The sequence below is a fragment of the Schistocerca cancellata genome, chromosome 4, assembly GCF_023864275.1.
Source record: "Schistocerca cancellata isolate TAMUIC-IGC-003103 chromosome 4, iqSchCanc2.1, whole genome shotgun sequence".
NCBI lineage: Eukaryota > Metazoa > Arthropoda > Insecta > Orthoptera > Acrididae > Schistocerca > Schistocerca cancellata.
The window spans coordinates 616,389,639-616,461,727 of NC_064629.1; positions in this window are offsets into that span (position 1 = coordinate 616,389,639).

Here is a 72,089-nt window from a genome sequence, read left to right on the forward strand (position 1 = left end):
GTGTTTCCCATAAATAGTGCCGTTGTTAATGTGCTGCACTAACTTGGCAGGCATGTGAGCGTTGGAATAACTAACAAAAAATGGATCAAATGGCTTCGAGCACAATGGGACTTAACTTGTGAGGCCATCAGTCCCCTAGAACTTAGAACTACTTAAGCCTAACTAACCTAAGGACATCACACACATCCATTCCCAAGGCAGGATTCGAACCTGCAACCGTAGGGGTCACGCGGTTCCAGATTGTAGCGCCTAGAACCGCTCTCCCACTCCAGCCAGCTTTGATTTAAGTAATCCTGTGTAAAAATATCAAAACGTGAAAGACAGTTGTGCTTGGAAGGAGAGTGGGATATTTGTCCAGAGATCAATTATGAATATTACTTTGTTTACTCTGCAAAAATCTGATACCAAATTTGATAAACTGAACCGAAATATTGTAATTGCAGATGGTTTTCGATCTGGAAAATTGTAATGAGTTTCATCAGAATTTTCGACCAGCATGTTGAGGTTCCCAAACTATTAATGAAGACCTATTTTTATTACCACCAAATGTGGATTTTATAAGAACCCATGCACCTCATAGTAACTGATTATTCACAACCTCATATGGTAACAAATTGTAGGTCGATGTTAGTGGTTTTCATTGTTCCACAACTAAAAAGTGTTAAGTAAATCAGTGTTGTCTTCAAAGTTTTTAGACTTTTCTTACGTTACTGTCATGATAAACTTTTCCTAAGGTGTTACAGGATAAAGGTATCTACACTCCTGGAAATGGAAAAAAGAACACATTGACACCGGTGTGTCAGATCCACCATACTTGCTCCGGACACTGCGAGAGGGCTGTACAAGCAATGATCACACGCACGGCACAGCGGACACACCAGGAACCGCGGTGTTGGCCGTCGAATGGCGCTAGCTGCGCAGCATTTGTGCACCGCCGCCGTCAGTGTCAGCCAGTTTGCCGTGGCATACGGAGCTCCATCGCAGTCTTTAACACTGGTAGCATGCCGCGACAGCGTGGACGTGAACCGTATGTGCAGTTGACGGACTTTGAGCGAGGGCGTATAGTGGGAATGCGGGAGGCCGGGTGGACGTACCGCCGAATTGCTCAACACGTGGGGCGTGAGGTCTCCACAGTACATCGATGTTGTCGCCAGTGGTCGGCGGAAGGTGCACGTGCCCGTCGACCTGGGACCGGACCGCAGCGACGCACGGATGCACGCCAAGACCGTAGGATCCTACGCAGTGCCGTAGGGGACCGCACCGCCACTTCCCAGCAAATTAGGGACACTGTTGCTCCTGGGGTATCGGCGAGGACCATTCGCAACCGTCTCCATGAAGCTGGGCCACGGTCCCGCACACCGTTAGGCCGTCTTCCGCTCACGCCCCAACATCGTGCAGCCCGCCTCCAGTGGTGTCGCGACAGGCGTGAATGGAGGGACGAATGGAGACGTGTCGTCTTCAGCGATGAGAGTCGCTCCTGCCTTGGTGCCAATGATGGTCGTATGCGTGTTTGGCGCCGTGCAGGTGAGCGCCACAATCAGGACTGCATACGACCGAGGCACACAGGGCCAACACCCGGCATCATGGTGTGGGGAGCGATCTCCTACACTGGCCGTACACCACTGGTGATTGTCGAGGGGACACTGAATAGTGCACGGTACATCCAAACCGTCATCGAACCCATCGTTCTACCATTCCTAGACCGGCAAGGGAACTTGCTGTTCCAACAGGACAATGCACGTCCGCATGTATCCCGTGCCACCCAACGTGCTCTAGAAGGTGTAAGTCAACTACCCTGGCCAGCAAGATCTCCGGATCTGTCCCCCATTGAGCATGTTTGGGACTGGATGAAGCGTCGTCTCACGCGGTCTGTACGTCCAGCACGAACGCTGGTCCAACTGAGGCGCCAGTTGGAAATGGCATGGCAAGCCGTTCCACAGGACTACATCCAGCATCTCTACGATCGTCTCCATGGGAGAATAGCAGCCTGCATTGCTGCGAAAGGTGGATATACACTGTACTAGTGCCGACATTGTGCATGCTCTGTTGCCTGTGTCTATGTGCCTGTGGTTCTGTCAGTGTGATCATGTGATGTATCTGACCCCAGGAATGTGTCAATAAAGTTTCCCCTTCCTGGGACAATGAATTCACGGTGTTCTTATTTCAGTTTCCAGGAGTGTATTTCAGGAACCCTTCCTGTGATCTTTTCCGACCATTTCAAGTACATAACAAAACTGGGCAACATTGAACCGGAAGAAATCACCAAACTTGTTGCCTTTTTAATAAATGACGATTGATATGCCTCGTAAAGAAATATTCATCAATCCCTGTCCTAACGAAAGGATATGTTTGTTTTCCGTTCTGTAATTGTTAGCATAGACACTCTTCTTCTTCTTCATCATCATTTTCTTTCAGGAGTAAGTGCGACAGTAAATCGCGATCTATCATTTTGAGAAGGGTGCATCTTCTTCCACGAACTGCTCACGACCTAGCTCCCCAGATACAGTGGTTGGAGCTAGCGCGTTCAAATAAATGATTTCAACTTCTGTTTTCTCCCTACTGTAGTGAAGACTGGCTTCCGTCTCAGCTTTAAAAACATTTGGGCGCTACATTTAGCACATCGACATATATCACGAAAATGAACCAAACGTAGCCAGCAACCACATTTTTGACTGCATACCCTTCAAACCTTATGCTACAGACTGCTTGGAAATTAAGAATCACAACCATTAACAACATCAAAAAATAGACTCTTCATCAAGTTGTGTTATGACGCTATAAGCTTGTCTAAAATCAATTTTGCATATCAATTAGTTCTTTCATAATCGAATGAGAAGTATTACATAGCGTAGAAAACGTACGAAACCGAAAGAAGTGTTTACTTTTTTAATTTTTTAAAAGAAAAGAACTTCTACCGAGAAACTAACTGCAAGAGTTGATGGAGGTTTGCTTCGCTAACATACAGTACATTTTACAGCCAGAAAATCGGAAACCTCGTTTTCCTGATGTGTTGGTGTCAGCGGACACACGGCTGCGCTCAGCACGTAGGACAGAGCAGGCACATCACACTGCTCCGTGCTGAATCGCTTGCCTACTTGCGCTGTCCCGGGCCGCGCCGCTTTCGCATTAGGCCAGGTCGCCATTAGCGGCTACCTCGCATCAAAAGCCCGCGGCAGCAGCAAATTACCATGGAAACGCCCTCTGCTGTGCAGCGTAGCAGGCTCAGCGTCGAAGTTTGTAGTTGTCGAACCGCTGCGGCAGACGCGCACCACGCTGTATGTAGGTCCGCGCCGTCAATCACAGAACGCACAGAGCGTGACGCCAGCTATAAAGCTGCCGGTATCGCTTTAAAGGAAAAAAAAAAAAAAAAAAAAAAACGCACAACGAAGAAAGGGAAAAGAAACTGGAAAATCTTTATAATCAAGCAAATCATTAGAATTTAGCAAGAATTGGATGATTTATTCAAGAGACGGAGTTTCACAAACAGAATATCAATATTGCGTTGATGCACGTCTGACCCTTGTGCCAGCAGTTATTCGGTTTGGTATTGGCTGATAGAGTTGTTGCATGTCCACCGGAGGACTATGGCGCCAGATTTTGGCAAATTCGCTTGTTACATCGACAAAATCCCAAGCTGGTTGGAGAGCCCCCAATCGTTAACAATTGGGGAGAGAATTAATGACCTTGGTGGCTAGAGTAAGGTTTGGCAAACACGAAAACAACCGAGCGAGGTGGCACAGTCATTAGCCCACTGGACTCGCATTCAGGAGGACGACGGTTCAAGCACGCGTCCGGCCATCTTGATTTATGTTCTCCGTGATTTCGCCTAAATCGCTTCAGTAAAATTCTGGGATGGATCCTTTGAAAGGGGATGGCCGACTTCCTTCCCCCTTCCCCATTCTCCCCCCCCCTCCCCCCCAGGGGGTCCACAACTCTTTTGTGGATACGTGCGTGGCGAGCACGGGTCCCCGAGCCATTGCAGCCTTCTTTCTCTCCAGGGCTACATTTCCTTTCCCTTCCCCTCCTTTCCCCTCCTTGCTCATTTCCCCTCGCCCTCTCCTCTCCCTCTTGGTGTCCTTGCTTATGTTGGCCCCCGCTATCCTCCTGGTTCTGTTGGTTTTCCAATTCGGCTTTGTTGCATAATCATCTCCTCCTTTTGACATTCCTTGGACCCCCTCTGGGGTTTGACCTCCATTACAAAATTTCTCCTCCGAAGTGTGAGCCATTTGGGGAAGAGCACCTTACCTAGTGTCTCCGACGTGCGCCCTCCTAGTACATTCCACCTTTTCTTTCATGTCGTTGTCTGATAGTATGGTGCATAGCCAGCACGGTAGCCAGCCCGCGTGGTCGGGTCGCTATGTACCCTTTTGATTGAGCCCCCTGAACACACAGGGATCACACTTCTGATACCTGAGCTGTGACCTCCTCATGCATGCCTTGGAGTGGTTGCTCGTCATCCTGGAGCATCGGAACTCCCGGCAATGGCCGCCGTGCCAGACGGCCCTTGCTGTGGCTGGGTGGCGCCCGTGAGGAGAGCCCCTGATTGGAGTGGGTGGTATCAGGGCGGACGCTATGCAAATGAAACGCATACGGGTCCAGAACTCTGGCCGTTCTTCTGCGGCCGTCTCTCTGCGTGGAATTGATTCCTCAAGTGCTGCTTCTCTTGCCCCTTCGGCCTTCCCTTCCATGGCTACCCCCTGGGAAGAGGGTCAGGCCCATCGGCTAGGGGCAAAACCTTTCCCCCGTTATCTAGTTTGCACCAGGACTGATGGAGATACTTTCACCAATACCAAACCTTTATTCTTTGTGGAACACATTGAAGACAAGTTTGGCGAAGTGGACTCCCTGAGCAAGATGTGGTCGGGTTCGTTGCTGATAAAAACTGCTTCAGCTGTCCAATCTGCGATCCTTCGTGCCTGTACCCATCTTGGCACAATTCCTGTGTCCATTACCCCCCACCAGTCTCTAAATATAGTACAAGGTGTGATTTTTCACAGGGACCTCATCCTTCAAACTGATGAGGAACTTCGGGATAATCTCAGACGGTGGGGTGTTCACTTTGTTCGGCGTGTTCAGAAGGGTCCTAAAGACAATCGTATTAATACTGGTGCCTTTATCCTCGCCTTTGAAGGGGATACCCTCCCTGAGAAAGTTAAGATTATGGTCTATCGTTGTGATATGAAGCCATACATCCCACCTCCTATGAGGTGTTTTAAGTGCTTGTGTTTTGGACACATGTCTTCCCGCTGTTCCCAGGCCCCTCTCTGTGGTGACTGTGGACGTCCACTCCATGAGGGGAGTCCCTGTGTTCCCCCTCCTGTATGTGTAAATTGTCATGGTAGTCATTCTCCACGTTCACCAGATTGCCCAGTATATAAGAAGGAAAAAAAAGATACAAGAGTATAAGTCCCTCAATCGTTTAACCCACACAGAGGCCCGTAAGAAATATGCACGACTTCACCCTGTGTCCATGACATCTAGTAACGCCTTGGTTACATCTTCACCCCTTCCTCCCCCTTCCTTACCCCCATCCCGGACCCCTCTCCTACCCCCCTCCCCTGCGGCTCCCACACCTTCTCCTATGGGCGCTGCTCCCCCTCCCCAGCCGCAGAAGTGTCCCACTCCTTCGGCGTCTGCCGGTCAAGGGCGCCTCTCCCGGGATGCCCCTTCCCGGCACCTTCCAGGCCAAAGGTCTGCTGCCGCGCGACGACCGCGAGAGCCGCGGTCTGTCGGCCCCCAGGTCGCCCGGTCTCTTTCTGTTCCTGATCATGCTGCAGCTGGCTTCTTTATGCCACACAGCCCTCCTCGATCTCAGCCTGAAAAGAAGAAGAAACATAAGTCCCGGGACAAAGAGCCTCTGGTGTCACCGGAGGTCCCTTCCCCGACTACACAACAGGATTCTGACCTGTCGTTCATGGATGTCGCCCCCTCCTTGTCGGTGACGGGTGGGGACCCGGCGGTATGACTGGATTTAGCGTGTTCAGCCCCCATTTAAACCATCGTTCTGTGGTTCTCCAATGGAATTGTAATGGATACTATCGTCACCTTCCGGAATTGAAATCCCTTCTTTCGTCCTACTCTGCAGCTTGTGTGGTTCTCCAGGAATCTCATTTTACTGATGCTCACTCACCGACCCTCCGTGGGTTCCGTGTTTTCTGTCGAAATCGGGTCGGACCCCCGCGGGCTTCTGGTGGCGTTTGTACGTTGGTCCGTACAGACATTGCTAGCACGTGGATTCCTCTTCAAACTACATGGGAAGCGGTTGCTGTTAGGGTCCACTTAGACTTTGCGGTCACAGTTTGCAATCTTTATCTCCCTCCTGACAGGACTCTTACACCCTTCTGCCTTAACTGCCCTTCATCAGCAACTTCCTCCTCCCTTCCTCCTCCTTGGGGATTTTAATGCTCATCATCCCTTGTGGGGCAGTGCCTTTCCATCTAGACGAGATCTTCTTATAGACCAATTTATTGCAGACCACGACCTGTGCCTTCTTAATAATGGCTCCCCTACTCATTTCAGTGCCGGTCATGGTACCTTTTCTGCCATTGATCTTTCTCTTTCTTCTCCCTCTCTCCTCCCTTCATTACACTGGTCGCCACACGACGACCTTTGTGATAGTGACCATTTCCCGTTGATTATCACGCTCCCTTCCCGCCCTCCGATGGACAGGTTACCTCGTTGGTCTTTCCAACGCGCCGATTGGCCTCTATACACTGCACAGGTCGTGTTTTCTCCCTCTTTGTCGGGTTGTATTGATGACGTCCTACGTGACGTGTCTGACGCGATTGTTCGCGCTGCTAACCTTGCTGTCCCGCGCTCATCTGGACCATTTCGTCGCCAGCAAGTCCTGTGGTGGAGTACGGCCATTGCCATTGCCATCCGTGATCGCCGTCGAGCTTTGCAACACTTTAAGAGGCACACATCCGTAGCCAGCCTTACTACCCTTAAACGCCTTCGCGCTAAAGCCCGTTATTTAATCAAACAGAGCAAGCGGATATGTTGGGAACGATTCGTTTCCTCCCTTGGTTCTACTGTCCTTCTGTCACGGGTATGGGCTACACTTCGCTCTCTCCAAGGTTGCCATCGGCAGTCCACCCTCCCAGGCCTTCACCTCCCAGATGGCATTTGTACGGACCCATTAGTTCTTGCAGAACATCTTGCGACCCATTTTGCAGTGGAGTCAGCCTCCTATCCAGCTGCTTTCCTTCATCAGAAACAGCGGGCTGAAGCTTCCACCTTATGTTTCACCCCTAGTGAGTCAGAATCTTACAACGAACCTTTTACTGAATGGGAATTTCTTTCTGCTCTATCTTCTTCTCATGATACGGCCCCTGGCCCAGATTCCATTCATAACCAACTGCTTCAACATCTCAATGCTCCACAATGGCAACATCGTCTTCGGGTGTTTAACCGTATCTGGCTCCAAGGTGACTTCCCTTCTCAGTGGAGGGATAGCATTGTGGTTCCTGTCCTTAAGCCTGGTAAGAACCCCCTATCTGTTGACAGCTATTGGCCAATTAGTTTGACCAATGTTGTTTGTAAGTTACTTGAATGGATGGTAGCCCGTCGGCTCAATTGGGTCCTCGAACCTCGGGATCTATTGTCCCCTTACCAGTGTGGCTTTCGAGAGGGACGGTCTCCAATCGATCATTTACTTCGCTTGGAATCTGCAGTTCAGCAGGCTTTTTCCCAGCGCCGCCATTTGGTTGCAGTGTTTTTTGTCCTTCGCAAGGCCTATGACACGGCCTGGCGCCATCACATCTTACTTACCCTTCATCAGTGGGGTCTTTGGGGCCCACTCCCGATTTTTATCCGCCAGTTCCTGATCCATCGGTCATTCAGAGTTCGAGTTGGTACTGCTTTTAGTTCTCCACGGACCCAGGAGACGGGCATCCCGCAGGGTTCTGTCTTGAGTGTCCTTCTTTTCCTCATTGCTATCGATGGACTTGTGGCCTCTGTCGGTCCCTTGGTCGCCCCTGCCCTGTATGTGGATGATTTCTGCATTTGGGTCAGTACCTCCTCGATGGCATCTGCAGAACGGCAGCTCCAGGTAGCTATACGGCGTGCCTCTGCATGGACCCTCTCACACGGGTTTCAATTCTCTCCTTTAAAATCACGAGTGGTCCACTTCTGTCGCCGTACTACGATCCACCCTGATCCAGATCTCTATCTCGCTGCACAACGATTGCCTGTGGTCCCACAGTTTCGTTTCCTGGGTCTTCTTTTCGACAACAAGCTTACTTGGCTGCCCCATATCAGACTCCTGAAGGTAGGATGTTTCCGTAAACTCAATGTCCTTCGCTTCCTTGCCCACTCCTCTTGGGGTGCGGACCGTTCCCTCCTCCTGCCGGCCGCGGTGGTCTAGCGGTTCAGGCGCTGCAGTCCGGAACCGCGGGACTGCTACGGTCGCAGGTTCGAATCCTGCCTCGGGCATGGGTGTGTGTGATGTCCTTAGGTTAGTTAGGTTTAAGTAGTTCTAAGCTCTAGGAGACTTATGACCTAAGATGTTGAGTCCCACAGTGCTCAGAGCCATTTGAACCATTTGAACCTCCTCCTCCGTCTTTATCGTGCTGTAGTTCTGTCTCGCTTGGACTATGGTTGTCAAGTTTATGGTTCAGCTGCTCCTTCCACACTGCACGTGCTGGATCCAGTCCACCATCGTGGTATCCGTTTGGCCACCAGTGCCTTCCCTACTAGCCCTGTTGATAGTCTCCTGGTTGAAGCTGGGATCCCCCCCCTTTCTGTTCGGCGGTCCCAGCTTCTGGTGTCTTATGCACTCAGTATCCGTTCCACTTATCCTTCCTATTCTATCCTGTTCCCAGACCATGGACGTCGCCCACCCGGCTCCCGCCCTCGGGCTGGTTTACCAGTTGGGGTGCGCCTTGCGTCTCTTTGCCGTGATTTTCAGCTTCCTTCTTTGTCCTGTCTTCCTCGCTCCCTCCCCTCCACCCCTCCTTGGTTAGTTCCTCGGCCTCGATTTCGGATGGATCTCCGCCGAGGTCCGAAAGATTCCATCCCCCCGGTGGTGTTCCGTTCCTTTTTCCACCAAATTTTATGGGAGTTTCGGGATGCTGTTGTTTTTTACACTGATGGCTCTAAATCTGCTGATCATGTTGGGTATGCCTTCACCTCCTCTGTTGGAACGGAAAGTCATCTGCTGCAACCTACATGTGGGGTGTTTACTGCGGAATTGATGGCAATTTCCCCAGGCCCTTACCTTTATTGAACAGTCCCAACACAACCGCGTTTTGTTATGTACGGACTCGATGAGTGGCCTTCTTGTTATTGACCGGTGTTTTTCACGCCATCCCTTGGTCTCTGCCATCCATGACCATCTCGCTGATATTCACCGTGCTGTTTGTTCCATTGACTTCCTTTGGGTCACTGGCCATGTGGGTATCCCGGGTAATGAGCTCGCTGATCGTTTGGCTGGGGGAGCAGTTACTTACCCCCCGTTTTCTGTAACCACTCCTGCAGCGGATTTACGGCTTCACATAAAATCCCACTTCGCACAGTCATGGGTCACTTCTTGGGAGGCTACTCCCCTGTCTAATAAACTTCGTGCAATTAAGGTGACACCAGGTCCGTGGCGTTCTTCCTTTCGCCTCTCCCGAAAGGACTCGACCACACTGTGTCGTCTCCTCATTGGCCATACCAGGCTGACCCATGGTTTTCTTTTGCGTGATGAGCCACCCCCACTATGTGGTTGTGGAGCCTTCCAGTCAGTAGCCCACATTTTGGTTGAATGCCCCCTTCTTTTGGCTCTGCGTGCTAAGTACAGACTCCCCCACACTTTACCTTTGATGTTGGCTGACGATTCCCGGATGATCTTTCTGGTTCCCGGTTTCCTCCGGGAAAGTGGTTTTTATTCTCAGTTTTAAGGTTTTTAATCTCTCTTTGGTGTTGGGGCAGGGCGGTGAGTGTTTGGGTGTCTCCCACTGTAAGCAGTGTTCGGAGATTCCCGATTCACCTCCCTGACCGAAATCCTCTTCTCTTCCCCTTTTACTCTGTTTTTACCCCTTTTTTAAGGCTTGGTTAGTCTTTCTATTCCCATACGTACTTTCTACATTCTAGCAGTTGTACCTTTTACGTCACAGGTGGTCTTGCCTATGCTGCTTCAGCATAGTGTTGGGTTCGTTATCTTCCCGACTTCCCTCATTTTGTTTTTTACCAATGACAACATGACTGCCCTTTTACGTTTTTACCTTTTTCCGTTTTATTGTTCTGGCTTTACTGAGATGTCCTATTAGCGGAATGGAGCATATTTGAAACAAGGGACTGATGACCTTGCTGTTTGGTCCCTTAAACCTCAAACACCCCCCCCCCCTCCCCCATTCTTCCCTATTTCAAAGGGACCGGTGACCTCACTCTTTACTCTCCTCCCCAAATTAAAACAAACTAAACACGAAAACAAGCAGTAGAAAGTGTCGCCATGTTGAGTGCGGGCATTATCTTACTGAAAGGTAAGTCCAGGTTAGCTTACAATGAAAGACAACAAAACGGATTGTAGAATATCGTCGACCTATTGCTGTATTGTAAGGTGCCACAGATGGCAACCAAAGAGGCCCTGATATGAAAAGAAATGGCACGACAAACCATCCCTCCCATTTGCCTGTCCATAAATTGGACGACAATCAGGTTGTTATCCCAGCATATACATCTTCAGCTGGGAATTGATGGAATAGAACTGTCTTCAGTGATGAGTCCCACTTCATATGTGCCCTGATGACGAGCGAAGACGTGTATGGAGAAGCCCAGTCACTGGTGAGATATCAGCCTGAATGTTGGCCGCCACACTGCGTGACTACCAGGCGTGATAGTCTGGGTTGCCATTTCTTTTCAGTTCTGGATCTGTTCGGTTGTTATATGCGGCACCCTTACAGCACTCCATTACGTCGACTACATTCTACGGCCCGTTTTGTTGTCCTTCAAGGCAAGCCATCATGGACTTACAGATCATCCAGATGTCTGCCCACATACGGCGAACGTTTCTACTGCTTGTCTTCGTGCTTGCCAAAATCTACCTTAGCCAGCAAGGTCGCTGGATCTCTTCGCAATTGAGAGCGTTTGGAGCACTATCGGTAGAGTCCTCCAACCAGCTTGGGATTTTGACGATCTAACGCGCCATTTGGACAGAAGGACATCAAACAACTTTCTTCAAGCTGAATTGCTGCCCTCATAGAGGCCAGAGATGTATCATATAGCCTAATATCCTCGCTCGATAAAGAACAGACTTTTTTTCAGTATTCGTCATAGTGACAAGCTATATTGCTTTTAAGTAAACCACTACATTATATTTAATTGAATTTACGGAGCTAAAACGTATTGCGTAGAATTTTTGTATGGTTCAATTTAACTCATAAATTATTACAACTTTAAACATAGCTTACAACTTTAAACACAGCTGTGTGCACCAACCGTGATTTTTTCTTTTTTTTTTTTTATAGTAAAGACAGCCCACCACTGGTTGCAATGGATTTGATAGTCGAATTGACCATGGTTTCGACTCCTAAACTAAGGGAGTCTTCATCAGAATTTATACTACCTAAATAAGGGGGATACAAAGTTAGTCATTAATAAGAAAAATAAAACTCATAAATTATTGCATATGAAATGTAGGCAAAGTATCGAAACTGTATTAAACCTTGAGAGCAAAACAGTAGCTATCACCGTTGTCGAGATATTTGATCCTACTGTAGGTTGGAGGACGGGCCGTGCGATATGCGGCCAGTTCGATCCCTGCTCGTCAACAATCATATTGACGTAACAGTCTCTAAACTTCGTAAAAGGTTCCAGATATCGAAATGTGGATTTTTGCAAATGATAGCTCGCAGAGAGTAACGTATTTTGTCGCATGATAAACACGTATAACTTTTTTTATCTGTAGAATTATGGAAGTAACTACCGTTTTCACAATGGATCGACGTACCTTTTTAAACGGCATTTAACAGAGCGTAAAACGAGAAAAACAGTGATATGGAACACGTTAATGTTCCATATACGCCTACAGAGCTTAAACCGAAACCAGTTTTCTGGTGCGTCGTAAGTTGATTTGCTAAGAATTTACAAATATCAATGTTATTTTATTGTACCTTATTAAATTTTGTACATTTAAAGCGTTCAGAATGCTTTACAACTCCATGTAATGAAACTATCATGCCAATAATTGTTTCCAGCCTCACTAAAATAGTCTTTACAGGCAGGATATGTAGCAACTGATAAGTCAGTTACTTTTACCGGAAGACTGTACAGTCCTGATCGAATCTTTGTACCAAACACCTTGGCATAAAGTACCAAATATAAAATTCTGTGCATCGTCTTCAATATCCATAAGCTCTGGAGGCCAATATGCCATATATGATAAGCATTCTCACTGAGCACAGTCTTGCAAGTAGTTATGAAAGACCAGTCATAATATAAATAATTAGCTTTCTAGTTACCGCTTTAGCTGTTATGATACAGTGGTCGATTCAATATTGGGTTGCCACAGTACCGTATTTATTTTTTGATTAACGTACTTCCCCAGCACAAACAGTAATAAAAAATAGTTTCATATTACATTAGTGCATCGCATAAGCTTGCGAGTTGTGACATGATATTTGAAGTCAGCGGAGAAACCTTCCGTGCACAAAAAACGTACAGAAGTATATGAAGATCTGCATTACGATATACACTTCTGGAAATGGAAAAAAGAACACATTGACACCGGTGTGTCAGACCCACCATACTTGCTCCGGACAATGCGAGAGGGCTGTACAAGCGATGATCACACGCACGGCACAGCGGACACACCAGGAACCGCGGTGTTGGCCGTCGAATGGCGCTAGCTGCGCAGCATTTGTGCACCGCCGCCGTCAGTGTCAGCCAGTTTGCCGTGGCATACGGAGCTCCATCGCAGTCTTTAACACTGGTAGCATGCCGCGACAGCGTGGACGTGAACCGTATGTGCAGTTGACGGACTTTGAGCGAGGGCGTATAGTGGGAATGCGGGAGGCCGGGTGGACGTACCGCCGAATTGCTCAACACGTGGGGCGTGAGGTCTCCACAGTACATCGATGTTGTCGCCAGTGGTCGGCGGAAGGTGCACGTGCCCGTCGACCTGGGACCGGACCGCAGCGACGCACGGATGCACGCCAAGACCGTAGGATCCTACGCAGTGCCGTAGGGGACCGCACCGCCACTTCCCAGCAAATTAGGGACACTGTTGCTCCTGGGGTATCGGCGAGGACCATTCGCAACCGTCTCCATGAAGCTGGGCCACGGTCCCGCACACCGTTAGGCCGTCTTCCGCTCACGCCCCAACATCGTGCAGCCCGCCTCCAGTGGTGTCGCGACAGGCGTGAATGGAGGGACGAATGGAGACGTGTCGTCTTCAGCGATGAGAGTCGCTTCTGCCTTGGTGCCAATGATGGTCGTATGAGTGTTTGGCGCCGTGCAGGTGAGCGCCACAATCAGGACTGCATACGACCGAGGCACACAGGGCCAACACCCGGCATCATGGTGTGGGGAGCGATCTCCTACACTGGCCGTACACCACTGGTGATCGTCGAGGGGACACTGAATAGTGCACGGTACATCCAAACCGTCATCGAACCCATCGTTCTACCATTCCTAGACCGGCAAGGGAACTTGCTGTTCCAACAGGACAATGCACGTCCGCATGTATCCCGTGCCACCCAACGTGCTCTAGAAGGTGTAAGTCAACTACCCTGGCCAGCAAGATCTCCGGATCTGTCCCCCATTGAGCATGTTTGGGACTGGATGAAGCGTCGTCTCACGCGGTCTGCACGTCCAGCACGAACGCTGGTCCAACTGAGGCGCCAGGTGGAAATGGCATGGCAAGCCGTTCCACAGGACTACATCCAGCATCTCTACGATCGTCTCCATGGGAGAATAGCAGCCTGCATTGCTGCGAAAGGTGGATGTACACTGTACTAGTGCCGACATTGTGCATGCTCTGTTGCCTGTGTCTATGTGCCTGTGGTTCTGTCAGTGTGATCATGTGATGTATCTGACCCCAGGAATGTGTCAATAAAGTTTCCCCTTCCTGGGACAATGAATTCACGGTGTTCTTATTTCAATTTCCAGGAGTGTACTTGCCATTGTCTACAAAGTTTGATAACTGCCAGTGCATTCGAAAGTCATGTATAATACGTGACTAGACGTTGGTTGTTGGCTCATGAAGGAATTCATATCTTACGGGAAATGCAAAAAATTGATGACTGGCCAAAACGATAATTGAAACTTAAAATTTGCTGGTAGCCGCCATAAGAAAACTGCATGCAAGTTGCAAATTCTTCTTAATATAAGGTTGCTTGCAATGAATAGTAGAGATGTCTACACAAATACGTAATTGATATGTACTAGAGGCTATGTTAAATAAATAATCTGGCAATAAATATGCAACTCATCTATGTAACCAGAGGTGTTGCTGTTTGATGCTGGACTGAGATAACAAGAAATACAGTTTGTCTCACTACTTGTTTGTTGCCGTCTTCAGACTGAAGATACTGTTGATACAGCACTCCACACTAGTCTATCGTCGGTAAGCCTCTTAATTTCTACATAGCTACTGAATTTACATCTGTCTGCTCACCGTTGTTAATGCTTGGTCTACCTCTACAATTTTGCTTCCATTTAAGACTGACGATTCCTTGACGCATCAGAATATGACCTGCCAAACAAACCCTTCCTTTAGGGAAGCTGCGCAGTGCTTTCCCTAGTCTCCTGAGTTTGGTTCAGTACCTCTTCAAAAGTTATACGATCTACATATGTTATCCTCGGCATTCTTCTTCAGCTCCACATTTCGAAAGCATCCATTGTCTTCTTCACAGAACTGTTTATCATCCATGTTTCACTTACATACTGGCCACTCTGCAATACCTTCATAATACATTCCCAAAATTTAAATTTCAATTCGATGTCCACATTTTTTCTTTTTCAGATACGCTTTTCTTGTTATTGCCAGTCTGCGTATTTTACCCTCCCTACTTCTGCCCTCTCAGCTACTGTTTCCCTTTAAAGTCCTTGAAGTCTTACAACTGCAGTCGGGTTTTTGTACAAGTTGTAGATAATCATGTGTCCCTGTGTTTTATCTGTCATTCTTCCAGAGCTTCGAAAAGTGTATTTCATTCAAAAACTATCTCTAAATTTACAAATGCTATAAACCCACGTTGGCATTCTTCAGTTTATCTACTAAGATTAGTGATAGGATCAGTATTGGCTGTACAGACATTTCACAAGAATCTAACATTGTGCTCAAGTTCGTTTGTACAGCCTCATCCCCCACCCCCAACCACTCCACATATTCCTTTCGTCTTCCAGCCTTCTCTTCTTTGCCTGATTCTGGCTTGCCATCTAAGCTCCTGATATTCGTACAATTACATTTCTTTACTCCAAAGTGTTTTTTTTTTTATTTTCCTTTATGCGCCATCTACCTTTTCCAACTGCAAAATCACAAAGCAAGAATAGGTAGGAGGAAAATTCAAGTCTGTTGCAATAGCTTCGAACTTTCCTCCCAACCAGTCTTGATTTCTGATTTTGGACTTCCTGTTAATGTCATTTTTAGACATTTGTATTCCTTAATGTTTACTTGATTAGCTACATTTTTTTCTTGATGTCAATTAAATTCAATATATCATGTGTTATCCAAGGATTTCTATTTCACCTCTTTCCCATTTTTATCATCCCTTGCCTTCACTACTTCTCTCAAAGGTACCATTCGTCTTGCCGTAGATTCCTTGTTCTGTTTTAGTCACTCGTTGCCTAATGACACCTTTAAAATTATCGACAAAGTCTGGGACATAACTTATTCACGTTCCATCTTCTTAATTTGCTACCTTTTGCTGTGTTTTTTTTTTCATTGAAAGCTGCAGTGCATAACCAATAAACTATCGTCAGTCTGCATCTGCACCTGGAAATGTCTTACTGTTTAGAACCTGATTTAGAAAACTCTGCTGCACATATGAAGGATCAGGGGAAAGAACCAGGTAAGTCTATTTTTATAAAACTCGAGAAAAATCCACTTTAAGGTGTTAACCGTGATTATATCACTATGTAAAAACATACAACACTTTTTATTTCATAAACATCTTGGGTGGATAGAACGTGGAACTAGCGTTATTGGCATCTGAAGCGTTCCCAGTAAACGTCACTTCGTAGCGGGAACGAAACAGGTAAGTCAAGCGAATTAGGCACAATAATTCCATGACAGTCACGAGTAAACGAGTTTTTGTTTTTGATTATATAGCGGTAGTACTCGTATTAAGTACACTTAGCCATGGGGCAGCTGACTGAAGAACAACACCAGGGCGGAGAAACTTAATCAGTCTTCCCAATTTTTTGTATTTGCGCCTTGAAATTGGAAGGAGACCTAGAATAAAAACAGAGTTCTTCGAGTCAATATGTAGCGAACAGAAGATAGCTGAAAAACTACTGTGCGCTGCAGAAGCTGGGAATTCTGATGTTAAACATACCATGATAAACAGATACGGGCAGCCAAAACAGCTCATCCACTGGTTGACATTGTCATGGTGTCCTTGTGATACCAGTTTGTATTCCTCCGACATATGTCGTTTTCCAGCACCGTTGCGTTCCGAATTCCAACATTTTATCACAATGTAATAGCGAACTGCTACTCACAAGGACTGTAAATTTTATCTTCTTCACGCCGCTAATTTGATCGAGAGTTACATAATGAATAAAGGGGAAAACGGTGAAGTTGTCTTATTACCAGCAGAGTCACAAAATCTACATGATGTACGTGGAGGAGTGGTCAATATTCAGAGATCACACGGACGATCATACGAAACAAAAATTTCTAGTACACAGAGGCTCTAAAACGCATACCTTAAAAGCTATGGGAACTTCATCTTCCATACCGTGAAACAAAGTTCTTGTACTGTAAGCTACTCTTCAGTGTCTTCATCCAAGGCATGAGCGATAAAGTGAAAAAAGAATGACTTCACTTCATTTGCGCCCTTTTTCACAACACATTCAGAGTTTACATAAAAAAGAACGATTAGTGTGTTGCAAGCACATAGGTTTTTCATCAAAATATCGAAAGTTTCCGCTGAAAGTAAACGTCATTTGTTTCTATATTTGACATGTACACATTTTTGAATTGTGGATAGCCACCTTCTTTTTGTTTTTCTTGCGTCGAATTTACTGGCGGCAGCGATTGTTGTATTAGAATTCCGTTTGCTCTGCCCTCTCGGTGCCAGATGAATCTCCGACTGACTAGCCTGTTTTTTTTTTTTTTTTTCACCTGAAAAATTGGTTTGACTGATCCTTTTCCATTACAGCAAAACTGTTAGCCGGCCGTTCTGGCCGAGTGGTTCTAGGCGCTTCAGTCCAGAACCGCGCTGCTGCTACGGGCGCAGGTTCGAATCCTGCCTCGGGCATGTATGTGTGTGATGTCCTTAGGTTAGTTAGGTCTAAGTAATTCTAAGTCTAGGGGACTGATGGCAGATGTTAAGTCCCATACTGCCTAGAGCCATTTTGAAAACTGTTAATTAGAGTATCTCTGGAATCGCTTGTTATTTTTTTTTTTCAGTTTTAGGCTTTCAGCAAATGCCTATGATCTGTCAGAATCGAGCTGTGGCAGTAAATCAATTTTGAAAAGAAAATAACTTAAATGGTTTTTCCCCTTTTCCCCTGACCGTTCATATGCATACTTCTCTCATTATTCTTAAGCAAAGTGTCTGCGATGATTAAATTATTCTCTGTGCAAAGTTCTATCAGATGGCTTCCCCTTTCGTTCATTCCCCTATGCCCATGTTGTTCTACTATTTTTTCTTTGTATCCCTGCTACCGAATTCTACTCTCAGCACACTTTACATTTTTGTCTCTCTTAACTGTATGATGGATGTACGATCAGGTAAAAGAAATTATGCAATTTGTTCATTACCTGTTGTGTTAGTAGGCATGTTGACTTGTACCACTGTGTGTGTGTGTATGTATGTGTGTGTGTGTGTGTGTGTGTGTGTGTGTGTGGGCTTTATGCACATCTTAGTTATGATGATGTTAATGGAAGTTTGCAGATGGAGTTTAGTATTGTGATACTACTTCACTGATTGTTTCAATAACTGACACAGAGTGCTTAAAATCTACGTCTTCATCTAAATCTGCATAGATACTCCGCAAGCCACCGTACGGTGTGTAGAGGAGAGCACTCTGTACTACTACTAGTATTTTACTTTCCTGTTCCACTCGCAAATAGAGCGAGGGAAAAACGACTATCTACATGCCTCAGTATGAGCTCTAACTTATCGTATCTTATATTCGTGGTATGTACGCACAACGTCCGAAGTCATCTTCAAATACCGGTTCTCCAAATTTTCTCAATAATGTTTCTCGAAAGAGCGTCGCCTCCTTGAAGGATTCCCATTTGAATTCCAGAAGGATCTCCGTAACACTTACTTGCTGTTCTAACCTATCGATAGCAAACCTGGCAGTCCACATCTGAATTGCTTTGATGTCTTCCTTCAGTCCGACTTGGAATGGATCCCAGACACTCGAGAAGTACTTAAAAATAGGTCGCACCAGCGACCTATATGCGGTCTCCTTTACACGTGAACCACACTTTCCCATAATTCTGCCCATGAACTGAAGTCGACTATTCGCCTTCCCTACCACAGTTCTCACATCTCGTTCCATCTCATATCGCTTTGCAACGTTACGCCCAGATATTTAAACGACTTGACTGTTTCAAACAGGACACTAGTAATACTGTATCCGAACATCACAGGTTTGATCATCCGACTCATCCGCATTAACTTTAATTTTTCCACATTTATGGCTAGCTGCCATTCCTCGTACCAACTGTAAATTTTGTCTAAGTTGTCTTGTATCTTCCTACAGTCACTCAATTTCGACACCTTACCGTACACCACGGCATCGTCAGCGAACAACCGCAGATTACAGGCCACCCTGTCCGGCAAATTATTGATGTATGTAGAGAACATCAACAATCCCATCACACTTCCCTGGGGCACTCCTGACTATATCCTTGTCTCTGATGAACACTCGCCGTCGAGGACAACATACTGCGTTCTATTATTTAGGAAGTCTTTGATTCACTCATATACCTAGAAACTAATTCCGTGTGCTCGTACCTTCTGTAACAGCCTGCAATGGGAAACCGTGTCAAATGCTTTCCGGAAATCTAGAATTATGGAATCTGCCTCTTGTCCATAGTTCGCAGTGTATCATGTGAGAAAATGGCCAGCTGAGTTTCGCACGATCGATGCTTTCTAAAACCATGCTGATTCTTAGACATAAGCTTCTGAGTCTCGAAGAAAGTTTATGATATTCGAACTGAGGTTATGCTAGGGATATTGGTCAGTAATTTTGCGGGTCCTCGCTTGGGACTTTGTGCTGGGAGAGAGATTCTCGATAAATACAAGCTAGGTAAGAGGCGAATGCTGCAGAATACTTTTTCTAAAATCGAACTGGGATTCCATCCGGACATGGTGAATTATTTGCTTTCATATCTTTCAGTTGTTTCTCTATGCCACGGTTGTTTATTACTATGTCATCCATACGGGAGTCTGTCCGATGGTCAAATGGCGGTATATTTATTTGTACGATTCTCCTGTGTGAACGATTTCTTGAACGTGAAATGTAAAACTTAGCTTTGGTTTTTCTATCTTCAACTGCCATACCATACTGGTCAAGTAGGGTCCGAATGGAAGCCGTAGACGCGCTTAGCGATTTTACATAAGACCAAAATTTTCTCGGATCCTCTGCCAGATCTTTTGCTGGCGCACGAATCTCTACTAACCTTATCTTGTGGTCATTTGTCGGTTCCATTTTGAACTAAGAGTGCAGCAGCGTCTTATTCCTCAGCATCCTCCACGTTTTGATACTAAACTATGGTGGGTCTTTTCCATCCTTTATACGCTTATTAGGCACATAACACACAATTCTCCAGACTACGATTTACAATCTACTTAAACTTATTCCATAATTCCTCTACATCCATCTGACTGTAATTAAGTGATGCCAGTTCACTGTCTAAGTAAGATGCTAATAACTCCTTATCTGCTCTGTCTAGCAGAAACACTTTCCTAGCCTTCTTGACTGATTTATTAACTTTCGTACTCATAGTTGCTATGATGACATCATAATCACTAGTCCCCGTTTCTATACTGACACTGCCGATAAAGTCCAGCCTATTTGTATCTTAGAGGTGCAAGATATTTCCATTGTGTGTGGACTGCCGAGCTAGAAAACGTGCTCATAAGTATTTTGCATGACTGCCTGTAGCTCCCGCAATGTACCCATAGACATCTCAGTCTATATTCGGTTGGCTAAAGTCGCCTCCAACTAGTATTGCATCGTCTTGGTATTTACGCTATTGACCGTAGACTTTCTTTGAACGACTCTAGAACTGTCACAGCAGACTCGGGTGGCCGGTAGAAATATCCAACAATTAACTCGGTTTCATCTACACCTGTTATACGCGATCAGATAACTTCACTGTCACACTCACTTCGACCTCAATATTTTAAATTGCAGGCAACATTCCTCCTACTAAGGGATCTAATAGTTCTTTCCGAAATATGTTCCACGACTCGCTATGTATCTCAGAGCTTTCCACTTCGGGTTTTAGCCAGCTCTCGGTCCCAACAATAATTTCAGCACGAGTAAATACTGAGGATCAACTGTCGGACTGGCCAGCCTGGGTGGCCGAGCGGTTCAAGGCGCTACAGACTGGAACCGCACGACCACTACGGTCGCAAGTTCGAATCCTGTCTCAGGCATGGATGTGTGTGCTGTCCTTAGTTAGGTTTTAGTAGTTCTAAGTTCTAGGGGACTGATGATCTCAGATGTTAAGTCCCATAGTGCTCAGAACCATTCGTCTTTGTTTCTTATAGATACATGGTGCAGTTAATCAAATGCACCGCAGGTTTTTGTGGGTCTCCATCCATACCTTAGTGCCGGTCCGTCACTGGCTACTGTTGACATCTGCTGCTTTCAGGTGGGAACGCCAATTTCCGGCCCGCATCTCGTGGTCGTGCGGTAGCGTTCTCGCTTCCCACGCCCGGGTTCCCGGGTTCGATTCCCGGCGGGGTCAGGGATTTTCTCTGCCTCGTGATGGCTGGGTGTTGTGTGATGTCCTTAGGTTAGTTAGGTTTAAGTAGTTCTAAGTTCTAGGGGACTGATGACCATAGATGTTAAGTCCCATAGTGCTCAGAGCCATTTGAACCGCCAATTCCGCGTTTCACTGTCAACGTGTCACCGCGGAAAACGCTTGCCGCTGCCTTTCTGCCGCCTCTTTAGTTTGCCGGCACGGTAGCTCAGCGTGTTCGGTCAAAGAGCCGGTTGTCCGCTGTAATAAAAAACTGAGTGGAAGGATCAACAAACGAAGTTGAACGGATGTCACTGTGACGTCCGCAACGACCAAACACAACGATCAGCAACGAACAAAATGGAAAAAAAGTGAGAACACCAGTTTACACCGCTCACGTAGGACGACGTGACAGCGCCACGTGACGGCCAGCTGATCGGTCGGCGCTTTTTGTCGCAAGGATACAGTTGGTGTATAGCCGGTAGCCGGTGGCCATATTAGGCGAGGAAACGCTAAAGTGTTCTGATATTGACGCAGCCCGCGAACTCTTCCACGAAATTGTTTCTTTAGGTTTTTGCTATTTTTGGTGGGTTAGAAAGTAAAGCAAATTATCTTTTAGGTGTCATCAGACTAATATCCGTACATTACAGCCGAAAAGGGGTTTAAAAAATAGGGAATAGTGTGGTCTCGAACTCGCGACTTTTTGCTTACTTTCCACGACATTTCTTACTAGACCACGAGCTGACACAGTAGTACAAGAACTCGAGAAGACACCAATAATTTCTCCAGGAGCTTCCGCATCCTACAGTGCTGCAAATCGTGCACGTTACCAGAGTTAGAATTCTGAGGGGCAATCGGTTTTGGTGACTGGCTTAACTGAACGACTTGGACTTCCACTCTGCAGTAGCTGGCCGGCTGCCAGATTTTATGTCTAAGACTGTACATAATAACTGAATTTATGAAAACGCACAAACACTGATTTGTTCGTTATTGTATTCAGCTGAAAGGTTTATCCCATGTATATGTACTGGAGTTTCTGGACTGAGGTCACATGCTACAGATTCCTTCATTAGAGTTTTAAAATCATATCTAACTATTTGTATCATCGTAATGGAAGGACGTTGTGTGCACAGTAATTCATTTGAGTGGAAGCATGACATGTCATTGAGATGTTTCAATGAAAAGACCCTAAAGACCTATTTCAGTACTTGTGAGTCACCCAGAAATTGAAAACTTAATACAGTTTTATCAAGGAAGGAACGGCGAATGAGCCAATGTGGGAGAATGGTAATATATGACAAGTCTATGATGATTAATACATTTTAAGGATATCCATATAACTGTGAGAAGCATAGAGATCACGAGAAAAAAATTAAAAATCTAACGAGCTTCTTAGTATTGAAGTAAGTTTACACATATGGCATGAAAACAAAAACATCCATAATGTCTTTAAATGAGAGAAGTATATAGCAATGTATACACCTTCAGAGTACCTTTTAAGGAATTATGTCGAACACAAATGTTCAGTTTTATTCTGTATAACTGTAAGTTTTTATCATTGACTGCAATGTCACTCCAGCTGGTAACAATAGACCAAGTATGACAGCTCATGAAAATAAATCTGACAGTTGATGTTTTTAGCTACAATATGTCTACCACTTCCAAAAAGATTTTGAAACATCTCACAGATGAAAATCTTGTATCTGGACTAAACCAAAATGACGAAGGGTCTTTCCCTACTCCCTTATACATAAAAAGCATTACGTGCATTAATTCGATGTACTGTTACAGTTATAAGCATAGTTCATAAAAAGCCAGAAGAAGATTCAAAATTTTGTGACGAAAAGAGAGACAACTTTGAAATAGAGAAACCGAGGTTGAACTGTGAAAGTAGTTTAAAAAGTAATTACAAAAAATGGCTCTGAGCACTATGGGACTTAACATCTGAGGTCATCAGTCCCCTAGAACTTAGAACTACTTAAACCTGACTAACCTAAGGACATCACACACACCCATGCCCGAGGCAGGATTCGAACCTGCGACCGTAGTGGTCACGCGGTTCCAGACTGTAGCGCCTAGAACCACTCGGCCACCCCGGCCGGCAAGAAATTACAACGTTCGTATATTCTGTAATTATATTTCATGTATAAACGTTAGTGATAGTTTCGAAAATAAAATACATATCAGTGGTGGCTGTATATTTGAATATGGAATAGTTGAATTCCATCCAGTTTTTTTAATAAAAGAATGTTTGAAAAGACTGATCGAGAGGGCTTAGCCTTTCAGCATTTAACAGTACTCCTGCTCTTACAGTTTGGCGTTATTCACTATAAACTAAAACCATATCTCCTTTCTCGACTGACTTAAAAATTGTGAAAGTTTTAGTAGTCTTGAGAGCAAATTGGCTGATCTCTACAATAGCAAAGCGCAATTTGATGGGTTCCGAGCGCAAACTGAAGCTGAGGTGCGTCTTTGTTTAAGTTTGGTAGAGTTGGAGAGGCAACGTCACAATGGTTTTCTCAGCTATTATCATGTTAGTATTTGATCAAGTTACACTCATATTATGTCACAGAGGTCCACTCCGACGACGTTTTCCAGTGCCACAGAAAGTGGACATAGTGCCTTAAAACAAATAGGTCTCATAATTCGGAAGTTATAAATGTTATAAATTACTTACGCTAAACAGGAATTTCTCCGCATTCTCCGCTGAACCTTGTGGATAAGAAACCTCTACATATTTCCTCATTCTGGATGTACATTCACGCTCAAAAGTATCCGAACGACCAGAATTGCATTTCGCCTTATTCGCATGCAACCTGCGTAACGCAGCTATCTAGCAGCTCCTCTAATCGCTTCTCGGTACAGTCGTTTGCCTATTGAAAATGGTTCCACCAAATCACCACTAGAAAACACTGCTCTGCATCTCAATAACTCAAGATGTAAAGTAATACCACAATACTAAAAATATCAGGGAACACCTTATTACAGATAAGACTGTTACCACTCTCATTATTACGTCAGATTGGTAATGCACGTAGTAAGTGCGTCGTATTCATGACTTCCTCTTCAAAGTAACATACCGTACTTATTATTTAACAGAAAATGACATTAAAAATTTAAGTTATTCACGAGCAGCTAGTTGAGAATATGTATGAACTTCAAATGACAGACGAACCGTTTCGTTCTGCATATGGATTCAAACCCAGGTCATGCAGACTAAGCAAAGATTTTGTGACTAACGGACACTAGCAGTTATTCCTGATTAGGTATACAGAGAGTGATACACCTCGATTTTAGACAGTATCAGTTAGCAAATATCAACTTTAAATTACATAACGTAAACATTTTTAACGCACGCGAATTCCTACCCAGCATCTATTGCCCCCGTCAACGAACTACGAGAGATTTTAAATATTGCTTCTGCACAAGTAACTTACTTGAAATGCCGCGAGGTAAGGCTTTGTGTTGGACAGGGATTCGAACCCAGAACCTAATCGGATTGTTATCGAAGCACAATCAACTGTGACATATCGGATTTTCTCGGCAGTAGCAGGGTGTTTTAACTGAAATGGCGAGATGAAACATAATTTTTGTCCTTCCTAGGACTCCAACCCGGCACCTATCGCTTTACATTCTAGAGAAAACGAACGTTAAATATGGGTTTGTTACACCAGCAGCAACATGTGAGCATGTTTGAACTAGAAATAATATGACGAAGAGTTCAATGCTGAATGGTAATCGAACCCTACACATATCGTTGTTGACTACACACGAAGAGACGTCAGCTACCGAATTTTTCTCCACTAGCAGCTCGCAATAACATCCTTGAAATTAGAGTGTCTCACTGGGAATCAAAAACGTCAGATATCGTTACTGTTGAAAACGAATGAAAATACATTCAAAATCAAAATTATTATCCATCAGCAGATAGGTGTTCTCATGCTAGAGCTTGATAATACACAATGAAACTTTAGTGCCGGGCCAGGATTCGAACGCATTCACGCACAATATGTGGAGATGTGGAGATGCGGAGATGTTGAGAAATCTGCAGTTTTGAACAAACAACAAATTGTAGTCGAGCCGCATTGTCACGAAGGGATCAAATTCCGCGTTAAGGGCGGTCTGAGTTGCATTCCCAATTCAGAACCAATTTTATCGACATACAGAAGCTCAAATAAAAGATGGAATAAGTGTCCTGTGACCCTACATAGCGTTTGTTTCTTCACTAGAAATAAATAACTGGTATAAGAAAGGTTACTGGTGATAGAGTTTCTACATGTCGCCACTCCTGACTTTTAGGTTCAACCTAACGTGTACTTGGTAGAGAAGGAATATTATGTTTAATGTGAATTTCAGACCACAGTGCCATTATACCTCCTTCACTTGCTAGCCAGAAGAGAATAGAATCTGTCTCTCCCTATCAAAAATCATCGACAGAAGTTGGAATCGAACCCAGACCATAAGTATATGAACGTATCATCAATCCAACAGACCACCAACTCCTCTTCTTCGTTACTCATTTTCTATCATAACGCCGTTGCGCCACACTGGATGAGTATTCTGACACACATGCTCCCTGTAGTGATTTGCAGCATGTTCAGTACATTCATTTACTTGGTTGAACGATCGCTATGAACTAGCTTCCTCGGCTACCCAGTGCGTACATTCGACTCTATTTTGTAATCACGGAAATAAAATCACGTAACTACCACCTACACAGAACTGCCACCATTTCCTAGACCTAGAAGAATTAAAAAACGAAATTAGTTTACGAGAGCAACGTTAACTATAGCGTTCAAAGTATTCATAGTATTGTATACGTGTGTGGAAACGCCTTCCAATGCCCACAAGGATACACAGTCTAACTGCAGTATTATAAATACGCCTCAGTTTGTGGATGAACTCAGACTTAGGTTGATAGTCGTTTTGAATATTTAGCAGTACTGTAACCATTGGTGGTCAACTCGTTTTCAACCAATTATTCCCACAGCTACAGAAACACTACTTGTGATACGTCTTAGACAAAATACTTATGCAGTGCCATCGTACGAAAAGATCAACCTGACACAAACTGTGGAAAATTTGGTTTACAACCTTCGTACCTGGATAAAGAGCTTTTCCTATTTGAGATATCTGTGAACGTTGCTTCATAAGACGATTTAAGAAGTAACTAAAGTCCTTCAGCTAAGACAATGTTTAAAGAAATCGTCTTAACGGCACTAAATCGTGGTTTGGGAATCGTTTACCGGCTGTACTCTGCTGCATTTCACTGGTTGGAATTCAAAAATCTTACTGACAAATTTCACAGAAGGAGAAGTGGGATGAAATGTCTCCCACTGTTAGGTCATGTAGTTTTATTTAAATCATTAAAAAATTAGGTAAAACGAACAGTGAGGTTGTCAGTATAAGCACATTACTGTTGTCAGTATGATGTTCACTGTCCAGGGCCTGTAATGATAAAGGGCCCGTATAGGTCAAGCATTTTTAATACAGAAGTGGAAAAGAGAGCACCACTAAATTCTACAAACCGTATGCATTGCAAACACACATAAATTACTGTTACAGTGTACTTATGGAGCCCAAAGAGTGAATTGCGTATTTTCCAGTGAGAAAGAGCACTGGCAGACAGTCTTCGCTACATTAGGTTACTTAAACTGGTGTCACTCTGAGCTAGAATTTATGGTCAGTGACTAAGTGTAAGGACAATGAGTCGGATGCGGGTTTTGCAACTATGAAATAGTTTCCTACATTACAGAAGGGAATATTAAATTTGAACTAATATTGCGACAATTTTGAGCTTGGATAGCTTAGAATGAAAATCTTTCTGTTTATTTCAAGGGCAAACAATTGATTTTCTAAAACATTCTCTTTCATACACAACTTGAAACAGGTCACGTCGACCAAATAATATGGAAGAACTGACAGTGACGTATATCGGAAGGCAGTGAGATCCCTTGGCTTTTGGTGTGGCATTATTTGACAGCCATTTCTAGGCGCAAGTAAATGAAGAAAGGCAACACGTTTTTGTTATCAAGTAACGTCTTAATCAGTTACTTTACTTTTAACGTAATCTTTGAGTAATTGCTGATGTTTGATATTAAAATGAAAAGGATTCAGTAGACAGGGGAAGAACCGGTTCTTGGGCAACTGCTTCTGTAATGACCAAAAGGCATTAAATGATCTTCAAGCACATGTGTTCCAGCAGCGCTATGAAGAAAATTATAGTAATAATGACGGTAATAATCGAATTATCTGGTAACTTCACACTTCGCAGTGGATTTTCTCGAGCTAAGGAATTTGCTGAATTTGTAAAAATTTCAAAATGGCTTCACATCGAGGCTATGATGCCTAGAAGAGTCTTTACAACCTGCTGACATGAGAATAGCATAATCTCCACGTCAGAAGCTTGCTTCTACTTAACCATTTAAGAGACTCGCATTTTTTCCACCGTTACAGATTGTGTAAGCTAAGCACATCATCTGTTACAGCACACTCCTGGGGCTGGGAAATGTGACCACAATGGTGTGGTGGAACGAACTACCACAGGTGCAATGCGTGGGTTCAGGCATTTACTTTTAAGAGGGACAAACAGATTTACTTTACCTCTGGTAACCTTAAGAGAAAGACGTTATACTCTAGAATCCACATTAAACATAACGTTCCTTCATTACCAACTGGGCAGAGCCGGTTTACGTTGGGAAATGAAATAGGTGGAAGTCATGGTAAACAGAAATACTGTCGCCAGTAAACATACTTACATTAGAAAAATTTATTTCATTTGATGAACCGCCAGCGATTTAAAAGAACAGGGCTCTTATTTTACTTGTTCTTGATTGAACTAGAGACGTTGAAAAATTTGGTGCTGGAGTGTGATTCGAATTCGTATCTCCTCTTTCGAGGCTCTGAATCTCTGGGAACAGTATAGTTCAATCATTTCGTTCCTTTTCGCAAGACTGCAGTGTTCTCTAGGTCTCTTCCAAAGGTAAGTATGTGGGTACGAATCCTGATCGAGGACAAAAATATTCATAATTTCATATCAAGCCCTATCACGTGCACACCGGCCTGCTAGTGAAAATTATCGTGCATTTTTAACGTCTGGTCGTGTGTTGCCAACAATCGTAATAATTGTCGTTATTTCTGGTCAAACACGCACACATCTTACTGTTGGTAAGTAAGCAATTGATACTTAAGCTATTTTTGTGGATGATAAAGAAGGACGGTATGTGCGTGGTCCGATTGTCGCTCAGGCACAAAAATTTGTATCCTTATTTTAGATTCAAACACCTAGCAGCTGGTAAGAAAAACCGATACGTAACATTTGAGTTTACTTAGTTAACAATACGATTACACGTTGGGTTCGTATCTCCATCACAGAACTTCACATCATGCGCTTCATGTTTAAATGCATGCACAGTTTGTTACATATGAATGGAGGTATATCAGACATCTTTCGTGGTTAGTTAACAGGGACGAAAGGGTCTTGACAGGAGTCCCGGTTTATTACAAAAACTGTCGTCTTTTATTTTCAAGTTTAGATTTGGTTACTGATATTGGCGAAAATTTCGGTAATTCATGACTCTTCATGGCTAGTCAGCAATATGATTCGATTAGATTAGATTAATACTTGTTCCATAGATCATGAATACGACATTTCGTAATAATGTGGAATGTGTCATTTTAATGAATGATTTCTTTACATACCATGATTCCATTTCTTTACAACAATTTTTTACCCTCTCTCTCGCTCTCTCTCTCTCTCTCTCTCTCTCTCTCACACACACACACACACACACACACACACACACACACACATTCTCTTTTTATTTTTATTTGTTCGTTGTGCTCGACTATCGGCAAGGCAAGAAAACATGCGTGAATGAGTTTCTTAGTTTTGAGTACACTTAAGAAAGAAATATAAAAACAACTGAGAGTTACTGTTTATGATGCTTAGTTTGCAGTCAGTTCTGAGTGTTATTAGTAACTACACTCCAGTCCCTAAACCTAGTTACAGAAATGCGAATCAGACGCATTACGTATTCCAGGCCGTGGCAGCCGCGTCTTAGAGCCGCCAGCTATGGTCACTTCCCACCCCGCTGTAGGAACACATCAGGTCGTCTTCTTCCTGCTGGTATTGCAACTGAGAATTGGCAACCAGGCAAGGTATGTTTGGCAAATCTGTGATCGACGAGTTACTTCCTGGTGTGCACAGAATTAAGCCTCAAAGTTAAATTGATTTTTCCTGTCATTTCCATTGAATAATCTGAGTTATTATCGCTTGAGGTGTAACAAAAGATTGTAAATTTACAGTTTTCAGCCCAGGAAAGTCGTTGCACGTGGATATCGCAACTGATCTCGTCCTTTAAATAGCGGTTTACGAACTATAGCCACTATTTACCTCGTAAGAGGAAGCTAAGACACATACCTCTTCGCTAGCCCTGTGGTAACGTCCTGAACTGAGACTGTTATCGTTCCAGTCTCGGTGGCTGTAACGTTTTTATCCCTTCTGTGAAAGAGCTAGAAGCAGTCAGATCAAACATCGATAAGGAAATTGCAAGAAAATACTTTCGGCTCATAGTGCAATCGTGAAAAACCCACAATGCTGCACAACAGGTAAAGCCTCTTTACGCTGCTTACAAGCAAATTTTGGGTTTCTAGGAACACATAAATTTATTTATGAAATGCCACATTTGCATACCTCTTGAGTATGACACAGCATAGCAATTAAACACAGACCCAATCGAAATCTCAGTGAGTAGTATTTTACTAATTCGTGCCGATAGAGGCACGTTTGAGTACAGATACGCAGTTTTATTAAAGCAGACTTTCGTCGTAAGGTTATCGTGGGTAGTTTTATTTCATTTCTTATAAAACAGTGCACAATTTTCGTAAGATTTCTTTTAGTGTTGTTAAAACAATAGTAAATATGAGAGAGAAATTAATCATCAACGACATATGCGAATTCTCTGATGTTATAGATAACAGTGTGACAATGCACATGCAGTTTGATTATATGCATGTAGAAAACTTGTTCTGAGTTAAAGCTGACAAACAAAGTTTGAAGAAGAATAAAATGCCACTACCACATGACAGCTAATGTAGACAATACTTTCCTGACGCATTTTGGCGCGATGCGTCCTCCCCATATATAATACAAAAGTTTCGAGATGCATCAGCTGACTGGCCGTCTATTAAACCTGAAAAGAACTAAATGTAGCAGAAGTTAGCCCTTTTTCCACATGCGACTGATTTGGGTTGAGAAGTGAAGGGAATTATGTTCAAAGTTGATAATTTCGGCAGACAGCAGGATTGCGTTTTAAAAAATGTAGCAGTGAATGTACTCGAATTCGTGACATCTTGTAAGTAGGCTGTTTAGGTTTTCTTATTGGCAACGTTACGTAGCGCTCTATATGAAAATCACTGGCTGTGCTGTGTGCAGTCTGTGGCTGGTTTGCATTGTTGTTGGCTATTGTAGTGCTGGACAGCTGGATGTTAACAGCGCGTAGTTGCGCAGTTGGAGGTGAGCCGCCAGCAGTGGTGGATGTGGGGAGAGAAATGGCGGAGTTTTGAAATTTGTAAGACTGGATGTCATGAACTGCTATGTATATTAAGATTTTTCAACACTATTAAGGTAAATACATTGTTTGTTCTCTATCAAAATATTTCATTTGCTAACTATGCCTATCAGTAGTTAGTGCCTTCAGTAGTTTGAATCTTTTATTTAGCTGGCAGTAGTGGCGCTCGCTGTATTGCAGTAGTTCGAGTAACGAAGATTTTTGGTGAGGTAAGTGATTTGTGAAAGGTATACGTTAATGTTAGTCAGGGCCATTCTTTTGTAGGGATTTTTGAAAGTCAGATTGCGTTGCGCTAAAAATATTGTGTGTCAGTTTAAACACAATCATGTATAATTTTTCTAAGAGGACGTTTCATAATCTTAAACACGGACCACAATGCTACCGTTACACTACTAGCTAACACATAACTACAGTACCACCAGAAGTCAACAACAATTCCTCCAGAACTTCGGTATTCCACAGTGCTGTGAGATAATGCATATAGCTGGATATAGACTTTTTTTTTTTCTGCACTGCACTCTAAATCTCTGGTTGCATCTACCAGGAGGGAGACAGGCTAAGCAGCGAAGCTGCTGTTCCTGTGTGGACCTCAAGAACTATTGTTTGGCCTCACGGTTAGGATTGGCCTATGTGAGCGTCCGCGTGGGGGCGGACGCTGCGGCAAAGAACGTCATAGGGGCCGCGGAAGAAGCTACTCCCGCAGCAGATCAGGCCAACGCGTGGTCGGCCTGCGGTGGACTGGGTGGCCCAGTCCGCGTATAAGACGATTGCCAGAGCGTTCTGCAGAAGCATAGAACATCCTGGCGGACTGCCTGATGCGATCCCGCAGCAACGGGACGCCAGCTTCCTCATGAAGCAGCCTCGTGGAGTAACGAGGCGGCTTGTGGAGAGCGAGTGGCAGCGCCCGATTCTGGACACGCTGGAGCATCGCAACGTGCGACGGAGCGGCATTGCCCCACACGACGGCGGCGTACTCGAGTACCGGCCGGACGAGGGCCAAGTACATGGTCAGGCCGTGCCGAGGGGGGAGGGTGGATGTCGGGTTCAGCAGAGGGTAGAGCGCCCGGAGACGCCCAATCGCCCGCCCCCCTGATGTCACGGATGTGCGGCAGCCAGGTGAGACGCCTGTCCAGCGTCACACCGAGGTATCGGCCGGCCGGCGACCACGGGATGGGGCCTCCCGAGATCGAGACAGGCGGCAGGGCAGGAGGCAGCCGTCTCCGAGTGAAGACAACCGCCTGGCTCTTGGCGGGGTTAAATTTGAGACGCCACTTCGTGGACCACGCCCCCAGGACGTCGCACGCTAGTTGGAGCCGGCGGCACATCGCGACCACGTTCATGCTGCGGGTGAACAACGCAGTGTCGTCGGCATAAAGAGCCAACTCCACGCGCGCCACCCGCGGTGCGTCAGCGGTGTACAAGGTGTACAGCAGGGGGCCAAGGACAGACCCCTGCGGCACACCCGCACGAATCGGCCGGTCGGTGGAGGTGCCGCCGGCGGCCCGGACGTGGAAGGTGCGGCCCGCGAGGTAGGACCGCAGCAGAAGGGCGTGGGACGTCGGGACCCCATGTACAAGGAGCTTGTACACGAGGCCCTCGTGCCACACGCAGTCGAACGCCTTGGAGACGTCGAGGATGATGATGATGATGATGTTTGGTTTGTGGGGCGCTCAACTGCGTGGTTATCAGCGCCCGTACAATTACCCAATCTTTGCTCATTCCAATTTCGCCACTTTCCTGGATGATGATGAAATGATGAGGACAACACAAACACCCAGTCATCTCGAGGCAGGTGAAAATCCCTGACCCCGCCGGGAATCGAACCCGGGACCCCGTGCTCGGGAAGCGAGAACGCTACCGCGAGACCACGAGCGGCGGACAGACGTCGAGGAGTACCGCCCCAAGGTACTCCCGCGACTCCAGCGCCCGCATCGCCGGTTCCACCAGGCGTAAGAGCTGATGCGTGGTCGAGTGGCCCCGCCGGAATCCGAACTGCTCCGCTGGAAGGAGCCCTTCGGCAGCGACGTGGCGCCACAGCCGCTCCACGTACAGTGTCTCAAAGATCTTGGAGAGAGACGGGAGCAGGCTGATCGGCCGGTAATGCTCCACCCGACGAGGATCCTTGCCGGCCTTGGGGATAGCCACCACTTCCGCGTGTTTCCACGCGGAAGGGAAGATCCCGGAGCGGAGAATGCAGTTGAAAGTGTCCGCCAGTGATTGATGGAGCGCCGGCGGCAATAACCGCAGGAGGTGGTTCGTGACACCATCGGAGCCACCCGCCTTCTTGGGGTTGAGGCGGCGGAGCTGGAGGCCAACCTCATCGGCGATGACGGGTGCGATCACATCGTCAGCGGCCCTGGCGGCGAGGAAGACAGGCAGGCGGTCGACCACGAGACGGATGTGGTCGGCATCGACGACGTCCGCGATCGGGCGGAAGTTGTCAGCAAACACGTCGGCTAGGGCGTTGGCCTTGGCGTCTGGGGCACAGACAACCTCGCCGCCGACGTGGAGCGGAGGAACAGGCTGATGGCGGCGGAGGAAGCGCTTGGCGGTCCGCCAGGCACTCCCATCAGTCGTGTTCAGGGTGGCCACAAGGCCGGATATAGACTTCTGAGAGACAGACCGTTACATCTTTTCTTATGCACTGCACGACGCTTTCAACGAACAGATATCGAAATAGTCGCTCAAGTGGAAAGGAACACCTCCTATTTAAATTTCTGTATCCTACACTGTTGACAGTTCTGTGTAGATACCAGTTACGTGATTTTATTTCGGTGATTACAAAATAGAGTTCGAATGCATGCACTGGGTAGCCGAGGCAGCTACTCCATAGCAATTTGGTCAACCGAGTAAATGAATGTACTGAACATGCTACAAACCACTACAGGGTGCCTGAATGTCAGAATGCTTATCCAGTGTGGCGCAACGGCGTTATGATAGAAAAATGAGTAACAGAGAAGAGGAGTTGGTGGTCTGCTGGATTCATTATAGGCTCCTATATTTATGGTCTGGGTTCGATTCCAACTTCTGTCGCCGGCCGGAATGGCCGTGCGGTTCTAGGCGCTACAGTCTGGAACCGCGAGACCGCTACGGTCGTAGGTTCGAATCCTGCCTCGGGCATGGATGTGTGTGGTGTCCTTAGGTTAGGTAGGTTTAAGTAGTTCTAAGTTCTAGGGGACTGATGACCTCAGAAGTTGAGTCCCATAGTGCTCAGAGCCATTTGAACCAAGCCAACTTCTGTCGACCATTTTTGATAGGGAGAGACAGATTCTATTCTCTTCTGGTTACGCCAAGTGAAGGAGGTATAATGGCATTGTGGTCTGAAATTCACATTAAACATGATGTAACCAAGTACACGTTAGGTTGAACCACAATAAAGTCAGGAGTGGCGACATGTAGAAACTATATCACAAGTAACCTTTCTTATACCAGTTATTTATTTCTAGTGAAGAAACAAACGCTATGTAGGGTCACAGGACACTTATTCCATCTTTTATTTGAGCTTCTGAATGTCGATAAAATTGGTTCTGAACTGGGAATGCAACTCAGACCGCCCTTAACGCGGAATTTGATCCCTTCATGACAATGCGGCTCGACTACAATTTGTTGTTTGTTCAAAACTGCAGATTTCTCAACATCTCCACATATTGTGCGTGAATGGGTTCGAATCCTGGCCCGGCACTACAGTTTTCATTGTGTATTATCAAGCTCTAGCATGAGAACACCTATCTGCTGGTGGATAATAATTTTGATTTTGAATGTATTTTCATTCGCTGTCAACAGTAACGATATCTGACGTTTTTGATTCCCAGTGAGACACTCTAAGTTCAAGGATGTTATTCCGAGCTGCTCGTGTAGAAAAATTCGGTAGCTGGCGTCTCTTTGTGTGTAGTCAACAACGATATGTGTGGGGTTCGATTACCAGTCAGCATTGAACTCTTCGTCATATTATTTCTAGTTCAAACATGCTCACATGTCGCTGCTGGTGTAACAAACCCATATTTAACGTTCGTTTTCTCTAGAATATAACAGCGATAGGTGCCGTGTAAGAGTCTTGGGAAGGAAAAAAATTAATGTTCGTCTATATATTTCAGTTAAAACATCTTGCTACTGCCGAGAAAATCTGATATGTCACAGTTGATTGTGCTTCGATAACAATCCGATTACGTTCTGGGTTCGAATCCCTGTCCAACACAAAGCCTTACCTCACGGCATTTCAAGTAAGTTACTTGTGCAGAAGCAATATTTAAAATCTCTCGTAGTTCGTTGACAGGGGCAATAGATGCTGGGTAGGAATTCGCGTGCGTTAAAAATGTTTACGTTATGTAATTTAAAGTTGATATTTGCTAACTAACACTGTCTAAAATCGAGTTGTATCACTCTCTGTATGCCTAATCAGGAATGACTGTTAGTCACGAAATCTTTTCTTAGTCTGCATGACCTGGGTTTGATTCCATGTGCAGAACGTGACGGTTAGTCGTGACATTTGAATTTCATACATATTCTCAACTAGCTGCTCGTGAATAACTTAAATTTTTAATGTCTTTTCTGTTAAATAATAAGTACGGTATGTTACTTTAAAGAGGAAATCATGAATACGACGAACTTACTACGTGCATTACTTATCTGACGTAATAATGAGCGTGGTAACATTTCACGTATGTCATTTATTGTAATAAATGTGAGCTTTCAAGCCTTAAGGACAGTCTTATCTGTGATAAGGTGTTCCCTGATATTTCTAGTATCGTGGTATTACTTTACATCTTGAGTTATTGCAATAGAGAGCAGTGTTTTCTAGTGGTGACTTGTTGGAACCATTTTCAATAGGAAAACGACTGTACCGAGAAGCGATTAGAGGACTTGCTAGACAGCTGCGCTATGCGGGTTGCATGCGAATAAGGCGAAATGCAATTCAGGTCGTTCGGATACTTTTGAGCACGACTGTACATTGCCTGGCAAAAAAAGTTAAGTATCCAGAAGGTGACGAGAACACAGAATGAAGCTTCACGGGTTATGTGGGTGTGACGTTATTTCAGTGATTACAAATTCACATCACATATACGAACAACTTGCCAATATAAACCCACTTTGCAGCATGACTTTAAGATAAAGGATTTTGAAATTCAATTGCCACAATATGAATTAACCGTCAGCTGAAGATCCACGCTGATTCAAAGAAATGGATAAAATCAACGTTCTTGGATTATCAACATTGGGTGGTAGTTTTTGAAGACGCCTAACATTGGTCCCAGTTTTATTGATGGGGATCTAAATATTCAAGTATCTCAATATCCGAAGATATGGCGCTGCTGCAGTTATTGGAAGACATACCACCGTACACAAGGCAGTCGGTGTGGTACCATTATAACCAATGTTCCTCCTATTTCGCACAAGTAATGGCAGACCCCGTTAACAGAACATCTGGATAGCACTGGAAGGGTCGTTCAGGAAACGCCAAGTCGTCTGCACACGCATGAGACTTAATACGTAAATACTTTCATCTGTGGCGAAAATTAAAGCGCGAAGTATATTAGGAAACATCGGCGACTGGTTCAAATGGCTGTGAGCACTGTGGGACTTAACTTCTAAGGTCATAAGTCCCCTAGAACTTAGAACTACTTAAACCTAACTAACCTAAGGACTTCACACACATCCATGCCCGAGGCAGTATTCGAACCAGCGACCGTAGCGGTCGCGCGGTTCCAGACTCTAGCACCTAGAACCGCTCGGCCACCCCGGCCGGCATCGGTGACTCCCGAAGGTATTAAATGCCTTACAACACGAACTCCTGCTGCCGTTAACTCCAGATGAAATTCAACGTGCAGTATTATTTCTCTAGAATCACTTTTTATAGCGTGTAGCAATGCTAAAGGTCAACACTTTTAGCACTTGGTATAACAGCCGTAATAATCAACACACGACCCATTCCTGAGTTACGTGTTTGCTTACATCTGGTATAACAGGGCAGACGTTTGTAGAACCTGTTTTCCTGACGGCGAGACAGTAGTTTGCGGCGCCGTTATCTTGATACTATTCCGTGAATCCCATGTATGTTATGTTGCTGAGTTACTTTAGAAGCTTGCTTCAAATGCAACAGAAAAAAAGTGCGAATTTCCTCTCTCTCTCTCTCTCTCTCTCTCTCTCTCTCTCTCTCTCTCTCTCTCACACACACACACACACACACAAACAAACAAACAAAGACGGTGTTCCAATTCAACGACTACAAACAGCGGAAATGACTTGCATACGTCAGGACATTCGCCGTATTTTCCGCAAAAACTTGGCGGAGCAATACCTCGAGATACGCATTCACTCTGAATATATTTGGGGTGCCTGATCTTTGCTGGATCACCCCGTAATAATAACACAGAACACTATCCTAATGCCTCAGACGGCCGTTTAGTCTGTCAGAGTGAATTGCAACTCTTCATCATTTACATCCCCGCTGATGGGGTGTACGTGTACGAATTTTCACTAACATTCGATCGTGTCTTCCATGTGCTTCACTTTTTATGTTAGGCAGTGTATTTCGTGTGGCCTTTCTTAGTTGTCTCACCTTTTATATAACATGGACAGAAACTGTTTTGTTACAACTCTCCGTGCCATGTGGGAAATAACTTCCGTATTTGTGGAGGAATATCCCATTCTGGCGTAGAAACACTGTAGGTCATATCTCAGTCTTCGAAACGTAAATTCAGAGTTTGAGTCGTGTCGACGAGGGTTAATAAGATGCAGAGCGCTGGTTACGATGTTTACTTTCCCGAACGGAGCAGAGTGCCGGAGTGCGGGCCGCTCCGCTACCGCGGCCGCGTATTGAGCGCGCTGGCGTGCTTTGCATTCTGGGGCAGCGCCACCGCCAGAGCCCCACGTGCGCCACGCCGCCCGCAGCCCGCCTTGTCTTCTTTAGCGCTGCGACCTGAGCGTCTTCACATTTACCTCCCTCCAGTTCCACGGAATTCCGCGCCCTCATCTCATCAATTCCGGAGGCTCGTTATACTCTTCAAATCGATGAGCTAGAGAATAATTCTACGAGAGGCAGGAGACACGTAAAGAATGAAGAGGTTATAATTCTTGATAAAGTTGTGGCTTACGGGCCAAGGAAGATTACGCCGCACACACATTCACGCACTGTCATCGTCGCTAACAGCAGCTTGTGTCAACAACGTTAGTTGATGTTACTGTACTTTTCTTGGTGGGAAGTTTATTTTACTTAAACTCTGTGGCCATAAAGATCGTGTTGTAAGAAACCGTTAAACGCAAATTCAGAAGCTGGAGTAGATGCTTCGTGGTCATAGAACGTAGGATATGGTTTGTAGATTTGTCTTTTGTAGGTGTGAAACATATAGGAGAGGTAACTATCCATGTTCAGCCTGTGAATGGTTTCGGTGCGATGGGCGTTCAGTAACTAAAGTAATACTTTTTTCTCTGAAAGTACGTTGATTTTATTCAGGATTCCAATACATCATATTATTCCCCACTATTTTGGATACAAAACCATATTTAGGAATTTCCAGCATGCTGGAATAATTGTAGGTCAGAAACTTCTGTTAATCAGTACGACGAGAACCCAGCCAGAGTAGCATATTTCGCTTTTTTTTTATTATTCACTGTATGACTAGTTTCGGGCCGGCACCCATCTTCAATGGATCCGTATACGCTGTATCTGTTCCTTTGCACATTTTTGACATGTTTTTGGCATTTTCTGAAGTACTGTTTTGACTATCTGTGACGATGATTTGAAATTGGATCCCGGCCCGAAAGTCATCCAGTGAATATGTAAAAAATCTGGAATTTCCAACTTAGCTGTTTTTTCGTTGTACTGAAGACCCTGTATTGCAACATAATTTCCGTTCAATGCGACGGCCTTGCGCCACCTTAGTATGCTCGCATGGTATCTCTCTATTGGTTGACGTCGAAGCCAACGTCTTGCTGCATCATAATCTGCCCATCATTCACGTACTACTTCCCGTGGAGTGCATCCTTAACTGGACCAAGCAGATGGAAGTCGGAAGGTACCAGATCCGGAATGTAGGATGGATGAGAAAGAAGAGACCAATGACATTCTGTGAGCTCGTGTCAAGTGTGCAGACTTGTGTGCGGCCTTGAGTTGTCATGGAGAAGTGAAAGTTCGTTAGTATATCTGTAGCGACTGACTTCCTGAAGTCCTTTCTTCAATTTCTTGAGGGTAGTAACAGCTTCAGAGTTAATCGTTGCACCATGAGGGCGAACATCAAACAGAATAATCTCTTGACAGTCCCAGAAGACCGACACCTAAACTTTACCGGTTGAGGATGCGGCTTTGAAATTTTTTTTCGTTGGAGAGGTAGTGGGGCGTCACTCTATGGACTGCTGTCTTGTTTAAGGTTCGAAATGATGAACCCATGTTTCATCGGCTGTGACGATGTTCGACAAATGCTTGTCACAATTAGCCTTGTAACGCGCAAGCAATTCCGCACAGATGGTCTTTTGTTGCTCTTCATGGTCTTCTGTTAGGCGCCGAGGAACCCTGCGAGCCCACACCTTCTTCAAATGGTGGACGAGCGTTTCAGCACTCCCAACAGAGACGTCCAGTTGCGCAGCAAGGTGTTTGTGATCGGCCGATCACCTCAAGTGAGAGTGTCCACACGTTCCATCATTGCAGGAGTCGCAGCTGTTACAGACGCCTCCACCAACGACTCGCCGTGCTTTTCTTCACTGCTAGCTCTCCTTAGACATTCTGCAAGCGCCTATGACTATCTGCGATGCTCTGGTTTTCCGCCATCAGAAACTCATTGACAGCTCTCTGCTTGAAACGCATCTCCGTTACAGACGCCATTTTCAAGGCTGTATAAAGCGCCGCCCGCTATCGGAACTTCATGAAATTATAGGAGCTGAAGCGGGAATATTTGACAATGTACCACAACGAATTCTGCATTATTTCAACCGAAATTGGCTCATAAAAAATGTGTTGCATTAGTTATTGAACACCCTTCATAATTTTAGCCTAGTGTGGAACTCATCTTAAATAGTTTGTAGATGCGATTGCCATTTTAATTGCCAATTGAACTTTAGCTTAGGATAAGACAGAGTGTTATTAAAGAAAACAAGATGGTCGTACATGGACGGGTAAAAGTTATTGTGTCGGTAGTTGAGGTGAGCAATGAAGACAGACATCTGCGAAAAGGTAAGAAATTCGTAATTTTATTTAAATGTGAAAACCTAATATTTGAGATGTACATAACTTTCAAGTGCTGTGGGCTCTGAGTGTGGCTCCTCAAATAGACGCATCGGCCAATCAGAGTCGCAGACCGTGAGGTCATGTTAACTGAGCATCCCCTTATGGTGTGTATGTGTGGAGTCCCCTCCCCGACCCCTCTTCCCCGTCAAAGTCAGTGAGCGATGGAAAAGCGAGCTCGCCGCCCGGCGACATCCTGGCGAGAGGTCTAAAAGTGGCGTAAGTGCCTTCTCCTGCACAGCTGTCTGAAGCGCGCAGCGCACCGGGAATGTGGACAAAGATACCGTCGACACCGCAGAAGGCCATGTATTCAGAAGCAGTTGGTGGTTTCTCCTGTAAGTATTGCCTGAGATGGGGAAGGTTTGATCTTGAGAAGGAACTGGTTGCACTTGAAGGTGAACAAGTTGGGATGCAGGAGCAGCAGTCATTGACTTCGAGCAGGATAGGGTAGAAGGCCTGAAAAGGCCTATAGGCTGACTACGATGCGTGGAACAAGCTTTTCTTATTAGAGACAAGCCATAACCTCCGAATTACTTATCTGCCAGGAATAATTCTATAAACACGTAAATAAGCATTTCAGGCTATATCCATTTCTAAACAAGTTGTTTGATACAACATGCTGAAAAAAAATAGGTATCGGATGAATTTAGATGGTTTTATACGTCACTAGCGAACCAAGCAATACTTCAGAATTGCTAATCTTTATGGAAATTGTGTATATATCCTAATCTCCTCCTGCATTCCCTCTCTGTCCATTTGTTCCTCACCTTGTCTTTGTCCATCTCGTCCCGCTCTCCCTCCCGCTACCTACCACCTCCTCCGCCGCCTCCCTATCTATCTCCTCCAGCCCCGACCCCTCTCTCTCTATCTCCTCCTCCCACCTCTCTTTGCCCACCTCCTCCTTCCCCATCTCTGTGTACATTTACTTCCCACACTCTGTCAGTCTCCTCTTCCCTCTTCTGTCAGATTTTGAGCCTCGCCTATTATTTTTGCAAATTCGGAACCTGTAGTATTAATCGAATCATAAGCCGATAAGCCACATACATAACGTTTCTGTTTTCGGTGAAAGCTGATGGGGGAAGAAAACAAAATTACACCTAGTTGTGTATAGAGTTCTTCAAAAATATATGTAATGAGAAACAATATATATGGGAGGAAACATTTGTCTGACTGTGAGAAAGAAAACAAAACCGCACAATTTCACAGCGAAGCACAGCGCAGAATTTTATTTCTCAGAGTGTCAGAGTCGATTTTAACAGAAAACCTGCGCATTGTTGTTTAGAAAATTGTTGCCTATGTCAGTCCGGATGTCTATTAGAGCAACTTGTAAAAAAAAAAAAAAAAAATACATGGGCCAAGAACTTTTCAACAATTCTGGCAACAACGTTTCCCCTTTATATATTTCATACATATTCATATATTTATAAAATATATCGCCTGTATCAGTCCAAATGTTCATTAAAGTATCATGTAAAAATATGAAGTAAATCGGTCGAGAACGTTTCAGGATTTCTTAGTAACAACGTTTCTCCCTCATATATTACAGATACATGTATATATTAAAAATACATAGCCTACATCAGTCAAAATGTTCATTAGAGTATCCTGTAAAAATATGGGTAAATCGGACATGAACTTTTCTATAACTTTACCAATTTTTATATTACATAAATATTTATATATTATGTACATTAAAAATAATATTCTATGTGGTCCAATTGTGTATTAGAGTATCGTGTTTAAAATCTGCAGTAAATCGGCCAAAAAGTCTTAGAGATTGTTCGTAATGTTTCACTTTCATATATTTATATATAGTTCTATACTAAAAATATATACAGCCCATGTCCATAAAATATTCAGTAGAGTAGTATGTAAAACTTGAAAGTAATTGGTGAAGAACTTATCAAGATTTTTTCTAACATTATATAATAAAAAATGAGTAGCCTATGTGCCCCGAAAGTTTGAGTGTCGTGTAAAAATCTGAAAGAAATCGGTCAAGAACTTTTGTAGATTTTTGGTAACAACGTTAAACTACGACTTGTCATTATATACATTGAAGAAAAACAAATCGCAGCACCAAAAAAATAATTAATGTAGAGTGATGGCATTTCATAAATACATTTGTCTAGCTAACATATTCAAGCGATTAACGTTGCAAGATCACAGGTTAGTGTAAACGGGGGATAAGTCATCGGAAAATGGGAAATGGTAGTATACTGTCGCAGAAGAAGCTCAGTATCGCACTCGCCGTAGTGTAGTGGTTACGATACTAGATTGTTTCATGCAGGGTCGTGAGTTCAAAACTCACCTAAACTGAAACATTTTAATTTCTATATTCGGTTCGAGTACATTCTAGAAGTATCCAGAAATGGCAAGAATCATTGTACGGGAATGTTCTGTAGCTGTAGATATACCGTCTGTTTTCTGGCCGGAGGCAGTTCGCTCCACGCTCTCGTATGTGCAAGTGCTGAATAAACCTTCGTTAAGTGAAGTTAGTGTTCATCATTCATCTACTTACACCTTCCTCTACGTGACATTATTCTGGTGGAGGAGCTGGGTATTCGAACTTGTGATAGCGCACATTATCGACGACACAGAGGTTCCCATCAAGCCACGACAGAGCCGCCGTTTACGTGGCGAGAAACAAGAGTTCGAGACGTATTCAACAGATCGCAATCTATCGGAGACAGAAGAAGAAGAGAACGTCACGATAACAGCAACTGTGTGCCACCACATGAAACATCCTTCCGAGTACTGTATTAACGATGGCCAAGATCCAAACAAGTGGCTGAAGGTATATGAGCGTATAGCCAAATTCAACAAATGGGATGACACCGTGTGTTTGGCTAACGTATTTTTCTAATTGGAGGGCAATGCCAAGCAGTGGCATGAAAACACCGAGGAGAAGCTCACAAGCTGAGAACTAGTCCAGGAGGCACTGCTCAGGTATTTCGGCGACACACGACAGAGGCGCAAGGCAGAAGATAAAGTGCAGGGCACAGCGTCCAGGAGAAACGACAGCATCCTACATTTAAGACGCCTTGGACCTGTGTAAAAGAGTGGATCCTCGAATGAAGGAGGAAGATAAGGTTGCACATCTCATGAAGGGTGTTGCTGAGGACATGTATCAAGCCTTACTCCTGAAGGAGGTTTCGACAGCAGACGACTTCATAAAATGGTGCCAGTACATCGAGACAATGCATCAAAAAACGATTGCACGCAAGAAGTTTGAACGGCTTCCAAACGTCGTATCGATGTCTGTGATGGAGGAAGAAACTGATTTAACAAATGTTCTTCGTCAGATAGCGAGAGAGGAAGTTCAGAAGGCGCGTGGATTTCACGGCGAGCAAAAAACCGAGACGCTTCAAGAGGTCATAAGGGAGGAAGTAGAAAAGACATTGAACCCAATCTCTCGTTCTTCATTTCCATTTAAAACAGCAAAAAAGTCGAGACGCAGGTGAAGTTACATTCCTACAATGCCGCATGAGGAACCTGTTTGGGTACCAAGGAAGACTGTTGTCTGGAGGACCCAGGATAACCAACCAGTATGTTTCCACTGCGGATGACCGGGACTTGTGGTGCGCTATTGTCGAGAAAGGCGGCGGATATTTGATGACGCCCGTGCCAGAAGATAGTAACGCCAACTCCGGGACGACAAAGATGAAGAGGAAGATGTGGGTGCAGGACGACGTAGGCCACCATCGCCGTAAGCTAGCCACTGGAGAGGACGCTCCCCAACACGCCGATCAAGGTCTCCATCGCCTTTTAGAAGCTCCAACCGATCACCTAGCTGCCGCAACCTGGAAAACTAAAGGGTGCGACCTTCCTTGGAGTTGAGGCCGCCAAAGTTAGTGTTCGTCATTCATCTACTTACCCCTTCCTATACATGACAATGTTAATAACCGGCGTAACCGCTAGAGTGCCTAACGCAAGCACTGTGTTGCACAGGTGCTGGATGTCAGTTTGTGGCAACGAGTTCCATGCCTCATGCACTTGGTCAGTCAGTACGGGAACAGTTAGTGCTCGTTGTGGATGACGCTGGAATTGTCAAGCGATGATGTCCCGTAAGTGCTAGATTGGAAACAGATCTGGTGACTGAGCAGGCCAAGGCAATATGTCGACACTCTGTAGAGCATTTTAGGATACAAAGAGGATCTGTGGGTGAGCGTTATCCTCTTGGAAAACTTCCTCTGGAGTACTGTTAGTGAATGGCAGCACAAAAGGTCGAACCACCAGACGGACATAGAAAATTGCAGGTATCGTGCGTGGGATATCCACGCAAGTGCTCCTGCTGTCATACGAAATCATACCCCAGACCATAACTCCAGGTATAGGTCCAGTGTGTCTAGCACGCAGACGGTATTTTCCATGGTATATGTTTAGGGTGTTTCGGAAGACAAAAAAGGCATTCATTCATAATATACAAATGATCATTATTACTCAGAATATACATCTGTTCCAAGAGTGGGAGATGATACATTTATATTGCACAGTTCTTTAAGGTACTCAGCAGTGTAAACTCAGTACTGTAGTGTCTTGAAAACGGATCATGATGGCGACGTGATACAGTGCCTGCACCTCAAAATTAATAACAAGTATTGTACATATCTCGACTGCAAGAGCACGAATGCAGCCTTGCATAATCAGAAAAGAAAAGCTTTTTAGATCAACCTGTCTATCACTCACAGGCTGCAATAATCACTTTCTGTACTCGCTAACGTGGATTGGCATGAGCTCACTCAGAAAGAACAGGCTAACAGGTGGACAATTAATAATGGACACTTTATTGGCAATAACATGAACTGGGACAATTTTTACTAGCCACAAAGTTTACAGTTAAATCAGTTACATAAGACAAGTCCTAATTTTGCTTTGACATTAAACACTCTCACTATAAGTCCGCCAGATAAACCTCTATGTCCCGACGAACCGCAGTTTTGATGTGTGTCTGAAACGCACAATCACAGAAAAAGTATAACACTACTGGATACCTCATCTTCGTGCTGGAGTACGTGCAGACCAACGACTCAGAGCATTACTCGTGGAGAATTGCGGGTGGCCTGCAGAGGAATCCAAAGGTACTGGGATCCAGGGGGTTAGTAAGCTTCAGTTGGCTCCTGTTTCGGCGCTCAACATTGGCTGTGTGGACGCTTCAGAGAGATGATCCTGGGTCGGCTCAGGGAACTGAACTCCTGTCGTAGAGTCGATCTGGCGCCCTAAATACTTGTCCTAAACACTCATTGTTCGCAGTGCACATGCCTCGCGGAGAAAAATTAGTGCTCGCAACCGCAGCGCCGTTGAGGGCAATACTCGCGACACTGGTGGTGAGGCTGACGCCGCTCGTTGGGAGACCATTCGTTTCTGTGGCAGAAGATGGTGCGCAGCGGTTCTAGGCGCTTCAGTCCGGAACCATGCGGCTGCTACGGTCGCAGGTTCGAATCCTGCCTCGGGCATGGATGTGGGTAATGTCCTAAGGTTACTGACGTTTAAGTAGTTCTTAGTGTAGGGGACTGATGACTTCAAATGTTAAGTTCCATATTGCTTAGAGCCACGGTGCGCGCGCCAGCCAGTATTTGGATATTGGGCGCATGTGCTGCCTCCGGTGGGAGACGCTTTCGCTGCTGCAGTACAACCAACCGCTCGTCAGGGGTGTGTGCTAGGTAGCTGTAGTAACAGGTGATTAGCTAGAATATAGCACCTACATCGAGCAACAGCATCTGTATTGGTCATCTGATGGACTACGATTAATTTTTGAGGCTTCAGTTCGAGAGTATGCACAGCTCAGAGCGGTTGGATTGTTTGGGGGAGGAGACCAGACAGCAAGGTCATCGGTCTCATCGGATTAGGGAAGGACGGGGAAGGAAGTCTGCCGTGCCCTTTCAAAGGAACTATCCTTACCTTTGCCTGAAGCGATTTAGGGAAATCACGCAAAACCTAGATCAGGATGGCCGGACGCGGGATTGAACCGTCGTCCTCCCGAATGTGCTAGCCACTGCGCCACCTCGCTTGGTACAGCTCTGAGAGCATATTTCACTGACACATAAGGCCAAAGTGCTATCTGGCGCAACGATTTTGTAGCAATTCAAGACCGCTACTAACTAATCCAGTTCGGCTAAAACAGGTACTCCACTCGCCAAAAAGGAACTGGCCACAGTTTATATGGTGACCGGAGCAAGCTGGCGCAAGCTTCAAAAATGGTTCAAATGGTTCTGAGCACTATGGGACAGAACATCTGAGATCATCAGTCCCCTAGAACTTAGAACTACTCAAACCTAACTAACCTTAGGACATCACACACATCCATGCCCGAGGCAGGATTCGACCCTGCGACCGTCGCGGTCGCGCGGTTCCAGACTGAGGCGCTTCGAACCGTTCGGCCACACCGGCTGGCGGTGCAAGCTTCCTAATTTCTTTTGTAATCAGGACTTCAATCAAAATGGCAAAGGTAACGTTAATCTGAACACAGAGAGGAGTTGTAAAGTAAATGCCAATTGATTTATTCATTCTTAACATCACAAGACAAAAAATGGCTAAAGAAACGTCACACAAACATTTTTATTTGACAAATGCTTTCACTAATATGGGGTCTATGGCGGACTAAGTGATCAGCTGTGGATCGACACGCAGCACTAATCAGAACACTAATCGCTTTATCTGACATCATACACATGAATCCGGGGTATGGCACAAACTACGCCATAGTAAAGTATCTATACTCTACTATTCCAAAAAGAAAAATATGGTTCGAAAGAACAGGGTGCTGAGAAACATGTACCCTACGCCGTAGCAGCGAGTGATTTACCTTTTTCCTAGCCAGAGCGACACACCACGATGCGTTCGGCGACTGAAGTCATGGACGGCAGTAATCTGTTATTAATGACGCGCGCCTAAAAAATTCAAGTACACGGTCTCCCATTCGGCTAATTTGGAATGCAGTTACTTCCCTATGAGCCTCTGAAACCCAGGTGGATTCCAATGTGTAGGTGGACCCTTTTGCTGGTCTGACAAAAAAATTTGACTCTGTCCCAGGACTATGCATGACAGAATATGTCACATGTTTAAACTTATTTGTCGACTACAGACAAATAAGTAAAACCATGCATCACTTCTTGTGTGTGTGATGCTAAATGCAGTACCTTTGATTTTTCAGAAGGTGACTGGCACAGGCTCTAAGTAGCATACTAGCAAAGGACACAAGTCTTACCATTTAGGTAAAGACCTGCCGTTCTTCACTAGCAAAGCGCTAGTACAAGAGTGACCACTTCTCTTTCTCTATGCTTTCCTCGCCAGCTCAGTAGCAAAGCACATTTATATCTCAGACTAGTCCCATTTTAGCACAAGCCAATCACGAGCTGGAGCACCGCATTCGAAAATGGGAGATTGCCCATTGCTCTGCATGCAGATTTGAGCAATCAGAGACTTTAAAGTTAATTGGGAGAAAATGAAAAAAGATACAGCTGCACGGCCTCTTTCCCATGCGCTTACGTCTTTTGACCAGGATGGAACCACAGCCCTCCATAAAAAGATCATTTCTTCCCTGTTCCGTCCATTTCGAACCTTTCAAAGAACATCCATAAACTCGCTAAAAGCCTCGTGCCTTCACAAATATGTTTTGTAACAGAGTCTGGACGTCTGGGTGCCGATGACCTGTCCCACGGAAATTCGCAGACAGCTCACAGTTGTCTCATCAGCCTCCTGCATAACAAGGTCCCATCCTCTGCTTTTTTGCTAGTCTCCAACGCACTTCCCATTGCAGTGGCGACTCGTCGGCGCTAGTCAGTCTACCTGGACGCAGCCACTGATCAACCGTCAGCATCCAACATGTCTGCACAATGAGACTGCAGAACTCGGCAGTCCACAAATGTTGTCACCCAGGTTCCATAGAAAAAACGCTCCCCTCAACCCTCAGTTCCTGTACGCTTTTATTGCAGTCGTTTAAATCGGCACCCTATTCCTTTGAATGCAGGTAAGTTCTCCATGTATGCGTACACCACCATTACTCTACCCCGCAAACATAGAGGTTGCACTCGTCTGGTGTGAGACGTTCCCTGGGGAGGGGGGGGGGGGGGAGGGGGGAGGGGGGGAATCTACGGGGGGCTGAACCACACAATAACCCTGAAAGAGTGGTTCGGTGTGGGGTGCCAGAGGGGTGAACTGGACTGCAGTTGTCGTAGTGGGGTTGTGGACCACTGTAGCTGCAGCAGGGACGGAGCCTCTCCGTCGTTTTTCGGTCCCCGGTTAACATACGATACAATACAATACACACCTTCCTCTCAACGTGGCTGAGGAGGGGGGGAGAACTTGTTTGTGCTGCAATCGTCGATATAGTGTAGCTGAGGCGGAATAAGGAGAACCAGCCCGCATTCGCCAAGGCAGATAGAAAACCGACTAAAAACCATCCACAGACTGGCCGGCTCACCAGACCTCGACACAAGTCCGCCGGGCAGATTCGTGCCGGAGACCAGGCGCTCCTTCCCACTCCGGAAAGTAGGGCATTAGACTGCACGGCTAATCGAAGGTATGTTTTACTCCCAAATAGTATGTGTAGCAACTTTGGTTGAATTCGATGCAATGATGCAATGGTAGCTCATGATACATAAACAGCCAATATTTGAGAATGAGGGCATTTAGTGTCTTGCAACCTACTTCACACAATATTTTAAACTTTTACAAGACTTCCTCTTGCTGCCCCTCCCTCCTCCCTCACACGCGAGATTATGAAAGGAAAAATGTTTCTAGCTTACTGCATTTCCGCTGTTCATGCATTAAAAGTCCAACATCAGGCATGACCTTCTAATCCATTTCTCCTTTACAACACGTTTTCTAGACAGTATGCACATATACCACAGAATGTACTTTATAAATATATCCCTGCACGACACTATCTCTTACATATCGACAAAAAACGGAACTACAGGGTGAAAATCGATATAGACACAGGTGAAATCTGTGTACAAATATGCGTGAAGTATGTTAAATACATGGGAAATATATGTGACATGCACGTGATGGCAATGCCATGCAAAAAACAAAGCTCGTACTAAACCCTTGGATCGATTCCACACGAACATGGTACATCTTGTTAGCTTACAGTCGTGTGATTCAAACTTGGAGTTGTCGAAATTAGGCCCAGTATCAGGCATACATTAATTAACCACCCTCCAAAATAATGAATTAGGAATTCAATGATTAATAAATAAAACAAGAAACAAAATCAACTCAGTTTATTCGGTTAAAGAAAATATTTGTCACGTAATGATAATATTGATGTAGTAATACCTTCACACAACAAAGAAAGGGGCTCTGGGAAAGATTCACGTAAATTAAATGAATGCAGTCGTGAAGTTGTACCATGATTCTTTTGATTTTGTAGCAAGGTCAGATGGTACTAATGAATGGAATGTGTTAAACCCGTGGTTGGAATTTAAAGCAAGCTGATCAATGATTCTGACCATAATTCTTCAAATTGAAGCTTGGAATTACGAAATTCTACAAAATGGCTTTAATGTCCCTACACATCGTCTCACCGGTGTAGCTCCCCATTGTGGTGGCCGAAATTGTTGCAGAATCAGTCATTAGCGATACACCAAAACCCCGCAGAATCAATGACTCAGTGCGAATCAATCTGAAATGTCTTGTTACGCCTGCTCTGATGCCCGGTGGACTTGTGTCAAGGTCCGGTGAGCCAGACAGTCTGTGGACGGTTTCTAGGAGGTTTCCCATCTGCTTCGGCGGATGCGGGCTGGTTCCCCTTATTCCGCCTCAGTTACACTATGTACAACGCAAACAAGTTCTACATCTACGCGTACACCACCATTACTATACCCTGCAGAGAAGGCTTAAGAAGAAGTAACTTTATATCGAGCGCATTCACATTTTCGCTCTTTACTCTGTTAGAAATGGCTGCGCTGCAGGTCTTCCGAGTGTTGACAGGTAAAAATGTTCCCTAGACAATGATCATCCCCTTCCCTGGGCTATTCTCTAGGTCAGGAGTAGTCAGACATTTTTACCTATAGCACACTTTTATATCTCTGTTATGATGATTTGTAAGGTAGGCAACTTCTTGTTGTTGTTGTGGTCTTCAGTCCTGAGACTGGTTTGATGCAGCTCTCCATGCTACTCTACCCTGTGCAAGCTTCTTCATCTCCCAGTACCTACTGCAACCTACATCCTTCTGAATCTGCTTAGTGTATTCATCTCTTGGTCTCCCTCTACGATTTTTACCCTCCACGCTGCCCTACAATACTAAATTGGTGATCCCTTGATGCCTCAGAACATGTCCTACCAACCGATCCCTTCTTCTACTCAAGTTGTTCCACAAAATTCGCTTCTCCCCAATCCTATTCAATACCTCCTCATTAGTTATGTGATCTACCCATCTAATCTTCAGCATTCTTCTGTAGCACCACATTTCGAAAGCTTCTATTCTATTCTTGTCCAAAATATTTATCGTCCATGTTTCACTTCCATACATGGCCACACTCCAGACAAATACTTTCAGAAATGACTGCCTGACACTTAAATCTACACTCCTGGAAATTGAAATAAGAACACCGTGAATTCATTGTCCCAGGAAGGGGAAACTTTATTGACACATTTCTGGGGTCAGATACATCACATGATCACACTGACAGAACCACAGGCACATAGACACAGGCAACAGAGCATGCACAATGTCGGCACTAGTACAGTGTATATCCACCTTTCGCAGCAATGCAGGCTGCTATTCTCCCATGGAGACGATCGTAGAGATGCTGGATGTAGTCCTGTGGAATGGCTTGCCATGCCATTTCCACCTGGCGCCTCAGTTGGACCAGCGTTCGTGCTGGACGTGCAGACCGCGTGAGACGACGCTTCATCCAGTCCCAAACATGCTCAATGGGGGACAGATCCGGAGATCTTGCTGGCCAGGGTAGTTGACTTACACCTTCTAGAGCACGTTGGGTGGCACGGGATACATGCGGACGTGCATTGTCCTGTTGGAACAGCAAGTTCCCTTGCCGGTCTAGGAATGGTAGAACGATGGGTTCGATGACGGTTTGGACGTACCGTGCACTATTCAGTGTCCCCTCGACGATCACCAGTGGTGTACGGCCAGTGTAGGAGATCGCTCCCCACACCATGATGCCGGGTGTTGGCCCTGTGTGCCTCGGTCGTATGCAGTCCTGATTGTGGCGCTCACCTGCACGGCGCCAAACACGCATACGACCATCATTGGCACCAAGGCAGAAGCGACTCTCATCGCTGAAGACGACACGTCTCCATTCGTCCCTCCATTCACGCCTGTCGCGACACCACTGGAGGCGGGCTGCACGATGTTGGGGCGTGAGCGGAAGACGGCCTAACGGTGTGCGGGACCGTAGCCCAGCTTCATGGAGACGGTTGCGAATGGTCCTCGCCGATACCCCAGGAGCAACAGTGTCCCTAATTTGCTGGGAAGTGGCGGTGCGGTCCCCTACGGCACTGCGTAGGATCCTACGGTCTTGGCGTGCATCCGTGCGTCGCTGCGGTCCGGTCCCAGGTCGACGGGCACGTGCACCTTCCGCCGACCACTGGCGACAACATCGATGTACTGTGGAGACCTCACGCCCCACGTGTTGAGCAATTCGGCGGTACGTCCACGCGGCCTCCCGCATGCCCACTATACGCCCTCGCTCAAAGTCCGTCAACTGCACATACGGTTCACGTCCACGCTGTCGCGGCATGCTACCAGTGTTAAAGACTGCGATGGAGCTCCGTATGCCACGGCAAACTGGCTGACACTGACGGCGGCGGTGCACAAATGCTGCGCAGCTAGCGCCATTCGACGGCCAACACCGCGGTTCCTGGTGTGTCCGCTGTGCCGTGCGTGTGATCATTGCTTGTACAGCCCTCTCGCAGTGTCCGGAGCAAGTATGGTGGGTCTGACACACCGGTGTCAATGTGTTCTTTTTTCCATTTCCAGGAGTGTATATTCGATGTTAACAAATTTCACTTCTTCAGAAACGCTTTCCTTGCCATTGCCAATCAACATTTTATATCCTCTCTACTTCGACCATCATCAGTTATTTTGCTCCCCAAATAGCAAAACTCCTTTACTACTTTAAGTGTCTCATTTCCAAATCTAATTCCTTCAGCATCACCCGACTTAATTCGACTACATTCCATTATCATCGTTTTGCTTCTGTTGATGTTCATCTTATATCCTCCTTTCACGACACTATCCATTCCGTTCAACTGCTCTTCCAAGTCCTTTGCTGTCTCTGACAGAATTACAATGTCATCGGCAAACCTCAAAGTTTTTATTACTTCTCCATAGATTTTAATACCTATTCCGAATTTTTCTTTTGTTTCCTTCACTGCTTGCTCAATATAAAGATTGAATAACATCTGGGATAGGCTACAAACGTGTCTCACCCCCTTCCCAACCACTGCTACTTTTTCATGTCCCTCGACTCTTATAATTGCCATCTGGTTCCTGTACAAATTATAAATAGCCTTTCGCTCCCTGTATTTTACCCCTGCCACCTTCAGAATTTCAAAAAGAGAGTAATCCAGTCAACATTGTCAAAAGCTTTCTCTAAGTCTACAAATGCTAGAAACATATGTTTGCCTTTCCTTAATCTAGCTTCTAACATACGTCGTAGGGTCAGTTTTGCCTCACGTGTTCCAACATTTCTACGGAATTCAAACTGATCTTCTCCGAGGTCGGCTTCTACTAGTTTTTCCATTCGTCTGTAAAGAATTCGAATTAGTATTTTGCAGCTGTGGATTATTAAACTGATTGTTCAGTAATTTTCACATCTGTCAACACCTGCTTTTTTTGGGATTGGAATTATTATATTCTTCTTGAAGTCTGAGGGTATTTCGCCAGTCTCATACATCTTGCTCACCAGATGGTAGAGTTTCGTCAGGACTGGCTCTCCCAAGGCCGTCAGTAGTTCTAATGGAATGTTGTCTACTCCCGGGGCCTTGTTTCGACTCAGATCTTTCAGTGCTCTGTCAAACTCTTCACGCAGTATCATATCTCCCATTTCATCTTCATCTACATCCTCCTCCATTTCCATAATATTGTCCTCAAGTACATCGCCCTTGTATAGCCCCTCTATATACTCCTTCCACCTTTCTGCTTTCCCTTCTTTGCTTAGAACTGGGTTTCCATCTGAGCTCTTGATATTCATACAAGTGGCTCACTTTTCTCCAAAGGTTTCTTTAATTTTCCTGTAGGCAGTATCTGTCTTACCCCTAGTGAGATAAGCCTCTACATCCTTACATTTGACCTCTAGCCATCCCTACTTAGCCATTTTGCACTTCCTGTCAATCTTATTTTTGAGACTTTTGTATTCCTTTTTGCCTGCTTCATTTACTGCATTTTTGTATTTTCTACTTTCATCAATTAAATTCAATATTTCTTCTGTTACCCAAGGAGTTCTACTAGCCCTTGTCTTTTTACCTACTTGATCCTCTGCTCCCTTCACTACTTCATCCTTCAAAGCCACCCATTCTTCTTCTACTGTATTTCTTTCCCCCATTCCTGTCAATTGTTCCGTTATGCTCTCCCTGAAACTCTGTATAACCTCTAGTTTAGTCAGTTTATCGAGGTCCCATCTCCTTAAATTCCCACCTTTTTGCAGGCAAGTAACTTTACTTTATGAAACTTACAAAACAGAGTTACAGCAAATTCAAACGTCTAATAATACTTACGAAAAACTTTATGCGAAAATTTTATGAAAGCTTAATGAAAATATTTTCAAAACCGCTATCGCTTGCCAACCACCATGGATGCTGGAACGCCTATTAACGGGTGGCAGGGACCAGGTTGCCATTTCAGCAGTAATACACGTCCTACCATTTAACACTGGAAAAACAGTCTTTCCGTCCCCCTCTGTGGCCAGTGACGTGGGGCCTCGTCGGAACTGCCGAGATTTCCTGTCTAACATATTATTTATTAATATTAGCTAATCCTGGTAGTTCTTATATTGTGAAAAAATTCGTTTTTCGTGAAGTCAGAGTCCAGTGGCGTCTCACAGTTTCAAAGCACTCCAAAACAGTGGGTTCATACTCCATTTTAGAGAAGTGTCTATAGCATCCTGCACCTTCGAAAGAAAACACAATTATGTATGTTTTGTGCACAGTAGTGTCTTCTTGGACTTCACAAAAACAATGTTTCTTCTCATTCCACTTCAGAATTGAAAAGGCAGTCACAGGCGCCTTGGGCCACAGCAGATCTTTTCTGTGTTTGACTGTGACGCTTCTGTTGCCCAAAAGCGGCTGTACAAAAGACTATCCGGTGGTCTGCAAGCCATTGGCCAGTGTACATCCCAGCATTCTCTTCTTAGAACTGCTCGACGGGTGGTGGGCTACATGACTCCACAGGTCTGCGCCTCGATCCAGTCTACTTTCAATGCCCTCTTATTTATATAAGGCACGCACATTTTAATAAAGAGCAAATAAAGAGTAAATTACTTTAGTCACCTTTTTGTCGAATAACTATTCCGACTGAACGCGTCTTGCTTTCTTGTTTTATTTATGTTATGGGACTTTTTCCGAAAAAAGGTCGTGTAACATAATAATTACCTTCTGGATTTTATCATCTGTTTGTTCAATTTTAAATTATACTCTGGTGGAGTTTAACATTTCCACAAGTAAGTTCTCTTTATTACCCAAGACAAAAATGTAACTGTTCACAATCCATCAATAATATTCATTCATAAGCCCAACTCGTCAGTCTCTCTTCAAGAAAAATGATAAAAATACACAAATTAAGGATCATTGTCTCTAAAAAAATCATTACAAGAAACTGATGTCTGGTTAAGGCACAATGACTTGGTCACTATCTGGGTACAGGAGGAGCAGGGTTAATGTTAGTTATGGGAGGTCGTGGAAGTTCGTTTATTGCGTAGCAATATTCCAGCAGAGGACCGAGAAGTGAAATGTAGGCTGTCTCTTTAGTCGGTTTGACGCATCTTCTAAGTGTTCTGCCAACAAAGCGCAGTCTTTGTTTTGCCTTCCCCACAATATTATCTATGAGGTCTTCCCAATTTCAGCTGCTCGTAATTGTAATTCCTAGGTATTTCGTCGAAATGACAGCCCTTAGATTTGTGCGATTTATCGTATACCCAAAACTTATCGGATTCCTTTTAGTACCCATGTGGATGACCCCGCAGTTTTCTTTGTTTAGTGCTAATTGCCACTTTTCGCACCATACAGAAATCCTCTCTAGATCATTTTGTATTTGGAATTGACCGTCTCATGATTTTACTAGACGCTAAATTACAGTATCATCTGCAAACAATCTAAGGGGGCTGCTCAGATTATCACCTGGATAATTTATGTAAGTCAGGAACAGGAGAGGGCCTATGACACTACCTTGAGGAGCACCAGATATCACTTCTGTTCTACTCGATGATTTACCGTCTGTCACTACGAACTGTGACCTCTGAGAGAGGAAATCACGAATCCAGTCACACAACTGAGACTATACTCCGTATGCCCGTAATTTGAAGAATAGTCGCTTGTGAGGAGTGGTATGAAAAGCCTTCTGGAATCTAGGAATATGGAATCGATCTGAGATCCCTTGTCGGCAGCACTCATTACTTCATAGGAATAAAGAGCTAGCTGTGTTCTCAAGAACGATATTTTTTTAATCCGTGTTGGTTATGTATCAATAAGTCATCTTCTTCAAGCTGATTCATAATGTTCGAGTACAGTATGTGCTCCAAAATCCAACTGCAAATTGAGGTTAGTGATATGGGTCTGTAATTCAATGGGTTACTCCTATTTCCTTTCTTGAATATTGGTGTGACCTGTGCTACTTTCCGGACTTTAGGAACATACATTTCGTCAAATGAGCGGTTCTATATGATTGCTAAGAAAGGCGCTATTGTGTCTGCATACACTGAAAGGAACCTGATTGGTATACCATCTGGACCGGTAGACTTGCTTTTCTTAAGTGGTTGTTTCGCAACACCTAAGAAATCTACTTCTATGTCACTCATGCTAACAGCTGTTCTGGTTTCGAATTATGGACTATTTACTTCGTCTTCTTCGTGAAGGAATTACGGAAAACTGTATTTAGTAACTCCGCTTTAGTAGCACCATCATCAGTAACATTTCCATCGGTGGCGCGCAGTGACGGTATTGACTGTTTCTTGCCACTGGTGTACTTTACATACGACCAGAATCTCTTTGGGTTTTCTACCATATTTTGAGACAATGTTTCATTGTGATAACTATTAAAAGCATCTCGCATTGACGTTCGCACTAAATTTCGAGCTTCCGTGAGACTTGACCAGTCTTCGGGATTTTGCGTTCTTCTGAATTTGGCATGCTTTTTTCGTTGCTTTTGCAACAGTGTTCTGACGTGTTTTTGTACCATGGTGGATCAGTCCCGTCTCTTATTAACTTATAAATGTGAATCTATCTATTGCTGTCGATACTGTATCTTTGCATTTGAGCCATATCTGGCCTACAGTTACATAATTAGCTTGGAAGGAATGGAGACCCTCTATTAGGAAGGCATCAAGCGAATTTTTATCAGCTGTTTTGAACAGATATATTTTGCGTTTATTTTTAGTGGTTTTAGTTGATATGATTTTGAGCCTCGCTACAATGACCTTGTGTTCACTGATTCCTGTATCGGTCATGACGCTCTCTATTAGATCAGGATTATTTGTGGCTAAGAGGTCAAGTGCGTTTTCGCAACCATTTACAATTCGTGTAGGGTCATGATCGAATTTTTCAAAGTAATTCTCAGAGAAAGCATTTAGCACAATTTCGGAAAATGTTTTCTGTCTACCACCGGCTTTGAACATGTATTTTCGCCTACAAATCGAGGGTAGATTGAAGCCTCCACCAATTATAAATGTATGAGTGGGGTACTTATTTGTAATGAGATTCAAGTTTTCTTTGAACCGTTCAGCTATTATATCATCTGATTTGGGGGGGGGGGGGGGGATTGGTAGAAGGAGCCAATTATTATTTTGATACGGCGGTTGAGCTGTCGAATTTTAGTCGGTGCCGTAAAAACATTATCGATTATATGCTTCTTTAGAAGCCAGCTAGTCTTTCCTGTTACTGAGCCACAGAACGGCAAGAACACAAACTTCTTCGTACCCACCTTGGAGGACTTCTGCTTATGTTTCTTCGGCAAGATAGCTTGCTAAATCTGGCGGTTGTTGTTGCGGTTTCGTTTGAAGACTTTCAGTAAGTGGTTGAGTTCCTTCGGAAGGCTGTCAGTGTCTTTCGCTCAAAGCACCAGTTTCCTCAGAACAGAACTTTTCTGACATCACCGTGTTTTCTGTATGATGGAGATTATTTTATCCAGACGGACGGCGTCACGGTGGGAAGCTCATTAGCCCGAGTTATAGCCAACCTCTTCATGGAGTACTTTGAGAACATCGCCCTGGACACGGTTCCTGCAAAGCCTAGTTGCTCTTATCGTTACGTCGGCAACTCATTCCTTGTCTGGCCTCATGGGCGTGAAAAGCTGGGAGAATTTTTCAACCACATCAACAGCATCCATGATAACATCAGATTCACGATGGAAGTAGAGACAGATGCTGGCTTTCCTTTTCTAGACGTCCTCGCCGCTGGAAAGTAAATGGGTGTTTCAGCCACAGTATTTATCGGAAACCCACCCACACGGACCGACATATGTGTGCTACCAGCTATCACCAACCTTTGCAGGAAAGTTCTGTTCTGAGGACATTGGTGCATCGAGCGGAAGCCGTTACAGACGCTGAAAGCCGTCCGAAGGAACTGAGCCACTTACGGAAAGTCTTCAAAGGAAACGGCTACAACAACCGCCAGATTTCGTAAGTTATCTTGCCGAAGAAACATAAGCAGAAGAGCTGGCCGGTGTGGCCGAGCGGTTCTAGGCGCTACAGTCTGGAACTGCGCGACCGCTACGGTCGCAGGTACGAATCCTGCCTCGGGCATGGATGTGTGTGATGTCCTTAGGTTAGTTAGGTTTAAGTAGTTCTAAGTTCTAGGGGACTTATGATCTCAGCAGTTGAGTCCCATAGTGCTCAGAGCCATTTGAACCATAAGCAGAAGACCTCCGAGGAGGACACGAAGAAGCTTGTCTTCTTGTCGTTCCGTGGCTCAGTAACAGGAAAGATTAGCCGGCTTCTAAATAAGCATAAAATCGATACGGTTTTTAGGGCACAGGCTAAAATTCGACACCTAATGAGGCCTTTGAAAGATAATGTTGAACTCAGAACGCCAGTATATAAAATACCGTGTGCGTGTGGACAGTTCTATATCGGACAGACTGTACGCACTATTGCACAGCGCCGTGTGGAACACGAGAGATGTTTCCGCCTACGGTATGCTGAGAAATAAGCGGTGGCGGAACATGCTTTAGGAAACGGACACCGTATTACATTTACCGAGGCATCTGTTATTAGGCGGACTACTAGATTTTGAGACAGTGTTATAAAAGAAGCTATCGAGTTAAAAATTTCTGAAAACACTCTAAAGAAAGACGGCGGCCTGCAGCTAAGCACAGCTTGCAACTCCGCCATCAGAAAATTGAAGCGGGTGAGGCAAGCGCGCAATGAAAACATCACCATACAGGGTGTTACAAAAAGGTACGGCCAAACTTTCAGGAAAAATTCATCACACACAAAGAAAGAAAATATGTTATGTGGACATGTGTCCGGAAACGCTTACTTTCTATGTTAGAGCTCATTTTATTACTTCTCTTCAAATCACATTAATCATGGAATGGAAACACACAGCAACAGAACGTACCAGCGTGACCTCAAACACTGTTACAGGAAATGTTCAAAATGTCCTCCGTTAGCGAGGATACATTCATCGACCCTCCGTCGCATGGAATCCCTGATGCGCTGATGCAGCCCTGGAGAATGGCGTACTGTATCACAGCCGTCCACAATACGAGCACGAAGAGTCTCTACATTTGGTACCGGGATTGCGTAGACAAGAGCTTTCAAATGCCCCCGTAAATGAAAGATAAGAGGGTTGGGGTCAGGAGAGCGTGGAGGCCATGAAATTGGTCCGCCTCTACCAATCCATCGGTCACCGAATCTGTTGTTGAGAAGCGTACGAACAGTTCGACTGAAATGTGCAGGAGCTCCATCGTGCATGAACCACATCTTGTGTCGTACTTGTAAAGGCACATGTTCTAGCAGCACAGGTAGAGTATCCCGTATGAAATCATGATAACGTGCTCCATTGAGCGTAGGTGGAAGAACAATGAGCCCAATCAAGACATCACCAACAATGCCTGCCCAAACATTCTCAGAAAATCTGTGTTGATGACGTAATTGCACAATTGCGTGCGGATTCTCGTTAGCCCACACATGTTGATTGTGAAAATTTACAATTTGATCACGTTGGAATGAAGCCTCATCCGTAAAGAGAACATTTGCACTGAAATGAGGATTGACACATTGTTGGATGAACCATTTGCAGATGTGTACCCGTGGATGCCAATCAGCTGCTGATAGTGCCTTCACACGCTGTACATGGTACGGAAACAACTGGCTCTCCCGTAGCACTCCCCATACAGTGACGTGGTCAACGTTAGCTTGTACAGCAGCAACTTCTCTGACGCTGACAATAGAGTTATCGTCAACTGTACGAAGAACTGCCTCTTCCATTGCAGGTGTCCTCGCCGTTCTAGGTCTTCCCCAGTCGCGAGTCATAGGCTGGAATGTTCCGTGCTCCCTAAGACGCCGATCAATTGCTTCGAACGTCTTCCTGTCGGGACACCTTCGTTCTGGAAATCTGTCTCGATACAAACGTACCGCCCCACGGCTATTGCCCCGTGCTAATCCATACATCAAATGGGCATCTGCCAACTCCGCATTTCTAAACATTGCACTGACCGCAAAACCACGTTCGTGATGAACACTAACCTGTTGATGCTACGTACTGATGTGCTTGATGCTAGTACTGTAGAGCAATGAGTCGCATGTCAACAGAAGCACCGAAGTCAACATTACCTTCCTTCAAGTGGGCCAACTGGCGGTGAATCGAGGAAGTACAGTACATACTGACGAAACTAAAATGAGCTATAACATGGAAATTAAGCGTTTCCGGACACATGTCCACATAACATCTTTTCTTTATTTGTGTGTGAGTAATGTTTCCTGAAAGTTTGGCCGTACCTTTTTGTAACACCCTGTATATGACGTCAATGAAGACAGCGCGGCTATATGACGGCAGCAGCAATTGTTCAACAGACATCACTTGGCAATGGCCGAGGAGAACTCGGCCGAAAGGTCGTGGATTTTAAACCATCGGACGCGGCTGGAAGCCCGAGAAAAAAATTTAGCGTACTTTTTTCGTGATTCAATTTGGCGGATCCACGTGCGTTTTGCTCTCAGTTTTCGAGGAGTGGCAGCGTTTCATTAATAATCTGCGTGCTCTTGTTTGGTATACTACATGCGAGTTTAAACGTTATAATAAAGTGTTTGTTCATTAGCATTTAATTACATGATTATCAAAGTATCCAGAGGTCTTTTTCGAAATAAAATGCGCAGGGAAATACAAATGATAACTAGTGTAATAAATTATGAGCGTCAGATACGGCAGGGAGGTAACGATGAGCCTATCCTCACTCAGAAAATATTGTTCGATTGCCGGCGGAAACCGAATATGTGACTAAACACACAAGTCGCGATGTGGGTAGTCAGACGGAGAAGGATCACGAAAAATAAGATAGAAAAGACACAGTCCTCATCGTTAGCAAATTAGTAAAAGAACTCGAATTTGGAAAATTAACGGAAGTAAAAGATATCGTTGTACATACAACAGCAGACGAATTCTTTGACGAGGAGATAAGGTGGCTGATGTAATTAGTCGGACAACAGAGGGAGAGAAATTACGTTAGTCGGAAACGTCAAATGATCCAAACAAAAATGATTTTACAGAGGATATCAAGACACGATCGCAGAATTTAGAAAATACGTACGAGCCAGAAGATACAGAATCTATAGAAACACAAGTGTTATGCCGAAATGGATTTGTCAGTTCACAATGTAGAGGAGAACGTGAAATTATTGAGATGGGATGTTGTTACATATTGATAATGACATAATGACTTGTACTTCGTTACGTTGAAGGTTGTTGGGAGCCATCAGGGGCACTGAAAGATAGGAAATCAGAGGCACAATGCAGAGAGAATGCAAAAGTGGCAGCGTTTAGGTCACGGGAGATAAATAATGACACTAGAGCCCTGCAAATTGCAGACGTTCTTAAAAAAATGGTTCAAATGGCTCTGAGCACTATGGGACTTAACATCTGTGGTCATCAGTCCCCTAGAACTTAGAACTAATTAAACCTAACTAACCTAAAGACATCACACACATCCATGCCCAAGGCAGGATTCGAACCTGCGACCGTAACGGTCGCGCGGTTCCAGACTGAAGCGCCTAGAACCGCACGGCCACACAGCCCGGCAAGACGTTCTTAGCAGCTGTCCCAGTGCAGATGTTTCACTTCAGAAAATTAATTGGTAACTCCACCCACCGCCTAGATGTTGTTGTAAGACGTCACTGTAGAAGATGGTCACGAAAAGGCACGTCTTAGCAAAGGCAGTAACCTTGATACTAGCTTCTGAGAACTGCAACGTCAGTGAGTTCACAACTGTTAGAGTGCTACTACAGCAGCCCCCACCCACAGAAGGACGGGGTACGTGGCTAAGTGACGTAAAACTCTGTTGCAGCTGTCAATAATGGGAGTGGTGGTGACTTTTAGCTTTCAGCTGAACGCTGTTGATACCAAAGTTGGAGTTTGTTAATATAAAATCCAGAAACACGGTTGGCCAGGGGCACCCTGGAGATGCAGAGCGACTCTCCAGACTGAAAGAAGATTGTTCAGTGCCGGTGGATTGGTTAGTCGACTATAGCAAGAGAGAAATGGTGCACCGCCACGATTCTTTAAAAACCCACGTTTTTGTATTCAGAGGGAATTCTCAGTCATGTCGCTGGGGGGCCTATTCCGTGTCACTCCGACATATCTGTTTTTCTCACTTAGGATGCTGCTCTCAAGTTTGTACTCAACGTGCTGCTAGCGTTCGCTGCTTCTGTTAGCAATCGCCCCCGTGGCTTCAGACACTGACTAATGTTGTGCCACCGACTACCTCGTTTGCATTTTCTAAAGTTTAGAATTAACCTTCATTGTAGTAGTTTGTCTGATCGCAAATAAGTAGAGTTAATCAGACCCCTGAATTCCATGAGTCTGCTGCTGCAAGCATCCTGTCGAGTTCCAGAATACGCGCCTCTCGTATGCGCCCTGTGACAGTGTTTGGCGCTGATCCAAGTCATCAGCCTGCCTTCATTGAGAATCTGTCTTTCTGCATTTGCTCCTTACCGCTCGGCAATTGCAGACTGATCTCAAACCTCCTGTCTTCCCTCTACCTTGTGTCAGGACACGTCAATATTGAGGCTAATGCGCGGTTACCGAAATTCTTACAGGAAGAAGCAGACGTGGTACGCGAATAGATGACTTATCTTCAAAATGAGAAGTAGACCCTACAAGAAATAATTAAAAAAATTATCTAACAGTTGAGACAGAAGGAAGAAGATCATACGCAGCAATTAAAGTTAATCCAGGAAGATGTAAACGCAGTACGAAAACAGAGAATGAGAAAACAACATAAAAGGGTGTGGTTTTTAGAACGATCGACCAGAGTGTGAAAACAAACAAACATGTTGATAAGCAATTCGAACGATTCCGGAAACTATAACAGAAATAGTAAAGACCACAGAAGTAAGAAACGAACGCGTCGGTAAGCGATTCGACAACGTCAACGAAATTACAAAATAAATCTAAAATAAATAAAAAGAAATCATCCAAGACATAAGATAAAACGTAAAAAGCATAAGGTAAGGTGCCGAAGTCATGACACAACAGGAAAATAATTCGCAAGAAATAGTGACATCGACAAGGTCCATAGCATCGATACAAGAGAACCTGACTGAGCTCGTATGGGTAAGTCAGAAGGAATTTTCCATACTAATTGAGGAGCAAAGTAACTGTAGTCAGACGAAAATAGAAACAGAAACCATCACGTCAATTCGAGACGAGATTGAAAAAGTGAACAAAATGGTTGAAAACAGCTTGGCAGAACTTGAGGCTGAGGAGGATAAGAGATTGTTCAATGCGAGGTAGGACTTAACTAAACATATCGAAAGAGTTACGGAAGATTTAGCGGCAAAGGTAGATGCATTCGCCTTTCTCAGAATACGGGTAAGTGGTACTGACAGAAAAGTCAGGATTAGCGGAGAGTAGATTAGCGCCATTAAAATGAGAAGAGATATAGTTCAAGAAGAAATGAGTTACAGGCATTCATCAAAATCTAATTTTATAAAGGTGAACCCAAACTGAGAAAATAGCCGATACAATTCCAGAGTCTGGCCCCAGATGCAGTGTAATAGTCAGGTGCAATCAGGTATCTCAGGCTATTACCAGTCCTACGGAAATAACTGGGCAGAAGGAAGGAGCTGGAGGGAGAAAGAAAAAGGAGGTCCGTCCCTGAAATACAGATGAAGCGATGAGAAGAATAGAACGTAGCTTTAAAATACATAATTCCAGGTTAGACATAGTAACACTGGAAGTATAGCAGCTAGAAATAAGCAGACAATATCAGTCTGAGATGCATAAGACAAGGGATTAGCAAAGATGAAAGATTTGGATCTAAAAATGAACAAGAGCAGATGAAATTCGAATCAGAATAAGAATAATTAAAAGAACAACGTTGAAATTTAGATGGGAAAAAATGAAAAAAATCGTAATAGATGCAAACAAGAAAAAAAACTGTATATTTCAAGTGTCACAATAGGCTTAGGAGAAGAATATAAATGAAAAATAAACGTGTTACATAATGTTGTACTAGATGTAAAAAGGAAAAATGAAGGATAATTCACAGTGTCCCGTGCAATTTGTAGCATTTATATCGATTAGGAGTATGTTTATTTTATGTAAATGTGTATCTGCAAGTTATGAAGTGTGTATTCTGTGTTGTTTAAACTCCTTGATGTATGGCAAGAAAATTAGAGTTTTGTAATGTATATATGAAAAAAGCAAAAGAATATGTTGAAATTTTACTATAATGTGAATATGTCTATGAAAAAGAGTATGTTTGTTGAAAGCTGGTTCATGGTTAGGGCACGTGAATTTGTAACATGTAAACGCTATAGCGAAGTCCCTCCGCAACGAAAGTGGCATGGCGCGATGTAAAAGGTGGGTTCAGCGGTCGAACTGAGCGGCTCCTTTGTGTGTGTGTGTGTTTGAAGTTTACGCGCGCTAAACAGCGTGGTCATCAGCGCCCATTGTGTGAACGATAGGCAGTATGTGGCTAGCCTTAGCACGGTACATCTCGACGCTGCTAAGAGAGGCAATTGGAAGCTGCATTAGAAAGGATTTGCCTCGGATGTGGATCTGGATATTATTTGAAGTTAATTAAGCCCAGCAGAGGAGCGTAAACAATGTATTTATGATGTTACTCATCTTTATTTGTGTTTTTCATGTCAGTCAAGATAGAAGCCCCTCATGTCCAAAATTAGTTCTGCACTTCATGTAGTATCGCTTCAGTGTTTGGTTAAGTAATGCTCTTTACTGTGGCTGTCATTAGTATGAGCTCGGTGCAAATTTGCTCCCCATAATTTACTGGCGTGTGTGTTCTTGGTAACTGGTGCTACACACACTACAGGGTACACTGTGTCAGTTTGCATCCTGTTTGCTCTTCGAAGAGAAATCTCAACAAAAGTAACTTCAAAAACTAATATTCAATTTTCTCAAATATATATTTCCAAATTAATGTGCCTAATTGTCTGGCGACCGATCATTTGTTATTCATTTATGATTTTACCACTTCCGTTAACTTCCAAGGTTAAAGCCCGTATGGTTTTTCACCAAACTTGTAATTATAGTCCGACACTCTTGTCCATTAGACACACGCTCGATCGAACTTCGAAATCCTCTCAGAGGTTAATATTTGCGTTTTTCACAGTTAGTTAGTATTATAAATTGTGTTAAAGAATGATAGTTGTATGCGTGTTCAGTCCGCAACATGTTGAACCGCAGTTGCCTACACGAAAAGAATTGAGGAATATAGAGATATAGTAGTGCTTTGGGTTAAAAGGGCAGGACTGTCAACTCCATAGGATAAACAAATTGTGTGAAAGATTGTGACTAAGTCGTACAAGTCAGAACTAAGCTGCTGTACGGTAGAAAAAAAGATGTAAGTGACGTCACTGTAATAGTAAACTATTTCGATCCTCGGTGTAGCCGGCCGCGGTGGCCGAGCAGTTCTAAAAAATGTTCAAATATGTGTGAAATCTTATGGGACTTAACTGCTAAGGTCATCAGCCCCTAAGCTAAGGACAAACACACACACCCATGCCCGAGGGAGGGGTCGAACCTCCGCCGGGACCGGCCGAACAGTTACTGCAGCGCCAGAGACCGCTCGGCTAATCCCGCGCCGAGCAGTTCTAGGCGCTTCATTCCGGAACCACGCGGCTGCTGCGGTCGCAGGTTCGAATCCTGCCTCGGTCATGGATGTGTGTGATGTCCTTAGGTTAGTTAGGTTTAAGTAGTTATAAGTCTAGGGGACTGACGGCCTCAGAAGTTAAGTCCCATAGTGCTTAGAGCCATTTGCTCAGTTTAGAGTTAGTTACACTTGATCGGAATAAGTATCTGTATTAAGATGTCTTCGTGGCCATGTAGGTTAGATAATGTGTTTACCAACACTCTTTTTCCTCTGTCCCTTAGATATAAGATAGCGTTAGGTGTAGGTAGTTTATGTGGAGTATCGTGGAAAAAAGAGCGTGAACAGAAGTATGTTTAGAAATATTACATGACAGACAGCTGGCATCAGACTTACCAGTAAACACATCTTTTTCATTCACAGGGAGTCGTATGACGTTTAAGAGAAAGTTTATTTTATATGCTAACCTTACGATGCAATATACGCAAGGATTAAGAGAAGTAATTAAACGATGCACGAATATGAAGTTAATCAAGGAACGACGAAACCAGGAAAAGAACAGATAATTATAGTTACTTCACAGGAACGAAATTACGCACAAGCATCGAGAGAAGTTAAGTATCGGATGATACTGAGATGCTATCAAAGTTGAAAGGGAGATTTTTAGAAGAAGACAGGACACCGTAAATAAATGCGAACACACCACGTTCAGAGGAGTTCAAAGAGTATTAGAAACATAAGGAAGCACCATTGAAAACAAAAGGATTACCGCAGCGGCTATTTGATATCTGAGGAATAGTTCGAGAAAAGAAGGTCGTTCCACGTAATTTAAAGAAGTTAACAGATTCAATTTGATTTTGGGAGGAATGGTCATGCAAAGATACAACATATTGACGAACAAAACTGAAAGATGAATCTAAGAGGTGACAGCGACTGAAGTGAAAACGACACACGTTGAAGTGCAGAAGGCTACGAGTCTATCATAATTTTTTAGAAGTTTTATATGAGGCGATGACGACGAAGTTGATTATTTATGAGGATTTCTACGATATGTGGACGACAATTATTTTTATATGTGAAAGGGCGAAATATATTGAACCAGTAGTTATATTGAGGCTTTGTGAGGAAGTTAGAATCAACGACGAAGTTTAATTGAAGTAATGTGGGCAAGGATTAATAGTTTTCTATTTTCGTCTGTAATTTTACAGATAAAGTCCGTCGCAAGGTGGAAAAGTGTAAGGTGGCACCTACGATATAGCCGATCCGAAGTTGTAGAATGAAACCTTGGAATATACAGAATCCCAAGAGAAATGGAGACGACGAAATTTACCGCTCATCTAATTTCCATTAAAGTTTTGAAAGGATAATGGAGGATCTGTGGAAAATAAATAAAAGCCACATGAGTCAACCTGCCATCCAAAAATTAAGATCCACGTGAGTCATCGAAAAATTAAAAGCGTAAATGGAGATACATAGCTTTAATGAAATGAATGTTTCAAAAAATTGGTTAAAATAGCACTAAGCATTATGGGACTTTACATCTGAGGTCATCAGTCCCCTAGACTTAGAACTATTTAAACCTAACTAACCTAAGGACATCACACACATCCATGCCCGAGGCAGGATTCGAACCTGCGACCGTAGCAGCAGCACGGTTCCGGGCTGAAGCGCCTAGAACCGCTCGGCCACAGCGGCCGGCAATTGCGGTCAAGTAGGCAGATTTAGTGTAAGGTTGTCTAACCCATTTTTGCGTGTTCTTTTTTTTTAAGTATGTATCTAGGTTGTCCAGCGGAAAAAGTTTACTATTAAAAGACGTAAGACAAGTCGCAAATAGGCTCATGTAAAAAATTGGTATGAGAACGGTGGGGTAGAAAATAACGTAAATATTACAGTCAGTGACATGATGTGGAAGGAAGCTGAGACCATAAAACAGGGAGTTAACAGCACACTTTGCTTAAAAAGTTGCCTGTTTTTTTGGTTCGTTAAAATTGGTTATTGGTTAGTGAGATGCGGGAGTGTCGAGCCATTACCGCTCACACACACACGTGTAGTATGAAAATTTGAGTGCGCGCGTGATAACCGCAACTGCTAGCGCCAATGCAACATTGTATCCCAATCCTGAGAACCCTTGATTACTGAAACAAAGGTGAAAAGCCTGTTTTTAAAGTTTAACTGATACTTTTTCTGACAAACATTCAAAATAAGAGTATAGTAAAATCATGACTGGGTGTGTAAGCAATGAATGTCAACAAGCTAGCTACAATTGAATCAAGATTGAAGTAATTTTGAAAGGAGATGAGAGACCAGGAAAAATCAGTAGAAAGTTTTTGTTTTTCTTGTAAAAGTTTATGAAACTGTACAACCAATAACGCAAAACAAAATTGTAATTAATGTAGGTTCATTTATTGTAAAGTCTTCAGTAATTTTGAAGTTCTGTGGATTCTATTTTTCTGTTGATACATGAGGTTCATTGTCACCCGGAGATACACACCAGGCATGACGCGACGTTCATATTTGTAAACCGGAACATGGAGTGTGATAATTTATGGATACTTGAAGCTGCTGGGTACTTGAGAGAGAGAGCTGTTGTGTACGGAACGCGGACCGGAAACGCAGCCGCCTCCCAAACGGACCGGTGACAGTTGCCGCAGGGGGATAGGCCCACAGATAATCGCTGCAGCGTTCAGTCTAGGTAACCACTGGCACGCGGCACACGCTGGAGCAACTGACAAACAGAATCCATTTGTAACCTCCCCTTCCTAATCGCCCCACTGGTTTGCGATGGATCTGACTGTGATCGCATATCCCTAATGAAAAATTAAAGTGAGAAAGGAAAATAACACCGCTTAGTTGGAGGAAAGTTTACAACAGACTCTTCTGCAGGAAGAATCTATTCTAAACGTAGGGTTAAATACCGATAATAATTTTGAAATGGGTGGAATATAGTGCAATCGCTCACGAATGGCACAGGGGGGGAAAAGGGTACCACGTAATATTTACGACAAAAATCACAGATAATACAAAGAAAATACTGATTAGCTAAAAAGGGGGTAATTAAACGGTTGCCAACCCACTGGGGCAATGAATCTCCAGAGTCTTAAGAAAGGTAATAGCAAAGATATTTAAGCAAATAACGACGGGCGTGGCAACAGAAGGTTGTCACGCTTTTCCACAGCACAACAGTTCACGAAAAGAAAAGAATCAGAAAGCACTGATTATTGCAGTTACTTACTCTGAAATACAAAATTTTTAAAGTAAAATTAAATGGAGTTACTTATTAAGTGAGTGACAGGCTTAACACAACTTCGTTATGTAAGGAAATGAGTTTCAGTAACATCAGTGAAACGTTATGCAAAATTTAGAAAAAAGGTAAGCAATTTACTTTTGGTTATCGAAATATTGAATTGAATTTACTTTGAGAGAACAGAAATTGATTTTACTTTTAAAATAGTAACAATAAAATACCTACCAAGCCAACAGAATTCATTCACTAAGCTGAATACGGAATAAATGAAATTGTGTAGACTCAAGTTCTACTTTATCTTTATTTATTGGCTTTGCCAGTGAAATTTTACTTTACATCAAGTAGCCTCTGTTATTCAATAAAAGAATGAACCGTGACTGGGGCAGAAAATTTAGACTGAAACTGGTCACAAAACTGGATGTAAGTAGTTAATCAATTTGTAATAATGTCTGAGGAGAATGACAACACAGGGGCCCTACTAGTGTTAATTATTGCAGTTTATTATTCAGGTTAGCCGTTCTTTGTGAAACAAATGTCGCTGGGTAATGTCTACGTAAGTTTATAATTTTTCACTTAATGGCCTTACGATGTTGTAGCTGTGCGGACGACGAAGAATGCTGCCGGCGACAATACTGATCTGCCGTTGTTGCTGCTGCTGCTGTTCGATGAGAACCCCGAGCTGTCTCCAGGACCAAGGATAATTAGAACTACAGCTTCCTCCGCCTGTCGACTCCTACCCTGCTCTCAATACTTGCAGGTTAACGAGTCAGGCGCGACTATACTCGTGCGAGCATAGCTGCACGCCGCGTCGGCGGGAGCGCTCAACAAACAATTCCGTACTCTTTCGTAACGCAGGCTGCCTGCTCTCTGCTCGCAACGCGACAGAGACCTACCATGCGCAGAGAAACAACGCAAGAGATACTACCATTTCGTTGTTGCTATCGATAAATTTCAGTAAAGTTCCCTTGGCTATTACCCTGAAATTTACAATAGTTTCATTGTAATTACAATCAGTTATATACAGTCAGAAATAAATACACTATTACATCGATAGCGCATTAAATATACTTCAAAAAATGGTTAAAATGGCTCCAAGCACTATGGGACTTAAGATCTGAGGTCATCAGTCCCCTAGACTTACAACTACTTAAACCTAACTAACCTAACGACTTCACACACATCCATGCCCGAGGCAGGATTCTAACCTGCGACCGTAGCAGCAGCGTGGTTCCGGACTGAAGCGCTTGGAACCGCTCGGCCACAGGGTCTGGCTATTAAATATACTTTCTGTAATAAAGCTTACAGCTTCAGAATCATAAGTACAGCGCAAGTTATGAACGGATATTAAACGACGAAAATTTTGGATGGTGTAGAAGGTATTTTATCTGCATTTTCGGTGTTACACGTTCTACCTGAGCAGCTAATCGCTTATCTACAAGAATAACTTGTCATTGCCACAATTAGACGGCTAATATCCTTCGCGGGACGTGTCGCAACAAGATAACATCATGGAAAGGTTGGTTGGTTGGTTTAAAAGAGGGTTGAAGGGACCAAATTTCGAGGTCATCGGTACCTTGTTCTAAAGGAAACTACGGTACAAGGGTGAGAATAAGACAATGAGACAACACAAAACAGAATGAAAGGATAAACCACAATAACGACTTAAGGGCAACATATACTTAAATGGGCCAAAGGGGACAAGAAAACCACAAAGACGCAAGAAACAGGTAGAAGAGGTTAAAACAAGAAAGCAGGTTACCATGGCTGGCTGATCATGAGGAAGAAAAGCAAAAGCCAGCCACTCTGCAACACATTAAAACCCTCACCCTGAAAGCACTAGGGTGTAGGACACACATTAACAAAGGAAATGTGCTAAACTTAGATCAAATGATAAAATTCACCCTCACGAATAAAACGTAAAACTAAAGCTGCTGTTGAGGCATTGTCGCCCAACACCGAAGGTAGGGTCGTGGGAAGGTTAAAAGTCCGCCGCAGAGCGGCTAAAAGTAGGCAGTCCAGCAAGAGGTGGACGACCGTCATTCGTGAGCCACAGCGACACCGAGGTGGGTCCTCGCGACGGGGGAGGTAACCATGGGTCAGCCAAGTATGGCCAATGTGGAGCCGACAGAGAACCATAGAGTCCCTGCGAAAGGCGCGCACGGAGGTCTTCCACACATTCGTAGTTTACTTAATGGCATGCAGATTGTTGTGCGTACTGAAATAATGCCATTTCGTCTCCCAAAGCCGCAAAATCTTGTGGCGTAATACTGAACGCAGGTCAGTTTTCGAGAAGCCGATCTCCATGAGCGGTTTATGCGTAGCCTGTTTGGCCAGCCTGTCGGGAAGTTTGTTGCCTGGGGTTCCAGCGTGACCTGTGGTCGAGACAAACACCACTGAACGACTGGATCGTTCCACGGCATAGATGGACTCGTGGATGGTCGATACCAAAGGATGACGAGGGTAGCCAATGCTAGCTTGTAGGCTGCTCAAGGAGTCAGTACACAAGAGAAACGACTCGCCTGTGCACGAGCGGAAGGTTTGTAGAGCACGAGATATGGCCGCCAGCACTGCAGTAAAAACATTGCAGCCATCTGGCAAAGAGTGCTGATCTACATGTCCTCCATGAATATAGGCAAAGCAAACGTGAGCATCAATATCGAGCCATCGGTGTAACTCACTTCATGGCCCCAGTACATGTCGAGAATCGAGAGGAAGTGACACCGGGGAGTCGCAGGGTTAACTGAGTCCTTAGGGCCATGTGAAAGGTCCAGGTGAAGCCGCGGCCTAGGTGTACACCACGGAGAAGTTCGTGAATGAACCTCAAGTATAGTTGGTAAAGGCAAGAACTCCAGATCGGAGGGAAGTGATCCACACAAACTGCAATTGTAAGCGCTGACCTGGGCTGCCGATGCGGGAGATGAACCGTCATGGGAGGGAAAATGAGGCGGTAATTCGGAAGCGCGGGAGAACAACGAACGTGTGCAACGCAACTGGAGAGCAATTGTGCAGATCTAACCTGCAAAGGAGGGACTCCAGCCTCCACCAGGACGCTGGTCACCGGACTCGTCCTAAAATCTCCTGTCGCTAGGCGAACGTCGCAGTGGTGCACTGGGTCGAGAAAACACAACACCAAGAGTGCCCCCGAATCATAAACCAGACTCCCATAGCCAAGACGGGATTGAACAAGGGCTCTGTAGAGCTGCAGCACCGTAGAGCAATCTACAACCCAGTTGGTGCTGCTCAGGCAGCACTTCCACTTAAGCTGACTGAGGTGAGGAAACCAAATCAATTGGACGTCGAAAACCAGTCCTAAGAATCGATATGTCTCCACTACAGTGAGTGGAACGTCATTAAGGTAAAGTTATGGTTCCGGATGAAAGGTATGACGCCGACAGAAGTGCATAACACACGACTTTGCGGCCGAAAACTGGAAACCGTGGGATAGAGCCCATGACTGCGCCTTGTGGATGGCCCCTGTAGGCGCCACTCAGCATCACCAGTACTGGTGGAGCAGTACGAAATGCAGAAGTCGTCTGTATACAAAG